Consider the following 72089-nt stretch of genomic DNA (forward strand, 5'->3'; position numbering starts at 1 on the left):
ACACACATTTACATTTCTCTCAGGTAATTTTGAGCATTAGTCTTATTTTCATTTTGATCTTTTTTAAGCAGATGTAAAAGTAGAGTTCCTCTTCTGAAATACAAATGCTAAAGGTCAGTGCAGAAAGTCAAGCCATTTTCAGCAGCTGGTGATCTTCCAAGAAAGGTTGATGACATTTTACAGTTCTGGAGTAGTAAGGGACTCAATGATTTATCTCCATTATTCTTTGAAAATGGAAGTCTCCCATATTGTAGGGTCATCCAAAAGTATTTTCCACAGTATAAATTTATGGGAGAAAAGAGTGTGGGGAAATATGATAAATGTAGAGGTTTTAAAGTGAATGTTAAAGTTTTGTTGTTGTGGTTCTTTTGGTGTGCTTTGTTTTGTTTTTAAATTTTATGAGAGAGTCTGGGGAGCATGTGGTTAATCAAGACAGAAAATCAAGGAAACAGAATTTAACTGAAATACTTTTCTGGTAGGGTATTTTTAATGTAAAACTCTTGCATCTTTAAATAAATCTGTATATACATTTGTAGTTGGGGGGAGGTAAACAGAAAGAGTGATAGAGGGATGTTTTTACTTTGATAGAGATGTGTCTGGTGTTTGCAATTAGGGTTCTAGAGAATCTTGGGAGACTCTTGAGATGTTTTATTTAAAGTGCTGCCCTGGGTGTTCCCTTTGTGTTTTTCCCTAGGAAAAATGACTGCCATAGATGTGTATGTATTAACATGAACTGTAACTTCTTGTAAAGGAATTAAGGGTATATGGGGTCCTGGCAGATTTACACCATAAATACCTTTTGTATGAGAGGGTCAGGGTGTCAGTCGGACATAAAAGTCTCAGTGACTTGTATTTAAAGAGCAGTTCCAGCTTTTCTCAAGGAATGGTGAGAATAACAGTGCTAGAATATCACATGCAAACCAAAAGGCAGTTACATCAGTGACCAGCCTGTTCATCACAACTCTGATTTTCTTAATAATTAAAAAAATCTGCTCTCTGAAGAGCAAGCAGGTTCTGAAGATCAGCAGTATTGCCTCTTGCTAGGTTGTGTCATTCAGAAAAGAAGTCAGTTGAAATGTCTGATGTGAATTATGATTTGTTTAAGAGAAGGTTACTCCTGGCTTCAGTGATTTAATGTGGTTAGATTTCAGAAAATGAAAGCTATATTTTAATAGCTCAAAAACATGATCTGTGATGTGCGGGGCATACACAGTGTAATTAGGAAACTAATGAGTGGTGGCTCACCAATGTGATTGGTGAGGATCTGCTCCAGTAGCTCTTGTTAATGAACTGTCTGTCCATGGCAGAGCTGAGCTTGGAAGGGTTTCTGTACTCACTGGTTGCTTAGCTAGGGATGAGAATCTGCTCTGCATCCCATAAATTAACAGGACTCTGTGGCAAAAGGATACTTGCCTCCAAATGTATCTTGACTGAAAATCTATCTACTAATTCTCTGAACATTAAAACACCTCTAGTATTAACTTGTGGTAACTGTTTTAAGCCTCTACTGCATCCCAGAAACCAAACAACAGAACCATCTTCCTGACCCAGCCTCTGACTGCAGCAGGACCTCTGCCTGTACTGACCCACTGGAACTGCTGCTGTACTGATGGGTGCACAGAAAAAACCCAAGTCTGCAGTGATCCTGCTGTACCCTGGCAAAGAATAGGTATATATATATATATATATATATAGGGGAACACATGACAAGGACTGTGAGGAGCCATTCTGCAATCCTTGGCTGTCATTTCTTGCAGTCTCCAGCAGTTCCTCTGCTTTCTTCTCACCAATGCAGCCCCCTTGATCCCACTGCCTCCAGGTTTCCTGTTAGCACCTCTTTAGATGTGCAGCTCAAGTGTCTGATGGGCAGCAGCCACTCATTCTCATTTACAGCTTCAAATATTACTAATATTATCAAGGTTTAGTGTGTGCTACAGCAAGCTGAACCCACGTTTTACACTAAAAAGAATACAGCAGATTGCAGAATGTATGGCAGCTTTAGGAAAATTAAAACACAGATTTTATGTGGAGGTCAATATGAAATGCAGCTGTATTTTGTAAGTAGCCTTTAAGGTGCTACACTGGTCTTCAAGCCAGATGCATTGTTGTGTCCTAACATATTTAGAAATGAAGGTGTTAGAAATTCCTGTGCTGAGCAATTAATTGCAGAAAATGTTGAGGGGAAAATATTAATCTGAAGGTCCTTTCATCTTTAGGAGCTACCTGGGTCTGTCCCCACACTGAATGATACAGCGAGTAACTAGGATAAACCCATGACTTGACCATCTCTTAAGCATCAGCAGGAAGTGATTACAAAACTGAAATCATCAACTTTAAGCTCTGTAAATTTTGAGTCTTTAAATGTGATTATTATTGTTTTGTTAAATGGAAGCCTAGAAAACCAATTTATTTCTGTAACAAAGCTTCATTTTTCATTGTATTTGCAAACACTTATATGCTTGACTTAAATGCTGAATTAGTGACAGACTTTGGCATTCTCACCTGAGGATATTTTGAAGTAAAATTAAAAGGAATTTGTGTGTAAAAGCATTTGAATTCCTTTCTAGTACAACTGCATGGATTATACTCTTTCCCCTTCAGAAAGAGATACATGGGACCCATCAGCAGCAAGAGCCTTCCTCATCACTGGGGAGAACAGTGTCCTCTAGGAGTTAAGGGCTGGTTAATATGCTTGCCTTAGGCTGGATTTTAGCTGGAGTTATTTTTATTTCTGGATTTATTATCCATCAGAATTTATTGGTTTCTTCAGTTGTTCTGAGAAATAGTCTGAAAGATGTGGTTGGAGTCAGGGCACTGGAAGCAAGCAAATACTGACATAACAAAACCAGCACTGTAACTGAAAATTAATGGATCCCTTTATTTAGATTTTGTTTGCTGGTTTTTCTACAGGGGGAAAAAGCCTAAGGTAGTTGATTTATTAAATCACAGTATGGATTTGCCATTCAAAGCCAGAGTTGGGAATTCTTGGCAAAAGAGAATATGGGTGCCAGCAATGCTCCTGACTTTACAGTGTGCTACATTCCCCTCCTCCCAGGTTCAGAACCGCTTATCTTGAGAAGGCAAAGGGATATTAGGTTCCTTCAGTGATATTTAACTCCTGTGCAAACTGCCAGAACAAAGCCCATGTATCCCATTGCAGGGTTTTGCATTTCAGTCAATTAGAGAGCAGTTTATAGTTTTGGTTTTTTGTGTGTGGTTTTTTTTTTCCAAATGCTTTGACTACAACTAGATATGAACCATGGAGATTTTTTTAAAGAAGAAAACATTGTGGAAAAATATTTTAATGCATTTTATTTGGAGTTGTTTTGCTCAAAAGTGAAATTTTTCTTCAGGAGAAGTAATGTTGTAATTCAGCATGTTCCTTCCCTATGGCTTTACCCCAACCCTCTTCACAGGCTGGTTGTCCCCCTCCTCTGATTCTGTCCTTGGCCTTCCTGAGCCTCAGGTGTTCTGCTCCTTGGGTGCTTTGTGCTTGCAGATGTTCCAAGCACTGCACTCCAGGCAGTTCTCCTCATGAGACCTCCTCTGGCACACATCTCATCCTCACCCTATTGTGGGGCCTTGAGGTTGGTTTTTCCCCCCCCTTCTTCCTGATTTTCCACTGAGATTCCCTCTCCAACTGAGGCTGTCTCTGTTACTGAGACAGATAAGGGACTGGATCTGTTTTCCAAGGCTGTGGCCATCTCCCAGGAGGGGCTAAGCCAACCAGTAGTTTTTTCATACAGTGCAGTATGAATACAGTAAGTAAAGAAAAGAAAAAAAACAACAAAAAACCAAAAAAAACCTAAACAAAACCATAGAGAAAATCCAAAGCTGATTATATTGGTCCTCACAGACAGTGGTTAACATTGAAATGATGTGAATGGCTTACAAAATTCAATGTGATTTGAAGAAGTAGAGATATTATTCAGAAACATCATCTATGCTCACTGTTTTTTATGCTGCTTGGCAGAAAAGGGAAGCAGATCTGTACAAAAAGAAAGGGGCTCTATGGCATGTAGGCGAGTGCTGTGCAGCACATGCCACACAGAATGCTTTCATTACAGAAAGTGACACACTGTCTGTCACAGCCAAACTAATTACTTGCCATTAATTGGGGGTTCTGACACTTCAGATGATACTTTTTTTTTTAAATAGCTTGGTTGATTTGTTTTTAAGGCCTCAATATTTTTCCCAAATAAAATGAATCTAATGAGATTTACTCCCCTGGAAGTGGAAGCCATCCCAGGAGAGAGCTGGGATCCTGTTCCCTGGGCCAGGCAGAAGCCCTGGGGGTAGGAAAGGGAGGACACTGCCCTGTGGTGCCCAAGTGCTGTGCAGGTAATCTGAGTGCAGGTGATTCCCCCTCTCCCTCTCACACCAGGCACTCTCAGTTATCTCCTTGGGTTGCACATTGGTTTACACAGAGGTGTTTGCAGTGCAGCAAAACCAAGGTCATTGAAACAGATATTCATCTGGAGGCTCTTTATTTAAATAATATGTTGGGGAATTTTATCTGGGCAAACATGGTTGTGTTTTGCTGCATTTAATGGAGAGAGTGGTGCAGTCAGTTTGATAATAATTTACTTTCTACAGCAGAGATCAAGGAAACTGAAGCTCAAATGCTCTGCAGTAGAAACTGTGCCCAAGTATGAGCTGCCAGCTACACTTTGTTGTAAGCAGTTTACTTACATCACCTGACATTTAATTTAGAAAAAAAAATCATTACCTTGTGTCTTTGCTCCATCCTCTGGATGAGACAGTACTGTTCTGTTTCTGAGCACATGAGCTAACCTCTTGTCTTTGTAAAAAGAGTTAAACAGATTTATCATCAAAAAGTGAGTATAAAGGAATGTAGTTCGTTATTTTAATCATAGGTCAGGTCATCAGATCTGCTGTATTTTGGCATAGCCATATGCCACTTAGTCCTAAATTCTTCCTTTATGAATTAATAAGTACACTTACTAGTTTTATTCTTGTATATAAAAGCAGTATTCTGTTAAAGATTTTAATCCAATTGCATGAATTTGTATCTTGAAATATTGCTAGATGTTTGACAGTGACTGATTCGATTACCCTGGTTTCATCAGTCACAGCAAGACTTGGACATTTTGGGGAGTTCACTTTCATAAATATGCAGCTGTAGTTCATGGTCTTTTGCATATCAATAAAATTTCTCCCTATTTCCTTTGGTGCTGTATGACTGAAAGTGATATGGAAGGACAAAGAGATGCAAAGGACAAAAAATTTGATTTTTTCTTAGAGATCACTTTCTGACAGAAGTCAGATGGAGTTGGTAACACAGTTGGGACAGGCCCTTGATGCTGGCTCTGGTCCTGACTGGATCTTCTTGGAGCTTTAGGTAGGGCTGAAAAAAAATAACAGTGTTTGGAATTGAAGTTAAGCTGCTGGTCAGGCTGGGACAACCATTAGACAGCAGCCTCAGGGGCTTCTGAGTTTTACTCTGCTTGATCCAAAGCCTTTTAGGGGAGGCCTCCAGATACCAGTAATTTTCTGGAGGATTTAATGGTAAACTTAGCTATATAAAAAGCTACTCAAAGATGACACCACTCAAAGATGACACCAAAGATGTCAAATCTGACACCAAATCAGGCATTTGGAGAGTTTAGTCTGATGTAATTAAGTGTTTTACCCTCTGCTGTAAAGCTACACAGCTTTGAACAAGTGTGACGAGACGGTGAAGTAAATTTTCTGAGGCATTGGAGAAGTTCAGTTCTGTTATTCCAAAGTTTCCCTAAAACTGGCTTAAATAACCACTGGAAAATTTCCTAATCATGTGGACTTCTAACAGGATAAGAGCAATTTTCATGGCCTGGCTTCCAGTCTTGATTCACACATGGCTGGAGAGCCCTCAGTGCCCACTGGTACGTGGGTCTTACATGGCAAAAGTCTTTCCATGGGTGCTGGACTAGCACAGGTTCTAGAATAAAAGATGAGCGAAAATCCTGCTCAGCATCATCTTCTCTTTCTGCCTGTGGCATGATGAAGTAGCACCTAAAGCTTTTTAGACACTGTTTGAAGTTGAGCTCACTGTGGCCTCCAGGAATTCCCTGAGGAATTGTTACTCTAATGGCATTTTATTGTGGAGAACAGTGCACCAGTTAGCCCACCAGTGGGATGATAACCAGCGTGCTTTTATTATGGGATCACTTGCCTTGAGTGTTTACAGTCTGGTAGCAGCTGTGGTAATGTCCCAGGCTTAGAAATTGATGACTTCCTGAAGGCAAAATTTGTGCAACATAAATAAGTGTTTGTTGCAAATCCATTCAAACTGTGTTATTCCAGTCCAATACAACATAATGTTGAAGTCTAATTTCACATGTGCTTAAGCTTGGCACATCTTTAAATGCTCTCCTTAATTAAAAGCTTATTTTAGGACTTCAAAAAATACTTTTACTACTTCTCTTTGCTTTTAGGAGCTTTTTTCAGTCTTGCATGGAGCAAAGTTAAAATATTGTAAATGAAATAAAATTGATGGAGATAAGGGCACCAGGCTGGCAAGCACACACTCATTAAAAACAGATTAGTTAAAACCAGGCTCTGATAATCCTGTAATCAAGTCTTGATACACAAACCCATAGAAATGCTAAACATGTGCTGGAAATAAACAGATGATTAATTTCCTTTATTCCAATATGTGGGCCTTAGTGAGAAATTATATTTCTCCTAAAAGATCATTTTCTTCTTCTTTTAAGATTGTGCACCTCCTTCCCAGCTGCAGGATGTCTTAGGAAATAAAGAGATAATTAATGGTATGAAGGTAAGGTTGGTCCTCTGAGAGGGTGAACTTCACACCACAATCTCAGTTCTGTTAATAAATGCTGCAGCAATTGGCAGGTACTGAAGCTGAGGGATGGGATATTCTTTTAGCCCCCTTTATTCCTAAAATCTTGCAGCAAAAATAATGGTGACACATGGGATAAGTGGAAATCTATATACAGCGAAGATTGATACCTTACAGCACAATGGGAATTTTTAGCTTCCTTCCTAATAAATTTGATTAAGCTTCTCAAGAAGCATCTGAGGTGGAGTGAAAATGGGGAGGAGTGTTTTGTGTGAGAGATTTGAAAAGATTCATTACTAGGGATTATGCTTAATGACACATCCTGAGTGTGAGATTGTGTGGCTGGTGTGCTTAATACGTACAAATTAAATCTTCTAGAAATATACTAATAAAACCTAATGAATTAAACATCAGGACCAAGAGATGTTGGCTTATTAATACAATGTAACTGTATTTAGAGATTTCCCATTTACTGAACACAGACGTTACCCATAAAATAATTAGAGGGAAAAAAATAAGCATCCAGCAGAATATCCAATGCATTAAGTCTCAAAGTTTCAGAAGGGCTTAAAACCCTCATAAAAGTTAGGTAAGGAGACTAGTGGAGGGAGATGTTAAGAAATTTTATGGTATTTCATGTAGCTAAAATCTAGAAAATGAAGCTTTCTGTTCCAAATCCGTGCTCTGAAAATCTATGTTAAGGGACACAAAGCATTGCTCTTTAGCTGTAACTTATTTCTAGGTTTTAGTTTTGATATTTTAAAAGAATGGCTGATGGATAACATATTCGCAGGGGGAATTCTGAAAAGTCACTCTGCCACAGCCTAAACTTTTGGGGACCAGAATGGTAAGTTTAACAGCCACTGGTATTGGTGTTATTGACAAATTATAAGTCAGGAATTTTTTTATATATATTTGGGAAATAAACCTCGTGCCCTGAGCCTGATCTGAATTTCTTGTGTGCTTTGGTTCCCAAGACAAAATTAGCTGGATACTGATGTGATGATCTAATGAGTTTCTTTGGATATCTTGGATGTTCCTTGTTTTAGCAGTGTATTTTCTGAAGAGTGGATGCTGGAGGAGCTCCTAGGTGAGGGCAGCTGCTCTCATCATGTTCTGTCTTAGAGAGGATCAGAAGCCATCACAGCTCTTTTTCCTCTTGCTTCATTTTAGAGAATCTTTGGTTGGTTCTTCCTCATTTCCTTCCTATATTGTGCCTATATATGACCCTCTGGATCATATTCCTTTCTCTGTTGTGGCTGGTACAGATTTTCCTAGCCCAGAAGGCACAAGTGGCATTGGACTGGCTGCTGAGATCTGTTTGAAGGTACATGTGCTAATTACTAATTCATTTTGAAGTCCATGTTTTTATTGGTCTAAGTACATGCACTAATTGGATTACAACCAGTGCTGGTTAATCCTACCTGAGTTCTCCCAAAACCACAGTTCTGGGTTTGCTCATCCCTGAAGGCAGAAAGTGGGAAAATGCAGTGACACTGGAGAATGTAATCCCTTTCTCTGGCTGGAAAGATTGCTGGTATAGCAATGACCCAGAAAGGAAAATTAGTACAATTAAAACGTGCACAAAGCATTGCAAGGCAGAACAGAAAGTTAGTTTGTGGCATAAAAGCATGAAAATAAACCCAGAGATTAAACAGGGTTTAGGAAGAGGGCTCTGAGGACAAAGAAGTATCAGAATATGAAGTTTAGCAAGAGATGAGTAGCAGAAAATTAGAATGTGGAGAAAAGTGGTCTGAAGAAGAGGATTATGTGCTACAAAAGGACAAAGAACTCAGTATGTACTAAAAGTACTGCTATAAAGCATCTTCTGATCTATGTTCCATCTACTTCTTTACATTTTATTTATTTATTTACTTGGTCCTAAAGAGCACTGCACTGTTTTGGAGTAAATCTAGCACATAAATATGGAATTTCATTCTTTCAAATCCATAACTTTCCTAACTTTTCAGCCCTCAAAAACTTGAATCAACCTTTACCAGTCAGGAAAGCTAATTACATTCCTTTCATAGAATGAATGATGTGATCAAGTCCTTGGGGACATAGTTGCCAAAATTTGAGGTTGTAGCAGCAAAACTGAAATAGAAAGAATTAATGCAGAGTCAGGTGGGACAGCACCAGGGTATGAAGTGTGCATCTGGGCAAGGCTGTGAATAGGAATAGGTAACAATGACTGCAAGAAATTGGCCCTAAAACAGCACTGTCAGCCCTGAGAAGTCCCCAGACAGAGGTTTAGGAAAATGAAAACGTGTTGCTGGCAGGAACACTCATTACATTGGAATTAAGGTGCATTGTTATAGGAATAGAAAATGAGCTTGTGAAAGAAGCACCACTGGAGTTTCATCTCTGTGCTGTGCTGTTTGCAGAAACAGGAAAACCTCAAATGAAGTTCCAGAAGTTGTCCAGGTGCCAATTCTATTCTAACTATGTCTGACATAGAAGCATTTTGATTAAACCTCCCATATCACTTCCCAGATACTTGCCTCTAAACCTTTGTTTCCATCTCAGCTCAATTGTTTCCATCTCATTTCTTATTTTTTTACTTTGGAAAATCACTGTTTTCAGCAGGTAATGGTGAAGTCAGGAAAAATATCTACACTCCTCTTTTTAGAAGAGTCAAAATACTCCAGCCTCACACTAAGAGCACAAGGGTTTAAAACTGTAAACTTATGTTCATAGCATTTTCTTGTGTGCCAGTAGCAAGTTTCTAGCAGCAGATAAACATCACTCATCATCACTATAAGATCTAGTGACACACATTTTGTTTTCTTTTGTGTACAGGGAGATAGCAGTGCAAAATAGAAATATTAATCTTTGAATTTGGTTTGCTCCAAGTATGACCCCATTGCAGAGGATGAATCAGCTGGAGCTTCTTCTACTCTCCCCCTATCTGTGTATTTCCAGCCTCTGGCATCTGGGAATGCTGACAGGATATAAAGCTGATTTTCTAATGGTTCTAATGCAGCTATTTTGCTACATTCCCTTTGCCAAGCCGTGCAAGGGATTGCACAAATCAGCAAGTTGGAGTTGTCCTCTAGGAGCAATGAGTTCTCTCTCTTTGCATGTGTGCTTGCTCTTGTCTGTAATATTTCTTTCTCCCATCCCATGTACAGGGGAGAAATCTGCCTGGTTTTAAGAGCTGACAAATATTGTTTGGGGTCATATTTCAAGGTGACAAAGTTAAGAATTCTCTTGCTTTGATTCCTCAAGTTAAAATTGGTTCTTTTCCCAACACCTTGGGGGTTGCATTTTCATTTGCCGTGTGCCTTTTGGGAGCCTGGCCTTGAAACTTGAGGTGAAGCAGGACCCCAGATTCCAGCCTGGACTTTCCCAGGGCTACCCTGCAGCCTCGGTGGGGATGTGAGAGTGATTGGGAGAGAGGGGGGGGGGAACGTGGGATCAATTTTCCTGTATATTTGTTTATATTTAGTAATTTTTCCTATTTATCATTCCTGTTTCATTAAAGCTGTGTAGTTTACTTTCCAACCCATCAGTCTCTCTCCCTTATTTTCTCTCCTCTCTTTATCAGGGAGGGGGATTAATAGAACTGTTATTTAGTTTAATTGCCAGCCCAGCATTAAACTGTGGCACATGGTCTTATTTTAAAATAAATATACAAAAGAAAGAAAGGAACTACAGTAACCTGCACAGCTCATTAAGCAGCTCCACTGGCATTTAGGAGTTTATTTCGAAACAGAAAAAATTTTCAAAAAAATTTCAGAATTCTTTCATTTTTCAAATGCTAGAGGAAATAATTTCAAAAATGCACACTTTGAAGACTCAGTCTAATTCTCCTGGAATGTCTGTTATGTATTCTGCAAAGCAGCACTGAGTCCCCTGAAGGCTTTTGGAATGAATGGCAGTGCTGTCATATGACAATTCTCTTGTTTTATCTTGCAGTGATATTAAGGTGTAATTTTTCTGTGGGATAGAACAGCAGTGGTATATTCTATAGTGAAAGAGTCTGAATCCCACATCCTTTCTTTACCATCTTTAGATAGTGAGCAAGTTGCTTGTCTTTGTGAAAAAAGCCAAGACGCTTTAGCTAAGTTAAGCAGAGTAGATTCAAGTCTTTCTTGCTGGAGTAACTTTCAGGATTTAGGCTGTGTTATTATTTAATAATGCAGCTGAAATATGAGTGGCAGGTTACAGTGAGCTTGTGCATAGGACAGCACATGGAAAAGAAGGTCAAATATAATTTTTCCAAGTGTGTCGACAGCTCTGGAGCTAAAGGACATTATTTGATATTTCACAATAGTCTGAGAATTTCAAGGCTTTTTGTAGTGATTTGTTTTCTTTAAATAAAGACATGTCTTTACAGGAAGAATTGGACTATTTCTCAGTGAGGATTTACAGAATACTTATAAAAATGAAATGGTTCTCTCATCAGGCACTTCCCATGTATGGACCTATAAGGAAGTGGCAAAAAAATTGACATTCTTTTTAAAACTGCTGCTTCAGCTCTAGTGAGACATTATATTTTAGCTGGTAAGTGCTAGGAATAACATTTTGCATAATATTCCACAATATTGAGCAGATTTTGTGTCTTTAATTAGAGCTTTGATTTACTCACAGACAGAATTAATTAGGGAGTAATACTTGTGCTTTAATTCTTCTATTATAACCCAAGCTGATTTCTTCTTCCTCTTGTTAAAATCAGAAGTATACAAACATTTTTCTAACCTTCTTTAAAACATTGTAAAAATTATCTGTTTAGAAGATAAGTATTCTGGTACTAAATGTAAGAACATGTGTTCTGCTGTCCAAACTTAATTTTACTCTTAATTTAGACTTGATACCAGGTGTGTTTCAAGACTGCTGGAAGTCTTGAATGAGGGAAGAAAAGAAGGTTCCTGGGCAGATTGGAGTGCACTGGAATTAAACACTGGTTTAATTAAGTGCTCCATCACTTTCCAGCATCAGAGTCCTGGCATAAGGAAGGAGGAAGCAGACTCCCTGTAACACCTTCCTTCCAAGTGCATTCATACAATGGGCAGCAGATTTTGCACATTGTCCACAAAAAAAATGCTCTAGTGAAAAATGGGAGCTGATCAGTGGAAAAGTTAAGGAAAAAAACCTAAGTGTGGGAAAAACTGCTCCTAAAAGTCACCCAGTCTTTTCCTTAGTGCTTACTCTTGTTCTGACTTGCTGTCTCTTTGCTTAAGAGCAGCATGAGAGCTCAGCTGCTGGAATTTTTCTGCACATTGAGTCCCCTCTCGTGATGGAGTGGATGGTTTTGATCTGTAGGGGATCTGTGAAACTGGGAGCCTAAGATCAGGTTGGAAATCCCTTGGGGCTCACCTGGGCACACACCAGGGGTTAATGGAGAGGCTGAGGTTTGCTCCCTTCCTGCCCCCCTCCTGGGAATGCTGCTCCCTCCTGGCAGTGGCTCCCAGGCTGCAAAGGGACAGAATGACTTCCCAGGGAGGATTGGTATGGTCTCCCAAAGGGATGGGAGGGGAGGTCTGCTTTGTGAGCCATACTGATAAGTTCATGTTTGTATGTTTATAGCTGGACTCTTTCTACTTGTATCTGAATATTTACAGCTAGGATGGTGTCCTCAGCTGTTGCTAATAGGTCTGTAAGGAACTTCTGTTTGTGATTGATTGCTGAATCCTGGACCAAACTGCAACACCTCTACAGCAGCAAGGCAGGGATGAGACATCTGAACCACCTCTTAACTCCAGAGATTCATTTTATCAGGCTATGACATGCTATGATCAAACCAAGCAGCTGGAGGAAGGGAAAGCTGGAGAGCAGATTCTGACAGCCTGTCCAGTGTGATACCCCATGATCTAACAGTACCCTGGTGATATCTGAGTGGCCCATTCCATGTCCATTTGTTTGAGGAGCCAGGAACTTCTATTTTGCCCTGACACCTGCTTTAATACTTGTATTAATGCCCAAAGCATCCTGCTGGGTCATTTTCTCCCTGAGAAATATATTTTCCAAGTCATGACTTGCCAGGTTGGAGAGCAATCCAAGTGTTAATTCTGAATACATCTTGCACTGATTTGCACAGCCCTAGTGGATGTGCTTTCACAAGCAGTTGATATTCAAGGAACATTAAAAAAAAAACAATAATCACTTGGTTGTTGAACTCTTTCCTCTGAGCGCTAATAAGCTCAGCCCAGGGTCCTTTCAACAAGTCCTTTAGCTGGCAAAGTTCTTGAGTGGTTTTGCCCTCACTGTGGAATGAAGTGGACAACTAGGTCCCAGGAAGGAAAAGCAAAAAATGATTGTATTTAGGACATGAGGTTCCTACTCAGATGCCCATCAAGCTACCTTTAGAGATGCCCTTTAATGGAGTGATAAACTAATACATTAGTAGAGGCATGGCCCTCATTCATGGCAATAGAAGCTTGCTCAGGAGATTTCTTATTTCCCAAAGCTGATGTCTCATGACAATGCACACCAAATGCTCACATCCATCTCATCTGACATGTGGAATTAGCTTCTGAGCAATGTTTTTTCCTGTGTAGCCCTTGGACATGTAACATGTATGCTGGTTTTGTAAGGCATGTGTTGGTACAAACCTCTCAAAATCTGTCCTGGCTGTCCAGCCTACCCCCTGGTTTTTCTTCATACATTCTCAAAGTTGTGTCTTTAGGCCATAGGACCTGGAATACAAGGTCAGCTATTGCCTGGAAGTGTAATCACACTTCTAATACCTAACACCACAGGTTTCCTTAGGGCAAGTGGATACTGAGGTGCTGCTCAGTGCTGACAAGTTACAGGCAAAGGACTTTGAACCATTTTGTTCCTTTCAAGTTTCTTCCCCTTGTTTATTTATCTGGAGAAAGGCATGAGCCAGACTGGCTGAGTTGTGCTCATTGCTCAGAATCAGAGCCTGCATGGCTGTGAGCAGGACAAGGCACACAGCTCATCTCAGCAGCTTCTCAACAATTTGCCTTTCTCAAGCTCTTTCTCTGCTTCAGAAAGCCCTGCTGGGGAGAGCCATACTAGGAGAGGCCTGGAGAAGGATACAGATAAAGTCTTTTAGATTTAAAAAGAAAATCACACATGCCAATGAAAATTCCATTTGATTAAATATCCATTAACTGATAGATTTACAGGCTGCATCCTCATTTGGTGGTGAGGATCCCATGGTCCCATCCCCCAGGGGAAGTGGTTCAGAGTATTGTATCAGAAAATTGCTTTGAGTGACAAGTTTGCCAGTTTGACTTTAATAGAAAATTTACAAAAAAGTATTTTGAGTTATGATTGTGTGGGCCTTTTAAGAATGCACGAGTGCAATTTCCATTTTTCACATTTAATTCCAGTTTTGAGAAGAGAGAATAGTATGAGTACTACTGGCATGATTTACTAGTTCATCAGCAATGATGAGAATGCAAGTGGTGTACTAGAAACAGAAGAGCTTCAGGCTAAAATAATAAAGAACGTCTCTGAAGGTGACACAGATGCCAGTTGCAGCTCAAATATTTGATGATCTGATGTATGGTGATGTATGATATAATGATACTTGATCTGTTTATGTTTAGATTTAAGAATGGATGTAAAATTATACTGCTGAAACTTAATTAGCAATATGTCCTTATGGGATTAAAATTGTATTGCTTAAATCTGAACGTACTGCTGAAAAAAATGCATCAGACTGACAGAACGTTACCACCCCACTTTCCTGGCATTCTCCTACCTGTTTGTCTGTGACTTAATGTAGAAGGCTAAAAGTCAGTCCCTGCCATCTCCAGTTATTGCTGGTTTTCTGGACATGGGGAGCAACCCAAAACACAGAGCCAAAATGACTACTTCATTTGAGAGTCTTGGTGGCAAGTTCAGTTTTTGTGACAGTCTCTGAAGGCTCTTCTGAACTTTTCTTTTTGTAGACATTTGCAAGCACACAGAAGCATAGATAAGTGGGGTCTGCAGACAGGTATTTGTCAATCCTAAATTTCACATCTGGAGGCTGAAGACATCTGCTGGGGGTGCTCATCTCAGCCCTGCCATGCTTGCCCTTGGCTGTGGCACTTGTGAAAGCAGACAGTAGGTCCAGTGTCCCCTCTAAGGACTGGAATTTCAGTGCAGGCTTCCTGGTTTGACAAGGCTTAGTGCTTGCAGAGTGAAGTCTTGGGCAGATAAATCAAAATCAGCTAAACTGTTTCAATTTGATAGTGAATTTTCCTTAATCTGGGGACAGGCATCTGGTACATTATGTGACCAACAGTTTTTGAATTTTTTCCACGTGGTAAATTTAAAACCAATTGTCCCGAGAGTCCCCCAGTATATAACAGAGCAGGCTCTGATCCCTTTGGAACCCAGTGGCTTGGGTTAGGGTTAGTCAAGAAAGTCAAAGTTCTTGTGGTGTACCCATTCTTGTCAACAACCCAGACTGCTAATGCTCAGACAACCAGAAGCTTTTCTGGGCTTAATTTGTGGGGAGCTCCTTGGCACAGCAGCAACTTCTCATGACCATGTAATAATGAAGATACTTGCTGCATAGGTTGTTCTTATCACAGTTCTCTGCAGGATTCAACTGAGCCTGGTGTGTTTGTGAGCTTTCCTGGAGCAGAGCTTGCACACATTGAGACTGAAGTTCTGCAGGAAGGAGAGGTTGGGTTATAATACTGGAAACAGGTCTGCTGGGTATCTGGTTTTGATGAAGTTTGGTAATGATGTTTTTGCTGTATAAAATCAATACATGTGCTCTGCTGCCTGCTGTTGGAAGCAGCAGTTCCATACTGCAGTTCTCTGACTTTGCCTGCAGACCTGCAGCTTGTGCTTTTGGGAGGATGATTTTTAAGACTTTGGGATGTAAGGTGAAAATTGCCAGATTGTTCAAATAGAGCTGCTCTTAGACCTTTTAAGGTCTAGGTTGTTCAGTTCCAAAGTTTCAAAGAACAAAGAGTTCTCCTTGTATGTTTAGTTGCACAGTGCTTTTAGAGCACCTGTGATAACACTTGAGCTGGAAAGATCCTGATAGTTCTGCTGAAAATGCCAAGATGAACTGTTTAGGGGAAAAGAGTTCAGAGAACTGTGTCAGCCCTCAGATCTGTTCCATTTCTCAAGTCTGGGACCTTCACCTCAGTACACTTCAACATCAATGAAGGTATCATAGTGGGTGTATTGCAGAAACTCACACTGTAAGTCTTATTCTGATGTCAGAGGGAGAAGTTTATTCAAATCTGTTTGTTCCAGCCAGACTTATGTGTTGCTGCTCTGATTATGAGATCTGCACCCTCTACTTTGCCATGAATTAGTCACCTTGCAGTTAAAATCAGTCATCAAGATTGCATGCCAAAAAAAGGCAATAAAAATAGTATTAAAAACCTTCAGCAACAAACAAACAAGTCTGCAGAGACTGCAGCAAAGCATTTAAAGTGAGATGATGGCAAATAAATCTTGAAGCTTTCCCAGTACCTGGTCAGAATGAAGAAACTTGATTTTCTTGTCAGCTATTTCTCTATTTTCTTCACTGTCACCTCCAGCTGCCTCCCTAATAACGTCAGTGTGCTAGTCCCATTCCTTTCAAGATGTCTAACATCTTGCTGGAGAAGTCTCTAGCTGTTCAGCATCCTGAACCTTTGTGCTAGCCACCAGCTCACCTACATCTTGACATTTGCAAAATAAACAAGGCACAAAGCTATTTGCATGTCTTTTGGGAAGATCATCTTCAAACTGGATTTTGGCAGTACAAGTTGAGTTGGATTTTTTTGTAGCCCCAACTTACTGTGATGTGAGTTGACATGACATGGCTCTATTTCTGAAGCAGGGGTTTAGGTGCTTGAAACACAGCTGTGCTGTCAGACACCTGATCCATGGAACTCTCCTTTTCCAGGCAGCAGATGGAGCCCAGGACTGGCAGCAGCCCCCTGCCTGCAGGAGTGCTATGGAGCATCCATCAAAGGGCACTGCCTGTGTGGAATCAGACAAGAGAATTCCACCCTTAATTTCGAGTCTTTATTAAATCCAGAAGTGTCCAAAGCATTAGGAAAAAACCCAACTTCTGCTCTGAGTTTAATGTAGTTGCTTTTGGGCTTTGCTGTTCTGCTAAAACTCCTTCCCCAGCGTTGTGCATTGTGCAGTGCAGGGCATCAACTGGGATGTGCAGGAGTGCTGCCTGAGGCTTCAGCTTGCAAATGAATTCACAGCTCCAGGATTTTAATTTGACACATAGTCAGAGACTTGAGATACTGCCTTTAAAAAAGGGGTCTCTGTGGAGGAACTTGTTTTCATTTCCATTTACAGAATGAGAATTAATGAACTGAAAGTGTTGGTAAGCATTAATGAAAGGTGCTTCTGGTAGAGAAAAAAAACCAAATCTAACTCACACTGCAGAATAGTGCTTCAATTTTCACTTTTTAGAGGCATTTACAAAGCTGCTGTTAGTACTGTATGGAATGCTTTCCTCTGGATGCAAATATGAAAATTAGATCCCTGCTTAAATGAAAAGTAAACAACTTGTAAATAAAATGAGGGAAGGATGCAGTAATGAGCAAATGAGCAAACTGGAATTTAACAGGCACCTTGCAAGACATTCCTTTCCCTTTTAGTCTGATGAGCACTTAGATGAGAAAGAATTTATGGGCTTCCTTGAGGAAAGATATTCTATAAAGCAACTTAATACAGAGCTGGAGATGTTTCACATAGATTTGGATTAAAGTGTTGGGCCCAGGTGAGTCAGCAGGAGAAAACTGAGCAGCCTAGAATTTCAATGAGACTTCCTTTGAAATTTAAGTATCCAGCTCCTCGAGGTTTATAGGGGCAACAGATGGAAAGAGGAAAAAAGAAAAACCCTATATCATTTATTGAGCTTTAGACGGAGAGGAGTAGATGGTGCAAAAATGTGCAATTCCTAGGAAAGAAAAGGGGGCTTTGAGGAATAGCTGACTTGAGAAATAGGTGAGAATGGTCTTGGAAGTACTCTGCAAAGAATGTAAAGGTTTTTAAATTGAAAGAGGTTATTTCCGTTGGAAAGATGATAGTCTTGAAAAGTCTTTGAAATTTGGATCTCAAATTAAAACCACAGCAGATAGATTCATGTGTGTGTTTATTACTTTCTGGCAGTCAGGCACAGTGCTGTATGCTGTAGCCAAACACAGATCTCTTTTTCCCCATGTATGTCAGCTTTTCTAGAAGTGGAGCTGGTAGTTAACTGAGCAGATAAAAATGACTTTGTAAATCCTAAATGATCTCCAGAGCAACTATTTTTTATTTGGTTCAGCAGGGATGAATAGATAAATTAAATAACAAGGAGTGAAACTGCATGTTGTGATATAAGCTTGTACCTACCCTGTCTTTATTCTACTCCAAAGTGAACATGGCAGGACACAGCCTTGAGCTGGTCAAAATGACAAAATGGGGCAATAGATTGCAAAAGAATTGACTTTGCGGTGGGATCAACCAAATCCAGTACAGGATCATAGAATCATAGAACTGGCTGGGTTGGAAGGGACCTCAGAGATCATCAAGTCCAACCCTTGATCCACTCCCGCTGCAGTTCCCAGCCCATGGCACTCAGTGCCACATCCAGTCTCTTTTTAAATATCTCCAGACACAGAGAATCCACTACTTCCCTGGCCAGACCATTCCAATGCCAGATCACCCTCTCCAGAAAGAAATTCTTTCTAATCTCCAACCTAAACCTCCCCTGGCACAACTTGAGACCCTGCCCTCTTGTCTTGCTGAGAGTTGCCTGGGAAAAGAGCCCAACCTCCCCCCCCTGGCTCCAACCTCCTTTCAGGGAGTTGGAGAGAGTGATGAGGTCTCCCCTGAGCCTCCTCTTCTCCAGCCTCAACACCCCCAGCTCCCTCATCCTCTCCTCATAGGGTCCGTGCTCGAGTCCCTTCACCAGCCCAGTTGCCTCCTTTGGACCTGCTCCAGGACCTCAATCTCCTTCCTGAACTGAGGGGCCCAGACCTGGACACAGGACTCAAGCTGTGGCCTCACCAGAGCTGAGCACAGGGGCAGAATCCCTTCCCTGGACCTGCTGGCCACGCTGTTCCTGAGCCAGCCCAGGATGCCATTGGCCTTCTTGGCCACCTGGGCACACTGCTGGCTCATGTTCAGCTTCCTTTCAATCCAAACTCCAAGGTCCCTCACCATTTATTTTCTGCTGACCAAAGCAGGAAAGCATTGCCGGCTGTAGTAGTGGTGCCTCTCTCTCCAAGCACTGGGTAATTTAAGACTGAACATCAGTTTTTCACAGACACAGGAGATTAACAGTCTCAGAAATCACCCCACTTAGGGTAAATGCTGGATTTATCTTTGGCACAGACATTCACAAGGATGTCACTTGACTTGGTATTTGTGTCTTGTGTGAAAGCTGTGCACTTTCTGTCTGTGCTTGCTTCTGCTATAAATGGTCTTGATATTGAAGTTATTGTTCTGCAAGAGTACAACGTGATACCATTGTTCTGCAATGGTGTTAATACTTCACCAGCATTAAAAGATGGCTTCATAGCAGTTCATTTGGCCCCATTGTTATAAATTCTGTAGGTGATTTGTGGATGGACATCAGAATGCACATTTTTTTTTCTTTCCCACAGCTGGAAATCTTCTCCCTAGATGTGTTTGCCTTGTCTGGGTTACTGCAGCATTTCTGTCCAGAATTAACTGCCAGCAAGGGTCAGCAGTAATTTGTTGATAGGTGTGGGGAGTGGAAGCTTTTTAGAAAATGCCTATAATTCAACATTAATCAAATGGTTACAGATTTCTTCTGTAAATACAAGAGATAAATAAACTGCTGCCATTGCAGCTCCTTCTCTTGATTTCACAGTGCATGTGTGCTGTGCCTGTGCTTCCTTCATATCTTTGGAGAAGCTGAGCTAGCAAGTGCACTGGTGTTTACTGAGCACTAAACATCTGTATGCAGAACAGCAGCAGCTTTCACTGCCCTCTCTGCACTGGCATCTCCCCCAGTAGTGGTATAATGCCAATATATAAGGGTTATCATCTGGGTATTTATAGGTATATGTATGTTGACATCAATATTAGAAGTATAGCTCAAGGTCCAAGAGTAAGAGGAGACTTATAGGTAAAGAAATGAAATGCCTTCTCATGAAAAAATTTTGGAATACAATGCTGGTTAGATTTCACATCCTAGAGTGTTTTGTTTTTTTTTAAATATATATATAGTATATCTAATATACCTTTCTGTGAGGATTACACAGAGAGAATATACATAGATCTGTGTTGGGCTATTTTAATGCTGCAGAAAGGACTTCTGTAAGGCAGAATTAGATATCCTAATACTTTACAGATCTTTACATTTTTAAGTGGTCTTTCCTCCCACTTATTTATGAATCACTCTGAATTAAACCTCACAAGCCATATAGATAGCAGGAAAGAAAAAGCATGCTCTTTTTAGACAGATAACTGCCCAAGTAAACTGAAAAAGCCTGGTTGAAATGAGTTATTGGACTTTTCTTTACTAATGATTCATAAAAAGAGTTTCAGGCCACATCTTTTTAGACAAGCCCCAAGCTTTGTTAAGTAAGGATGTATTGATAAGTCAGGGTCTTTGCAATGATGCTAATACAGCTGAGGTGTCACTGCCAGTTTTCACTTTAACATTCTCACTGTGCATCATTCTCATTCTTCCTTCAGAAAGTGGGACTGGGATGCTTCCTGTTCTGGACTGGTGTGACTTCAATTGGTGTTACGTGCAGAATTTATGCCAACTTTCATCACTAAAAGGCATTGGGCTACTTCATGCTCTGTGCAGGCCATCTTTTTTTGACACTTTGGACTCTGAAAACAAATCTAGTTACTAGAGATGGTAAAATGAAGAGAAGTGCTTATGAAGTACCCCTGAATTTTGGACAGGGGCACCCAAGTCTCCCATCCCTTTCACTTTGTTTCAGTGCTTTCAAATAGAAACCTCGTATGCAGCAGAGAATGATCTTTTTATGCAATAAATTACTGTTCAGTTCCTAAGAGATCCAAGTAGCAGGCTAGTTAAGGGAATTTATCACTGGCATTAATTTCCATAGTCTGCACGTGTGCATAAATCACTCAGGTTTTGGGTGTAGTGTGGCTTATGAAAAAGCAGCTGTGAAATTCAATAGTTCCACAGTGCAGGTTTGCTTTTATTGCTGACTTCTGAAAAATGCAAATCTCTGTGAACACTGAGTTCTTCTCAATTCCTTGAAAGCTGAAGACTTGAAATGGAAGTTGATCCCCCCTTGCAGTGTATCTCAACAGTCTCTTGGAATGCACTTTCCCAGCAGGGCTCTGCAGATGGTTTGGTGCCCAGTGGTGATGCAGAGAAAGTTCTCCACCTTTCTCTGTGTTACAATCATAATCTTTGAAGCAACCCATTAATAAAATGAGAAGGCAACCTGTAGATTAGGTTATCATGTGATTTATGTCTAGGGAACTCTATTGTGATTCTGGACAGATTTTCCACCAGCAAGCCATGCTTTGGAAATAATGCCATTTGAAATATGAAAATTGAAATGAAATATGCAATTGGAAATAATCTTGGATTTATTTTTGAGGATGTGTATCACAAGAATGATGAGAATATCTGGGACTGCCTTGATGGCAGAAATCTGGTTGCTGTGAGGACATCATAACCTGTCAAGATGATGAATCTTTGACTACTGTATTACTTGCATTGACTTATCCTCTGTGTGGACTGTTTTGTGTTAACCCCCACTTACCTTGTTACAAGGATACTGTAAGTAACTTCTACTCAAGGGATTCCATAAGCCCCATCAGCTCTTCTTGCACAGTTAAAAACAACTGATTGTCCCCATTTTTGACTTGCTGTCTCCAATAAGTTTTTCTGACCACTGTGCAGGACTGTGCAGTTTGTGTTGATGTCTCGGGAAAGGGTCAAGTCAGATTATCTTCCAGAAGTAGGGCTTCAGGTCAGAAATGTAAGGCATCATTTTCTTCTCAAAATCTTTGCTCTATGGTATGATAACCTTTTGGTCTTTAGTTCTTCTTGCCTGATTCTCATATGCTCTTTATGGGCAGTGATTTCACAATTAATTTCTGATGAGGGAAGTGGCTCGTCCTTTCCTAAGGGGTTGGAAGGAAAACCTGCAGCTTTACACCCCCATGAACATTGAATGCTGAAGGAGAGGTTACCTACAGGTTTTGGTTTGTATCATTTTAATACATAGAATGCCTTAGGAAGCTGAAGTCATTATAGTCATTAAATACTATGCTGAGTGAAGGGAGACATTTTAACAGAGTTGAGCTAAATCAGAGTTTGAAGTGGGTTTGAGGAAAGCTTGATGATTCTTGAGATGGAAGAACTGACAATAATTACACATATTACACTGAAAAGGAGCATGTGACTCCTCTCAACTGTTGGACACATAATGACTCTGAATACTATAAGCAGCCAAAAAGATTAATTTCTAATCCCTCCTGGATGACTGGATGAAATGATGAAATGCCACCATCACATCTTGCTTACCAGAAGTTTGGAGCATGTAATCCAAAGGGTGAAGGCCACCCACCTGCCAGGAATAGTTTTTAAACTTATGACAAATTATATACCTGAATAGAAGAAAATGTCTTTAAAAAAAAATAAATAATTTTGCAATGTACAGAAAAGAAGTTACTTTGGACCTTTAGTTCTCTTCTTGTATATAACTACAACATTCCAGTTAGTGAAGTGTCATATCTTTACACTACAGAAGTATGGTTGTCTCATTGAGAAATCACATTAATTAATGCTACTATCAATTATGATTTTTATAGCATGATAAAATACTTTATACATGGTTTAGGAAAGATGGAATTTGTGGGGAACCTTTTTAGTGTTAGTAAATAATGTTTGTGTGATATACTGAGAGAATTATCATAGCTAGGGAAAGAGTAACTTGGAAAAAATAACAACCATAAGTGTGTATAAATACTTGTGTTCAAAGCCATTATCATCTTTGGTTATTTATTTAAAGAACAGTAGCAGCAGTCAACAACTTCCTTCACCCAGCCACTGAAGGCTCATTCATTAAAAGGTTTTAATGCTCCCTCCCACCCCTCAGACTGCTGAGTGCAGGAGGTTAATGACTTTATGCCATCTTTTAAAGCATGGTAAAAATCCTCCAGACTTCTGAAAGAAGGTTCTATTTCAATCTGGCTATTTCATAGTGAAAGTAAGAAATTCTATTTTTATTTGAAGCTTGTATAAAATTGATTGGTTGCAAGCATGATTGATTTTAGATTTAGCATGGAAGTTGAACTGCCCTCCCACCTTCCCTTTTCCTGGACAAGGACACAGGAGGTGAGAGGTTGTGGACTGCTCTGAACAGCTAAGATGTGACTATCTCAGCAGTAGCCTGCTGAAGTACTTAAATGTATGGCTTAAAAAAAAATCCAGCCTTAAAAATTGTTCTGAATTAGATTGTAATATAAATATAGAGAAAAAAAGCTGATAAATGTCAACCTGACCAATTTACTTAATGAGCTACCTAGCATTATCTCTAACTTAATATAGAACTTAATTTTTTGCTTCTTAATAATCAGTTTATGCTTTCTTCCACACATAAAAGAGACACACACACGGGAGACATTGGAAATCACCTCATTTAAAGCCTGCTGACAGTTCTCTACTTCTGCTTTTTCAGTTGTCTGGAATTTTACCCATGTCTGCCACTTGGGGATGGAATTCTCTATACTTGTGGTCTATTCATTAATTGTATCAAATCTTTTTTGCTCTGAAAACAAAGGTTCAGAATGAGTTAAGGAAAAGTCATTGCTTTCTAGCATTGAAGATTTCCTTTGAAAATTTTATAGTGCTGCTGTACTTTAGAACAAGGACTTGACATTTCGTGGAAACAGAAAAATGCCTTTTTAAAAAAATTTTATTTTGCTTAGAAATCCACACACTGTGGGTAAAGTTTTAATTTGAAAGTTAAGGTTAGAACGTGCTCAAGAGATGCTTCTTAATTTTTTGGTGGAATACTCCATTTCCTCCAAGTAAACCTGAGTTTCCTGCACTTCTGAGTTTGACAGATTTTCTCTGTGCTCAGAATTGTAACATTGAAACTTGACTTTCTCTGAAGTACCTTCCTGGAGCACTCAGGCACTATGGAAGATGAATTACAAAACAGAAGAATTTGTAATGGGCTGAAGGTGGAAGGCAGGGGACACATGTTGGGATGCAACTGAGCTGAGAGGACACCAAAAATAGCTGTTAGTGGAGAAAGAGTTTGCTCACTGTGTGCAGTGTTTTGTGCAATGTTTTCTCACCATTCTGTAGCTTCCAAGATAGTCCCAGTGAACTTCCTCCAGTGTTCCCAGTCACACATCACCGCTGTGTGAAGCAAGCAACCTTTATGCAGATCCTTGAAGGTAGCAAAGCTGGAATTTCTTTCTGGAGAGGGTGATCAAGCATTGGAATGGGCTGCCCAGGGAAATAGTGGATTCTCCATGTCTGGAGATATTTAAAAAGAGACTGGATGTGGCACTCAGTGCCATGGTCTAGCAACCGCAACGGTGGTTCAAGGGTTGGACTTGGTGATCTCTGAGGTCCCTTCCAACCCAGCCAATTCTATGATTCTATGAATTCCCTCTCTGATGCCTGAATATCACACAGATCCTCAATGAAGAGCTCCATTTATTCCTTCAAGTAATGACCAGGCTGTTTGTTTCCATTCATTCTATTGGAAGAGGCAGGACTGGCCCTGATATTTTGCCAGTGTCCACCTGGAAAGGAAACCCAGGAATCACAGCCAGTCCTTGGCATTCTGCATGGCTGCCAAGGGCAGCAGCAAATGCTCTGCAGGCTGCAGCCCATGTGCAGTGGCAGGGCAGGAAGATGCAGAGGGTGTTCTGGGGAATTTAACTGCTAGCTCTGTTTGCATCTTTGTAGCAGGCATTTTGATGTAGTTTGTAGTAGGCATTTGATGCTAATATTAGAAAGGTTGAGGCTAATTAGAAAGGTTGCAGCTAAAGCTGCATTCTCCTTTCCCAGGTTTGCTAGTTAGAAAAACATCTGTCTCATTCTCAGCTCAGGCTCTTTTTCTTTCAGTGAAATCAATATTTTCAGCAATTTCTTTCAGTTTAGTGTTGCTATTTGGGGAATTGATGACATAAATTAATGTTCTTCCTCCTTTTTGTAACACTGTAGCAGATTTCAAGAGTTTAATTTTCCTCATTGAGGAGCAAGGAAATGGAAGGGGCAGAGCCATACTGTCAGCTGAGAGATTTGAGAATTTTAGATCTGTATTTCAATTTTCCAGAGTTTTCTGTGCTGACATTTAATGAAATTGTTGCATCAATATTGCAAAAACACATTGCATATATAAAAAAATGTATATATTTAATGGATTAAAACAAGCTGTACAAATAGTACAAATTTTTGATAAAATTGGTCCCTTTCTTAAGGCTCTTCAGTCTCTGAAACTTGGGAGCAGAGTTTTAGGACAGAGAAACTCCTTGTGTTTGGTCCAGTTTGTTTACTTCCTATTACAGCGTGTATGTTAGTGTTTTATCTAAAGAACGCAAGATCTTTTAAAGGGTAAAATATTTGTTTTCTAAGAAAATTAATAGAAGCACATAGGTAGATAAGCAAGTGGCAATAAGTGTTCAATAAGACAAGATTTATGGAACAGGAAACCTCTGAATAACTGAAAGAGAAAAAGCATTTAAGTCAATTGTGCTTTTTCATTTCCTTGTACATTTCTTGTCCAAGTTTTGTTTATCTGGGAAAAAAAAATTCTTGAGAGGATCACCTTGTGTTGTGCTGCTGATATTGCTTCTAGTCAAAGAAAATTGAATGTCACAAAGCTAAAACTGGAGAGTAACCCTGCTCCCTAGGGAAGGGGAATAAATAGCGGGAGGAAGAACTTGGTCCTTTCGAGTTACTTTGTTCATCACGTTTCATCTCAGTGTTTTCTCCTTTGATTTCTTATCTGGTAATCATCTGCAGGCTTGTGAAACTGTTTATTTCTAGAAAGCAGACAATAGTTCTGTGAACTACTGAGTCAATACTTTTGTAGCCATAAAACTTTGGTGTTTGGCAGAGTGTTTGGCACAGGTGGAGTAGGAAGGCTCTGTCAGAGGAAACTAAATATGAGTCTGACTCTGTCTTCTTGTCGGGTATGTTTTGTTGTTACAGTGTAGGGTAAAAATTTTTGTTCTCTTCAAAGTACTTGCCCACCTTCCAACTACAGTGCTCTGGGAGAGCAGGGAGGTGCAGAAGGTCCTGGTCAGCAGAGTTCATCTGTAGCAGCAACCTGAGAGCAGCAGTGAGAAGCTGTGGGTGTTTGCCAGGCCATCCATCACCCATCCTATCAACAGGGTGTTGTGGCTGTGATCATGAACATGGTTTTGCATACAGCCAGTGCCAGGTGGCATACTTCTTCCATGAATTTCCTGAGATCTCTTCAGGAATTGCATGGGCCAAGGGCAGATTCCAATAAACTGAGCCCCTAAACTGAGTGTCAGCACTGGCCTCTGGACCACAGTGACCCTGTCACTCTGTTTGTATTCCTGTAGTCCATGATCTTTGTGAGAGGAGCTCCCTAAATTGTAGTCCGTGCCCATAACTTAATTTTGACAAGTTTTGCAATAAGCTTTGAAGAGACTGCTGTGTTCCAAAAAATCCTTCCCAGTCTCAGTTCATGCTGAATGACAAGTGTGCAAGAGTTAGGAAGGGAGAGTTTGTAGTTCTGTGGGTTGTTGGTTAGGGTTTGGTTTTGGTTTGTTTTTTTTTTTTTTTCAAAAGTAGAATTGTGCTGGTCATTTGTGCTTGGCTTTCTGGTGTGAAAAAGGAAGGATATGCTTGTGGGAAAACAGTCTGCGGAGGCTTAAGGATTCCATGTGCACATCAATATGATTGTATGAAATTGTTTATTAGCAACTTGCACTCACTTTATATAGAGAAGTCTTGTTTACACCATCTTATCAAGCAGGTGGCTTTGTATTCCAATTACACATACCATTCTCACGGAAAGATTCTTCTCACATAATTATTTTCCTCTTCTGTTGCCAATTAAGTTATCTCTTTCCCAGTAGCTCATTCTCAGAAAGCCTCTAACTAGGCCTCAATAAACATTAACCCAGTGTGGCCTAAATTGAAGTAAGTCAGGATTGCTCACAACCTGTATATTTCTGAACTGTTTCTCCAACATATGCTTCCTGTCCAAAAATGACACAATATTTTTCAAATTTGTCATCAGACCTGACATGACATGAATTTGCTGTGGATGCTTAGAATATCTCTGATGAAGATAGTAGGAGCTGATCTCTTTGTTATCTGTAGTGAGGAAAAATTAATATTACAGATTCTGAGGCATTTTGATATTTAGACACTGGTAATTCAAAGGCATAGCATGTCATGATTTTTTTTAATGTGAAAATAAAACTGTGTTTGTTTTGGAATTTTATACCTATCAAAAATCTGGGCACCAAAAAGCTGAATGTTGTGTTATGGATTTTATCTGTCAGCTTTATTATGGAATCAAGATCCACAACCAGTACTCTGTGCTTGTGTGTTTTTGTGACTATGGAATTCTGTCAGTGGGCATTCTAATGTTTAATTATTAACCTCCTGTAAGCACTAACTCACTAAGTATCCTTTGAAGGAGTAGAGCAATCACTGTATCTTTTAAATAATTGACTAATCATAGAATCATAGAATCATAGAATTAGCTGGGTTGGAAGGGACCTCAGAGATCATCTAGTCCAACCCTTGACCCACCGGAGCAGTTGCTAGACCATGGCACTCAGTGCCACAATAGTTGCCCTCTGGTTCAAGGAACAACAGAGGGTCAGTTTTTTCTGCACTTCATCCATCCACCTCATACAGTGTAAATGTCAGCCCTGCACCAGAGTATTTCTTCCTCACCAGACTCCATTTTACAGTAGCCAGCCAAGGAAATGTGGAGTCACCATGGGTTTGGGAAAGAACAAACTCATTTTCCAGACACCAAGCTTTGCTTTCTCAGGTGGGAACTTGAGCCAAGACAGAGTGTTGTCATTAGCATGTCCAGGAGTGCAAGGATATTCCTAAGGGAATAATTTCCTCTATTGTCATCTTCTATGTCCTTTATTTATTAAATACTCAGTGCACATTTCTAAGAGGCTGTTCAGGTCGATGGCACTGCAGTTTGAGAACTGAAGTCATTTCCTACTTTGTTTTTTCTTCTTTTCCTTTAATCAGAAAATGACTATTCTGGCCCCACATCTGTGTGATAAACAGAATACATATTCTCATTGTATCTCAGAGTAATGCAGTGACAACTGAAATTTCCATGAGCTAGAAAGCAGAAATCAGTGTATGTATCTCAAATCAGAAATGAAAGAAAGAGGGATAGGAACACTTATCAAATAAACAGTGTCTGGAAATGTGTCTTCAATAAAATCTTTCTGAAATTTTATCATCCCATGGTTCTCCATCCCTGGAGATATTTAAAAAGAGACTGGATGTGGCACTCAGTGCCATGGGCTGGGAACTGCGGTGGGAGTGGATCAAGGGTTGGACTTGATGATCTCTGAGGTCCCTTCCAACCCAGCCAATTCTATGATTCTATGATTCTATGACAGTATTTCCTGCCTTTTTAATTCCTTTTGATTCAGAACATAAAAATAATGCAGAAGTTTGTAGAGAAACAAGATAAACCAGGTGCCTCGAGTTGCCAATGAGTGGGTGTGAGTCCACCTGTGCCTGGTTAGGGCAGGCCCCCTATTACCAGAGGGCCAATAAAGGTTGGACACACCCCCACAGAGAGGAGCTCACTCTTGTGCGAGGCAATGGAGAGGCCAGCAGCTCGTCGAGCCTCAGGAGCAAGAAAGACTCGTCCTGCTACAGAAGTTTTTTGTCACATTTTCAACAGCAAACTTGACATACTTGAGGAACTTGGTGCAGTGTTACTGCTCAGCAGATAACTAGCACATAGATATCACTAAATTTAGCAGGTTGGGCTGTCAGAAGTGCATGATTTGTTACAATGCTTTCACCGTTTTAGTAACCAGTAGTAGAGTGAAGTTATAAGGCATGTCAAAAACTCACAAGGGTATAATCCAAAGTCTTTTGATGTTTGAGACATTCTCAGCTGCTTTCAGCAGGGCCTCCTTTTGGCTTCTGCTGCAAGAAAAATGTATTAGCAAGCTGATAATCTTTAGCTGCAATTAGAAGGAAAAAAGGTAGTAAGTATATTATGGCAGGGAAGAAAAGAAGTTCTTCACGAGTCTCAATTGTACCAGGATCCCTATTATTTGATGTGTGGTGTGGTAACAAACAGCAGTAAATATAATTATGCTATTCCTTATGGTAGTGATTTTCTAAAACCTGCACATCTGCTGCTGTGGAGTGATCTGCCAGCTCTGGGGAAATACCACTTAGCAAAACAGGCAGTGCACACAAAGCAATTTCCAGGAAAGTTGTTTGCTAAACTAAATAAAACACATTGGATATAAGCAAGCTGTCCTAGCAGCAGTAAGAGCTGGGATGGCTGATACTGTTTCTGTGCTAATTTGGACCTTTCCAGTAGAGAGAAGTTGTAAAAACAACCAAAAGATTTTGAGCAAGGTAGAACCAGGAGCTCCAGGAGTTTTTCTGAGCACACGTTCTGCTACTTGGGCATGGTTTGTCTCTTCCTGGCTTCTTAATTGGTCTTACTTGAGGTGTGTAATCTCACTTAATATTCTTAGAATCATCACATGCTTGAGGTCAGGCAGAGGCTGTGGAGCTTCAGTTTTGCAAGGCCAGGGTGCTCATCCTGCAGATGATGCTCACGAAGTGCCATGAGAGGTGTGACATTATCAGCAGGTTTCTTAACATACTTAAGATCTTTAACCCTCCTGGGAATCTGTTGGCCTTTTTTTCTTTTTGTTTTTTAAAAGAATGCCATCCAGAAAATGCTGCTTGACATTGCTGTTTATTACACTGGCAGCACTATGAGGAGGATTTCAGTGAACATTGCAGATAAGCAAAAATCTAACTGTTCCTCAGACTGGACAGAAGTTTTGTGATAAAGCTGTGTGTTTGACCAGGATAAGCTGGCACTGCCCATGTGTATTCCTAGGGCAAGGATATGCCCAGGGAGTGACAAGACTCAGCAAGTGACAAGTTACTGAATGTAGCCTAAAGTAAGTGGGGGTTTTGATTACTTTCTTACTTTTCTGCCCCTGTACTCAGCGCTGGTGAGGCCACACCTCGAGTCCTGTGTCCAGGTCTGGGCCCCTCAGTTCAGGAAGGAGATTGAGGTCCTGGAGCAGGTCCAAAGGAGGCAACTGGGCTGGTGAAGGGACTTGAGCACAGATCCAATGAGGAGAGGCTGAGGGAGCTGGGGGTGTTCAGCCTAAAAAAGAGGAGGCTCAGGGGAGACCTCATCACTCTCTCCAACTCCCTGAAAGGAGGTTGGAGCCAGGGGGGGGTTGGGCTCTTTTCCCAGGCAACTCTCAGCAAGACAAGAGGGCAGGGTCTCAAGTTGTGCCAGGGGAGGTTTAGGTTGGAGATTAGAAAGAATTTCTTTCTGGAGAGGGTGATCTGGCATTGGAATGGGCTGCCCAGGGAAGTAGTGGATTCTCCGTGTCTGGAGATATTTAAAAAGAGACTGGATGTGGCACTCAGTGCCATGGTCTAGCAACCGCAACGGTGGTTTAAGGGTTGGACTCGATGATCTCTGAGGTCCCTTCCAACCCAGCCAATTCTATGATTCTATGATCTTTCAGGTGCAAAACAATGTCACATGAAGCATTGCTGAGAATGTCTGAGCTCTTCCTAGGAGCTGGTGTAGCTACACAGACTGCAGAGGCCCTGGGGAAGACATTCTTGTGGTGTTAGGGTTTGGGCACACATCATTTTCTGGTTGCAGGTAATGGCTGTGCCCTGCCTGGCATCAATTTCTGTGATGTGTTTGTGTGAAGTTTCTGTACCTGGTTGAGTCAACACTGAATCAGTCTTCAAATAGATCTTAACTAACAGGATTAATTCCAAATGCAACTAAGGAACATTCCTACAATCCGTCTGCTGAAATGATGGGGTTTGGGGATGTGAATCCAGCAGGATGTGCCCTCTTGGGTGCCCAAAGCTGTAACTACCAGGGCAACTCTCTCAGAACCTCTGGGAATTAATTGGTTTGGATGCAGGGCCCTGTGAGGCTCTGATCTCTGTCCTCCAGAGCTGGGTTCAGCTACCTCACTCTCTTGTGCAATAACCACGTCTTCTGTCTCATCGCCTTCATATTGCCCCATTCTTTCCCTCCTAAAAGGAGAATACTCCTTAAAACAAACTGAAAAGTTGCTGGTCACAGTATTTCCATATAAATTTTATCAAAATACATTCCTTTCACAAGTCTTTATGTAGACACAGTCCACAGACATCCTGAGCTTTTTTCCTTTTACCAAAGGAATATAAGGAAGCAAAATGGTAGTTAAAGGCGGCTCTGTGGCACACTGGTGTTTTGGAATGGCAGTCTGGGGGCTGACAGGGACAGGGTTAGTTACAGAATGTCTGACCTGAGCACTGGTAAGGATAAGGATGTTCCTGTCAGTAGAATTTTCTAGTACTTGTAACATTAGCAGAATTGCATTTGTGTATGAAGGTGACATTCACTTCTACTCCAAAGGCAATCTCTTCACTGCTGAACATCCCTGAGAAGGCTGCTGCAGGAAAAGGACTGAATTACTAAAGCTACAGCAGAGCCAGAGTTCTTGCTGTTATTCATTGGAGGAGAAAACTGCCTCCACTTATTTTCTTTTATGCTTTTTTAAGGGAGCAAGGGGAGAGAAAAAAGGAAGTGAAGGAAAAGGAGATAAGAATTGTATTAGGGGATATCACTGGGCTCAATACTGGCAGAAATGGATGAAGAAGCAGGGTGAGATTTATCATGGAAAAACAGTGGAAGATCTCGACTAAGACTCATGAATTTTCCTTGAATTTGGAGGCAATGTTCTTATCAGTTCTTTCCATTGCATATTTTGTTTATCTAGGCTCAAATAGAATGGCAATTTTAAAGTATGTTAGGAACACACATGAGATTCTGACTGAATGTTAGGCATAAAGGGCAGAAGGAGAGATTAATATTATGCTACATAATTTAATCAGCTGCACCATAAGCTGGGAGTTTCATCAATTCACATTCCAGCTTGTGTGGCTTTTCCATGTGCATTAAAAAATAAGAAGGAGCTGCTGTTTTCTTACACTGAGGTACACCCAGGATCAAGAGCTCTGCTGGGTGTTTTCCATGTGAATACCTGCTTGCAGCAGGTGCACGATGTGACAGGGAATATGGACCTACTCATATGCATCAGATTTCATGACTGCCATGAAACTACTTTTTATCCACACCATATGGCAGTTCAGGACACATTAAATAGCCTTTTTCTTCTGCCAGGATTGGCAAAACCCCTAATCCAACAGCAAATTTCGACACAAAATCAGCAGGCTCTGACAAAATGACACAGTCACAATTGGGCATGGTATCAAGTGGTGGCATTACAGCCATCCATCTGCCAGGCAAGGGGACAAATTGTCTTAGAGCAGCAGCCACCATTCTAAATGACTCCTGTTTTATTTCCTGTAAATCAAGTCTTAGGCAATAAAGGAGATTTATTTCAACTCCAATGAACTTCCATGAAAATATTTTAATATATCTAAGCCTATGTGTAGACTTGCAATAAGTCTGCACACTGCTGCAAAATAGGGATTGGATACTGACCATGTGTGAATTCCAGTGTGAGTGCAGATCCAGAAGTGTTACTGGGAACATAATCTAAGACCCAAATGCTAAGTCCCTACCATGCTGCCACATGGTAGCATCTGAGCAGCACCTAAGATACCAACAAGCACCAGGGAATGTTTGTGTCAGACTCACTGTTAGGCTGTTCAGCACAAGTTGTGCAAAATAAATAGTCCAAAGTAATGTTAGATCAAGGATCTCGCACAGCTTTAATCAACCAAGGGTGTTGTTACTGGTGTCAAGCTTGTGGTGTGATTAAAAATTAATTCCCCAGGTTTGCAAAATTTGGAAGCTTGTCCTGGGCTGCATCTCAGATGAAATTTAAAACTGGAATAGAAGAATACTTTAAAATTAATTTTTAAATACTCTGTAAGTCTATTTATTCAACATTTTTTATCTGCTTTAAGGCATGGAAGTTTAGGAAATGAAGTTAAAATGTTGCTATGTGATCCAGTGAATCCCAAATAGTTGTGCTACCAGGATTATGCACTTTTGGAGTCTGTTTTCAGATACATTTAAGCAACTCCCTCACACACCTCACCATCAAAAAGGAAATCAAAAAGAAAGAAGGCAACTTCTAGTCAGTGCTATTGTTTGGCATATAGCAACTATCTGAAATTACAGACCTGTACAAAGCTTCTCATCTTTTAATACAGAAAAAGTTTGGTTTGTATCAAGGGCTCCTGATGTCTGTTGTGCCTGCAGTGATTTAGGGACAGCCGGGACCCGGTTCTGAGCTGAGACAGATTCTGAAGGCTTCTTAAAGTTTTTGTCATTTTAACAAGAATTATTCTGTTTGGGAGTGTTATTTTAATTCTGAAACATTTTCCAGCATTATGTGCACTGGCTGTGTAGTGATGTTAATACACAGCAGTACAAAAACCAGCTGCAGATTTTCAGTGTATAGCAGCAACCCCGTTCAATAATGAAATGATGCTAAAGGGGTCGTGGTACCTTTTGTACCTTTTGTACACTCTTCCTTCATTTGCTGGCAAGGGGCAACTTGGAACCAGCCAGCCCTATGTGATCAGATCAGATAGGACCAGAAACACTGGGTGTTTCCTGCATCTCAAGATTTGTCCTTTCATGATAACCCCAGAGGTGTGATGACCCAGAGCCCTGAAAACTCATATCAGCGCCTAGGGTCACTCCAAAACTGCCAAGCACTGGGGCTGGAGGCACAGAATTTGTGGGATATTCTGTCATGTAACAAATTGACAAAGAATTTAAAGATATACCAGAGTTTGCTGATGCCTCATTACCTCTTATCTGCACTGACTGCTCTCAGTAATCACAATTATTATCTAAATAACTCAAGGCATGCAAATCCCTGCTTGGTAACTGGCTGCCCCTCACCATTAGTCATTCAAAGAGAAAAGAACTGCTTAGTAACTGGGCTTGTTTCTAAAGAACTATGCTGTAAATATGCAGATTGCCTTCTCTGGATGCTGCAATATTTTGTCTCATTACTTCTGAATTCAGATTTCTCAAGCTGCTTTTTAGCAACATAAACACAGTATTAACTTTTCATAGAATCATAGAATTGGCTGGGTTGGAAGGGACCTCAGAGATCATCGAGTCCAACCCTTGAACCACCGTTGCGGTTGCTAAACCATGGCACTGAGTGCCACATCCAGTCTCTTTTTAAATATCTCCAGACACGGAGAATCCACTACTTCCCTGGGCAGCCCATTCCAATGCCAGATCACCCTCTCCAGAAAGAAATTCTTTCTAATCTCCAACCTAAACCTCCCCTGGCACAACTTGAGACCCTGCCCTCTTGTCTTGCTGAGAGTTGCCTGGGAAAAGAGCCCAACCCCCCCTGGCTCCAACCTCCTTTCAGGGAGTTGTAGAGAGTGATGAGGTCTCACCTGAGCCTCCTCTTCTCCAGCCTCAACACCCCCAGCCTCTCCTCATAGGATCTGTACTGGATCCCTTCACAGCCTCCTTGCTCTTCTCTGGACCTGCTCCAGGACCTCAATCTCCTTCCTGAACTGAGGGGCCCAGAACTGGACACAGTACTCGAGGTGTGGCCTCACCAGGGCTGAGTACAGGGGTAGTCAGGTTTTCAGGTAAGGCAAAGAATTGTAAAACCTTTAAAATAAATAAATAAATTAAATTGCCCATGAAATAAAAAATGGGAAGTGGACTTCTTAGCCAGAGGGGAATGTCTTGTAAAAGCTTTCAGGATGGTTTTTGTGTTCCTGAAGTTACAAAGTTGGATTCAACTTTGCATGAGGAAAAAATCTGCTGAAATACTGGAAATGGTCAGCCTGTTCCTTTCAGTGTTAGGTTCCTTCCATGGCAGATGCAATCCATATGTTTTTCCTGTTCTCACTGAAAAACAGGAAAGGAAAATCCTCTCTCCTTGGAGGAAGGGTGATGGTTGAACAGAGGTCAGAGCTGTTTCACAGAGGCAGCTCAAGTGGCCTTTCTGAAGGCCCTTTTACTGCAGTATTTGTTCTACCATTCCACTTTGCAGAATCTCTGAAGATTTAATCTGCAAAACAAACAAACAGACACCCAAACCCAATTTCCCTTGACAGAAAGCTGAACAGATGCAGCAGGGTGGGTGATGAAGCCCTGACATGGCAGGAGGATTGCAGTAGATCTTCAAGCTAAACCTATGGGATTTGGAGGCAAATTTATACCCTGGGGTGTAGCCTGGAATCATAAGTCTGTCAGCTCACCCTTAGTGAGCCCAGGTGAGCCTGCTGCCTGCTGTCCTGCCTGTTATTCAAGTGCCAAAGCAATGCCCTGTCCCTCAAAAAGGCTGAAAATTCTGTTTACTGTGCTGCATCCCTGGGGAGCTTCTCTGATTTATAGAATCAAATAAGTCCTGAAGTTACAGGGACCATGTTTGGGTTTCATGACAAATAGTACAACTGTCTCTCTTTGGTTGGTTTTTGTTTTTTTTTTTTAATAGTATTTTTCAGGAGGGAAGTATTATTCTAAAATGGTTTTTAAGCCCACACCAGCCACAGAGAGCTCAACATGAGGTGCATAATGGATAGGGCAGGGGCTTCCTGTGGGTATTATTTCAAGCACATCATTTTTCCAGAACTCCAGAACACTACTCCCTGATACTTCAGAGGTGCACAAAAGCTTGAAACTCTTACTGGGCTGTAGCTAATTTATTCCCTTGCTGCATTCTAGCCTAGCAACCATGCTGACTGAACTACTCATATTTTTCACCATGGGTGAAGCTCAGCTTTAGGGAAGGGTTCGTTCTGAATGCTCTGCTCTGAAATGCACATGGAAAGAAATTAAACTGCAGTTCATGGGAGAAAGCCACTTTTCCCTGAAGCCCTCAATGGCTCAGTCTGCTTTAACAGACTAAATAACAAATATTCTTTTTTTTTTTTTTTGGAGACAAGGGGAAGTACAGTAAGTTGAGAGGCATTTGGACTTGCTGAACTGCTGCTTTTTAAAAAAACCCATCCAGGCAATCCTGCCTTTGCAAGACTTAAGTTGCAGCGTGTGTCCTGGTTTTTTGTAATTTGGTACAATGAGTACAATGCAGTCTTGGCCTTAAAAGAGAATTTTAAGATGAAAATTATTCATACTTACTGTTTTCTGATTTATTTCCATACGATTCATCTTTTCATAAATGCTGTACAACGTATTTATGAAGTACATTCTGGTTGTCTTTTTGCCAGTACACACACAAGAACAATTCTTTCCAGTGTTGTAGACTGACCCTGCTGGATTTGGTGCATTATTCAGCATATGTATGGCTAGGGGAAAGGGTTTGTGAAAAATGGAACCTAAGGCAACAGCAGTACTGACATAAACTTGATGGAAAAGATGTATTTTAGGTTATATTTTTTCCCACAACTTGTCTCTGGTATGAGCAGGAGGACAAGAAGATATTTTCATACTCCTGTGCTGATCACTATTTACTGCAGCTGCTACACAAGGTACTCACACTCTGTTTGTTAATTTTGTACTCCTCTTTACACTTCAGTCATTTTTTCTTCACAAAACAGATAATTCTCACAAAGAAAAATAAAATTTCAAAGTAGTTCATTGCTGTTATAGATATATTATGCTTAATGGTTTTGTAACAGATGAATTTATTTATTGGAAGTCTTCCACAGCTCTGTGCCAATGCAAGCTGAAATTTAAAGATGTTGTTAATATGGGAACACTATTGCTATTTCTTATTACCAGGATAGATTACTTTTATTTTGGAGCTTTAGATTGCTTCTACATTTGCCTGGGTTTGCTGTTGTCTTGAATCATGCAGAGATCATTGCTTGGTTACTTAGCTCTGCCACAAGTGGATCAGAACAACACAAACCAGAAGCAGCTCCATGATGGCTCCCATCCCTGTTTTCTCCAGCCCATCCTAGCAGCTGGACTGGAGCAAGTCCAGTGGCACTGCTGAAGTACCTTTCTCTGACATAGCTTCTGGAAAAAAGCACAGGAAGAGGAGTCTTAAGAAATATTGATAACAATCAGCTCTCCAGAGTGATTTTGTTGCTAGCAGTTAGTTGGGCTAGATCAGTCAAAAGAAGTAGCAAAAGTTTTTGAGACACAAAGGGTAAGATGTGGAGTGGAGTCAGATAGGAGTTCTGCTATTTTTCCTTTTTTCCCCTAAAAACTGCCCTCTTCTGTACTGAGTTCTTTTCCTGTTGTTTCCATCACTGCAGAGTTACCTCTTTATATTCTTACCCTCACTGCAGACCTAGGGGTGTTATGTATTATGTCTGAAGGACTTGAGATCATCCCTTGCTTCACATCACTGCATCCCATCCTGGTTCATTGCAGGACAGACATTTTTTCCCATTGAAAGATAGTTTCCTCCTGAGCTTCCCCCTCAGACTCCAGATACACTGTCTTCCTCTGATAAAACAGTGTCATTCAGAGGAAGATGAAATGGTAATTACAATCAGAGTTCAGGCTGGCAGGAGATAGAGCAAAAATTAAAAGTGCTAAATCAGCAGCAGTTTGATTATCTGAAATGTCCCCAAATTCTGCAGCAGAGCTGCATTTAAATATGTAGCAAAGTGGCTCCTTGTAAATCAAGTCATAATTGTTCAGGTCTAGGTTGCAGGAGCCAATTTTAGTTTTCTATTTCTCTACAGAAGTCTCAGTGTTGATTAAGGGCAGAGGGATGAAGAATGGGATTCCCCCCATTAGGCACATAGGAGAAAAAAAAAAAAATCCAATATATTCAAGAATGCATTATACCAAGTTTCAAGAAACAGTTTCCTTTGAAACTGCTATTAAATTCCAGTCCTCTTTAGGTGTACAGTTGAAGTGTGAAGTGAGGAGCATAATAATTCCCTGTTTCTACCTTCTCAGACCTGGCTGTGGTGATCAGCTGTACCTTCCCAGCAGCCACTATAGAACATTTGGAAACTGCTTGGATTAAGCTACTTCAGAAGCTCCTGCTGCAAGGTTTGGTGGTGAACTGGTCAGATGAAAGGCATTTTCCCAAGAATGGTGCCCATTAAATCACATGAAAAATGTGTGATTTGTTAGAATCTTGGCTAGTGGGTTTTACTAGGACCTTAAATCTTTTACAGAGTACACAAGAACCACTTCTGACTGCAGGAAAATATATTTTCTGCCCAGACATGGGCATTCAGAAACTCCAGCAATCACATTTATCTGGTTATTGTTCTGGTTCTGTTCTAAGTGTGAATTCTGTTTTCACAGATACAAAAATGGCTTCCAGTCATTCTGCAGTCCTGCTCTTATCTACTGTGACTGGTAAAGATTTTACCATAAAAGATTATATTTACTCTGGAGAAGTTTCAGAAGTGTATTATCTTTCCTTTCAAAAGGGACAGTGTTACTATTATGGAGAGAGACCTTGGGAAGATGCTCTTCTGCTGGAACATGTTTTCCTAAAGATGGTTACAGAACTTTGCCTATGACTGCTTCCTGCATGGGTCTTCTAGAAATACAGCTGCTGGGGAAATGTTAAAAAGTCCCAGAATGTTCAGAGGACAGTGCTGTGCTGAGGTTGCTGTGCTTCTCAGTGCAATACAAGGCAATAGACTTGGGATCTTTAGGTACCACTCTTCATAAGAAAACCAAGCAATGCAGGAATTTAATTTAGAAGACTCTCTGCAGCACCTGGCTCTGCCAACTTCATTGGCAGAACTTGATTCTCCACTGAGTAATTAGCAGGGACCTTCAACTTCTACAAAATGCACTTTGAAGTGTTTCATTTCCAACCACTGGATGTAAATGCAGTCACATAGCAGGCTGCTGGGATGATGCTGTCTAAAAGGAGATGACAACTTCATTGGGGCTCCCTCTCTCTGAAGCCCAAGGGCTGTGTGAGCAGCAAGTGTTCAGGTTGTGCTTTGAGGTGTGGGAGACTCCAGAAAGGAAGAAGCTGTTGAAGAGGGGAGGGAGTTGGGCATGGATTTTGTATTTTGAGGTGTATGTACCAACCCAGGAGAGCAGCAGATCAGGAGACTTGGCTAGAAATGCCTGGTATTGGAGTGAGAGCTCTACCAGGGGGGGTAGCTGTGGGAATTTAAATAACTATTGCTTTATCTAATCTCTGGCATCAGCATGGAAATTGATCACTTGGGAGGGGGGGATTGCATTCTAACTACAGCTTAACAGCCACAAGAAGCCTAAGAAGCTTTGCCTGAAGACAGAATATACTTGAATAAGTGGAACAATAGTGTGGCAAATCCTATGATCCTAGGAAATGTTCAAAATAATTGATTTCTTTCGTTCCTCTCCTTTTTGTTGAACAAAGTGGAGAGTGGGGAATTTAGCTGCTTGATTCCTATTAAAGCTAGCCAAGAATGTTTCACTAATCATAACATTATAGGGATTTGTAATTGATATAATTGAGTTTAATTGATTTACTCGTTCTAGGGGTAGGTTTTAAAAGAAGTACCTGAATATGCCTTGGAAGCAAAGAAAATAACAAAGGACTTTATGTAAATTGCAGCAAATCTAGATGTGGTTTTCTTTAGGAAAAAAGGATTTGCTTTTATCTTTCTTGCTTAAATTTTAATCGAGACCATCTCATAAATAAAAAAAAATAGTAAGGAATTTTGGTATTTTATATTGTTTTAATCAATGTAAGGATTCATAAAAGATGCAATGTAAAGATAGATATGTCTTTAAAATTTAAGCTGTGGAAACAAAGCCTTAGATGCTACAGCCATAATTTTAAAACCTTATGTTCAAAGAGAGTGCATTTTGAATATTTTCTCTAGTGCTTTAGGTTTTAAAAGTGCCACTAGCAAACTCCATTTTTAATGGCTTTAGGCTCCCTTAACAACAGGTTATAGAAAGAGATAATACAGTGTAATGTAAGGTAAAATGCTCTTTGAAAGAGAGGAATAAGAAGAAAGGAGGCAAGGAAAGATTTGTGCACCATTTTGGTTTTGGAGCTTTCTGCATACAATGGAGAAATAACAAGTGCTGGGAAACAAAATAGTTAGCTTATTTAGTTGTGTTGACCACAAAATTTATATTCTAGAACTTATTTTTGTTTTCTTTTTTGCCAGCTTGTTTTATGAATTAATTAATTAAAGAAATTAAAATCTCTAAACTTAGATTTCTATCCTTCTACCTATTCAAGGAGATTGTAGTGTAACAGTGAGGAGAGAATCCTCCCTGGGCAGCCTTCCCACCAAAGTGCAGCTTTTCTGTTCTGCAGGTGGCCACAGCATCTCTCCCCTGTGCCCGCCTGCTCTCAGCCATCCCTGCTCTGCCCCTTGGGAAGCTGGGATTAGGAACCACCTGAAAGCTGGAGAGTTGACAAAATGCAGCAGATTGGGTGGAACAAAGCAGCACCCACCTCACGTGGCTGCCTGAACTCTCTCTGGGCCCAGCAGTGCCCATCCTGCTCTACAAAAACCCTCAACATCTGTACAAACCCTTCGTGCTCTGCAGATTCTTGATGCCCAGAGAGCATTCAGGTTAGCCCTGTCAGGTTAAAGAGGCAAGGCATTTTTTTAGAGACATCATGTCTGGAAATTGCTTCTTCCCTGGATTGGATTGGCCTGGAATTTGCTAAACTTTGGGTATATTTTCCTAGAATCTAATTGTATTTCTTTCTGTAGGTTTCTAGCAAGACAAGTGAAACAAAGGCTTCTTTGCCTTGCTAATAGTGTATATCAAGAAGCAGTTGGTTTGGTGTCTGATGTGAATAGGCTTTTCTTTTCACATAATTGTACAATTCTTGTTGCTTTACATTCTAATCAATATAAGTTGGGCAAAACTGCAATTATAATCAATGCTTATATTCATGGAACAGAGTGGTAATAGGGAAGAGAAGCTCAGCAAAAAGCATGGCTTGTTCCTTTTAACAGCTTTCAATAAGAGGACTACTCAGACTCACTTAGAAGCTAAGCTCAGAATTTATGAGCATTCCAATGGAAACAGAACAAATTTGGTCACCCATGAAAGAATATTCAAGCTGAGTGGCTTGAGCACATTGTCTTTTTAACATGCTGGTGCTGTGGTTTATTTGATCTAATGCTGATATAATACCAGGTGTGGGAGGTTTTAACATTGAGTTATAATTAACTCTTGTTTCTCTGCATTGATGAAAATCTAGAGATGAGTTCCCTTCCAGAGAGGATGGAGAGGAAACCAGATCTTCACTGCTCTTCTGACAGCCCCAAACTGCAGTGCTGTCAGGCTCTGTTCTGCCAGCTTCCCTTATACCTCTGTATCCATCCCTGTTTTGTGGCCTATTGAAAGGAGAGGGACAAGAGGCTTCTCTGAGTCAGTGTCTCAGTAGCTTCTTATGCAAGGATTAACACCTCTGGATCTGATAACCTGTGATGCAGACCTCTTTCCTGACTGTCCCCCCAGTCCATATGAACATCACTCATCTCTTCTCATGGTGGCTTCTGGAGGCCACAAGGGCTGTGATAAAAAGTACTGTGGGGCATCACCCTGTTAGTTGGTTGTTGCATGGTTCATGCTCAATATTCAGGATTTTTGGGTTGATGTTGTTCTTATTTACATCTCTGTATTAAAAGGTGCATGCACTGTGGGTTTCTGAAGCCAATAGAAATGGCACAGGTACCTCCCTTTGAGGAACTGGGCCAGCTAAGCTGGTGTCAGGGGGCTGGCCAGGACTGTCTTTTCTGCTGAGAGGGAGAAATCACCTCTCCTACCCTTAAACAAAGGACACTCAAGGGAAACTTATTATAACAGCAGTCCCTGATGCAAGAACCAGCCTGTGAGACACCTGGAATTACTGCTCTCTTTGTCTAAATAAATTTCAGTTTAAACATTATCCTTGTTAAATCTACAGGATTTCTGCTCAGCAGTTCTCTCAGATGCCATGTATCTGCTGCTGCTTAACTGATGGGCTGGGTGATATTTCTGATTTGGTAGGAGACATATTTGAATCAGATAGTGGGTTTGATTTACTGGAGGAGATATATGTTTTGATAGATGATGCATCTCATTCTGTACTGAATAAGCAGTGATTCACCAGGGATCTGTCAGATTTGTTGAATGAAATATTGCATCTGATTTTGATCAATTTTTCTTGTAATACACATTTCTTTTAATAGTTGATGCATTTATTTTAGTGTGAAATGTATCAAATCCTTTATGTAACGTTCTGTCTTCTGGTGGTATGATTTATGGATTCTACAGGCAATAGATAGATATTTCAATTAAAAGTAAAGCATTCATTCCTGTCTGCCATGCCTTACAGTATTTTAGGATGTCTCTAATACTGTTCCTGCAGGTGTTTGTAGTGTCAAATACTAAAAAGGCTTCTGTGAGGTGTGAACAAAAACATTTCTCTGACAGAACCAGGAGTGCATTGTTATTTGAAGGTAAAATGTCTATTTGAAGAGAAACAGATTCTGTTTAGACCTTACCTAGCACAAAGAGCTTCTCTTGGTCTCACAGATATATAAAAGAACTAATAGGACATGGGTATCCCATAATCATCAGCCAGGGGCTTGGCCTGCATTTCTATTGGAATAAATGGATGCAGGGATTTTCACTGCTAGTTTTACTGGGTTTTTTTTTCAGTAATTCTGCTTCTTTCCTAACTAGGGACACAATGGTTTATAGAGCTTGTGGTGACCTTTTGTCTGTACCTGATCAAGAACCACACAATGCAGTTTGGTTCATCTGCTCAATAAAGGACAAAGGAAAATGGGTTTTGGCTGGCACCAAATAACCCTTATTTTAGGTGTTTAAACTTTGTAGGACTGAAGGTCATTTCCCTGAATGCTCCTTAATACATTTAGTAGCATGCTATGAAAACAGTGACGTTAGGGGTGAAGAGGTCAGGAATATTAATGTTACCTAATTCTAATACAAAGGTATGTATATTACTTCAGTTTTCAAGGAGAAAAAGAAATATTTTACACATTGCAGCAAAGTGTGAGAGAGCAGTTCAGAGGGACTCTGAGATCAGACAGCTGCCCTCACCTCAGCTGTGCCTGGCAGGATTTGTAAAACAGTGATAAAGTGGCTCATCTCCTCTGATAGGGTTGAGCTTCAGGTTGAGCCAACTCTGCTTTCTAGGAACTATTTCTGGATTCCCCTGGGAATATTCTTCATCTAAATCCTGCTCTCTCCTGAGAAAGCTGCTTGCTTGTGATTTAAGACAGGCTGTGTGACTCCAGTCCGGGAAAAATACAACTTTATTCTGTGTAATAACCAAACCATTTAAGATTTTATACTATGTTAATGGACTACACACAGAGATACCCACAGACAAACCTGTTTCCAAACGTGTAAAAAGTTGTCATTTCACTTCCTTCCTGAGCAGCTGGGCTGTTCAATTACCTGGGTTATATAATGGACACAGTGAGGCTGTTGGGAAAGAAATCTAAAAACAAACACGTAGTTTTCTAAATCTTTTCTGACTTGTTCCAGTGTGCTACACTGCATTATGCCATATCACATTGGTATGATAGGCAAGTGAAACAAGACAGATCATGCTAATGAACAGAAAATCACAGCAGTTTGCTAGGTACCAAATTCACTTAGAGTATTTCAGGGCATTTGTAAGTATCATGGGAGAGACAGCTCTTGCTAAGAAGAGCTGAACTGGAATGAAATCAGGGAAGAGAAACCATATGTGTGCCTCTATTTCTACCAGGGCATGAAATGTTCTCTTTCTGAAGATCTGTATCTTCTGCCTGCTCTAAAGCAAAGGCTGTGCTAGGAGGTGGTTTGACTGGGGTACAATAAGCAGATCTATACAGAACACAAAAATGCATGAAATCTCATCAGTTTGTCTCAGACAGGTATCTGGCTTTGTACCCCAGGCACATTTACGTGTTGTTTATTCATATAATGAAGGAAAACAAATTGTAAATTGTTTGCGATCTATCACAGTAGTTTTTGAAAAATCAGGAAGGAAGGAGTTTGAATAGTCCCAGAAATTTTCCTCCTTTCCCTTTGTTGCAAGCAAACTTCAGTTCATCTGTTTGCCATCATACAATGTCCCATATGAACGTGTGCTGGACATTGTACACTTAAACAGTTTTGTCACTGCCAGATTGCTTCCTCTAACTTTTCAGGGGCACCCAAATAATGCAGGTCAAGGAGTGATCACTGGTTTTCATAAAATCAATCTCTGTTGTCTCAAAGCAGATGCTGCTTCCAAAGCATTCAATACAGCCAGGACAGCTTGAAGTGCCCTGAGGTCAGATTTGTCTCTGCTGGGATCTGCCCTGTGCCTGCCAGTCCCTCCAAGTGGAAGAGTTTTCCCTGTGCAGTGGTTGAGCTGAGTCAATTCAGGAGAAGGCAGGCAGGCAGCACCACAGAGAAACCAATTTTTCCTTCCTATTAAACCCCAAACAGGAGAGGCAGGGTGTGCAGGCAATCTTGTCATCTCTGTCTCACTCACTTGCTACCCACCTTGTTACCTGCGAGGAAGTTCAGGATTCCATTCAAGCTATTTATTTCCCTGCTGTGCCTTTTTATTGTTGAAATTTATGAGAGCCAGGAACGCTGCAGAGGATGGGTGAGGGGATTTAAGTGCAGGGAATTACAAGTTGCCAGTGATTGAAAGGAAGTGGGCTGGACAGTCTTCCTCTAGAAAAGGTGCTGGGCACAGCAGGATGTGTAACAGCTCTAAAAATGATGGTACCAGACTGTATTGTTCTTAGGTAAGGACCCAGAAATATTGTGTGGGATTATTAAAGATAGAAAAAACAATCTTCAGATCTGAATGAAAATTATCTTTCCAAATGCCTTTTCAAAATCTTGTGAGGTACTTGAGCTGGGCACAATATTTTCTGTAGAGCTCTGAATTGCTTCTAGAAGGAAAAGCTTCTGATTAACCTCATATATAGAGGGCTGTAAAGCATGAACAGTGTCAGCTTCACTCCTTGAAAATCATTCTGGAGGAATGTGGCAGCATTTTGGCTTATGCAGTGGGTTAACAGGACCTCAATTCTTTTATTACAAATGTTTTTCTTTCTAAGAAAAGCATTTCTGACACTGTTTCAAGTACGTACCTGAGCAATAGACTGAGTAGCTACCAGCTTGCATTTGGGCAGGATAACACATTAGATAGATTAAGTAAGGTTCTTTAAAACAATCTGACAAATTTGCAACAAACTTCAGAAATTTTTCTTCACTTCTCAATGTATTTTCTTTAAACGTTGAAAACTTTCTTCATAATCACAGAGCTCTTTCTTTGGCATAAAGGTATTGCTATGTAGCCAAGGGTGCTCTGTTCTCTCTGATGCCCAATACCTTCTGATATTGTACGGATGTATCTTATGGGCCTTCAGGGAATGCAGTCTTTCAGCCAGTGTTTCCTATGCTTGCTTAATGCTTAGGACTGGCAGCATCTGAACTTTTTTCTTCAGTGCCCTTAGGGAGCTTGATTTAGCCCCTGTATTTATCTTATAGCCAGGAATGCTTGGCAGCTTGGAGTTCTGATCACCTGGCTGGGAAGTGGCAGCTCAAAGCACACAATGCCAGGCTCTGCCCTCTTCACTCCAAGATGCTTCTAAACTTACAAGTTTCACGTCAGGTTCTTGAGGTTACTTTTCCACATGTCAAAACCTGCTGTTAGTGCCTTACAAAAAGGGCTCTCCCTGTTATTCCTGTTGTAAAGCACATACTCACTGGTAACCCTCTTGCCTGACTGGAGAAAACAAGGCTGAGAGGTTAAAAATATGATTTCCAAGTGCAGAAATCCACTGATTGCATGTGCCCTGTTAGACTGTGTCCTGCACACACGTGCCACACTTTCCAGAAACAGATAAGGGATATTGTAGCCTGGTTCCACCTACATTTGACACAGGTATTTGTATAGTGCAGAAACAGCCTCTGCTGAGTTCTACAAGGCCATTCAATACATGAATATCACACCTGAGCCTGGAAACCTGGTGTTTCAGCTGGTGTGTATCTTTTAAGAGGTAGAAAATATAGTTAAAAGGAAGTTCCTCTGAGGTTCTGTTGCCTCTTGAGTTTAAACATGTTCTGCAGTCTCTTAATGCCACTTTTTTGCATTTATGCAAATGCTCACTAGGACCTGTGCAGCAGAGTCATTTCTAAAAGATGGGTTGATGCAGCAGTAGCACATACTTTAATAATAAATACTTATTACTACAACAAAAATGTTGTTTCAGCTCTTTTCCTGTGCAGCAGAACAGTGGCACCCAGTGGCCATCCATGCAAAAATACTAACCAATAAAATTTTCTGTAATACTGGTGCAGAGAAAAATGAAAAGAAAAATAAATTAGCATTTGTCTCATTTTTTATGTTATACTTCCAAATGCTCCTTAAAAACCTGTAAGCCTGAGAAAAATTTCAAGGATCTTTCCTGTTCTCTGATGCATAAATTTGTGTTAATTCCAGAATATATACATTCTCATTGCTATGCATCTAGGAATTCCATTTTATGTTATTAAAAATACATTTTTTTTTGCTTTTTAAAAATACTTTTACCATTTTTTTTTTCCATTGTGGAGGGCAACAGTATATTAATTATTTCACTGTTGCATTTTTCATTGTTTTTATGTACTTCTTTTAAAATCTACATAATAAAATGATGATAGAGATTATGAGGAAAGCACAATTGCTTCCCAAAAGAAAACAGAACCACATCTTAGCCCCACATTTCAAATGTATGTTGGTTTTTAATATTTAACATTTAACAAGGCATTTTTGCATGGATTTATCTCCCATTTTAGAAATTTTGCATGTTTAGCACACACACTCAGATCCTACATGAGAGGATTATCCATGGACAGTTAAGAAATATTTTCTTCTTAGTGTGTGCAGCTATGATAAGGTGCCACATAGGGGAAAAAAACTGCAGACAACAAAACTTAACTGATTTTGTAGCTTGGGGCAAATTCCCAACAGATTTTGTCTTTAGGGACTAATTGAAAACCTATTAGAATTTCAGTCCAGTTTTGTCTGAGGCAGCTGATTCCACTCCATTATACAACAGGGTTATGTTTGCATTCATAAGGCTGGATTGCTCCTGGTGTGTTTTTGGAGTGAAGGTGGGAGTGTAGGATGTCAGTGCCTTGAAATTCCAGTTCCATCAGTGCTGCAGGGTGGGACTGAAGCACTCAGGTGACCCTGGGGATCCCCTCTTCCCCTTCTCTCCTTTACAGAACGTGCTAAAAGATAAGAGGCTAAAGCAGGGTCCTGACCTAAGCTGTTTGAACCTTGAGATTGGGCAATATAAACAAAGGAAGTTTTTTTGGAATCACCCTCTCAGAAGATTTTCTATGCCCTCTTCTTTCAGATGTCTCGTTTTCCAAGTTCCCTGGATATTGAAGGTTTGTGAAATGATTTCAAGGCTTTGGAGGACAAAGTGTAGGAGAGAGGCTGGGATGTTGATTTATGCCCAGCAGTGGTTGTACACTGGGAAATTGGGAGAAGATTGTGCTTGTGCTTTCAGGAAAACTGCAGGAGACAGCAGATTTGTTCCTACAGATGCTGAGACCTCCAGCAAGTGGCCAAGTGCAGTGACAAAAGAGATGTAAATCGGGGAGAGAAGGGGAATGGAGCAAGTAAGGACAGTTGGCTCTTGGTTCTTCACAGTAAAATGAGGCTGGAAAAGCTTGGCCTCAAGAATTTGGCCATAATACCTGTGAGAATGTGCTCTGGGAGCTCAGAGGACCAGGAGAATCCAAGTGCAGGAAGGAGAAGTGGAATTAATGTGCAGAATAAATTAGATAAATTAATGTAGAGATATCAGAGTGTAGGCAGGAGCATGGGGGGGAACAGAGAGTTAAATAAAAGGGGAATAGTTGAAAGGTAGATGAGGTGTTTAGCACAGAAAAATGTAGGTGTGATGTCCCTCAGGACTCTGGGATTTCCCTCAGAAGGAGAAGACTGACAGACCTTTAAGAAAGAACCTGATAGAAGGGTTTGAACTTATCCTTTGTTTTCTTGGAGGCTGGGTTCCTGGGCAGAGGATAGAGCTCTCAGTGTGTCTGGAGAGCTGAACTAATTAGTGAGGTGAGGCAAAGGTTCCAATGTGCTGAATGTCCCAGGGAAGAGAGAAAGGCCTGAGCTCCTGGGAAAATCTGGTCATGCCATGGGTAAGGCAGAGGTATTCTGTAGATCATTACACTGCTCTGAGATGCACTGAGAATTCTTCAGAAGTGCAAATCGATTTGCAAGCTTGAGAACAGAAACATTACAAGCAGTAGGTGCAGAAAACTTCCTTTTAGTAGCTATGGCTAAGGAAACACTGCTTGGAGTATCAGAAACCTCTGAGAAGGAGCCACGTGTTGCTAAATATTCCCATTTTAGAGGTCATAACCCATCCTTTCTCTAGTATCTCTCAAATACATTGCACATCCATGTGGGAACCCTTGTAAGTGATTTAGTAGACTGAGTATCATTGCTCTTTTGTTCTCATTTTTGTAAGCTGTAAGCCTTTATCCTCCTTATCCTTCTCAAAAACCCAAAATACCAAGTGAATTCCTCTATGAATCCTTTAGGCCTTTTCCTCCAATGAACTGTAACAGCTAAGCAGTTAACATTTGTAAAGTGTATAAGACAAATTTTAAGAGTCTTCGGACTCTTATTTGATTCTTTTTGTTGCTGTTTGGTGCTTTTTCAAGTTGGCAGCAGTGCAGTGATCTTAGGCTGCTGGCGCCTTTCCTGTGGCAGCAAGAGCAGGAAAAGCTGGAGAGGGCAGCAGCAGGAAAAGTTGTGATCAGACTTCAAGATCTTTGCTTCAAAGACCTTTTTTTCTTGTTGTGACCAAGGTCACTAAAATGAATTGCTCTTTTTAATTTTTTTTTTTTTAATTTTCCTTTTTACCTGAGGCTTTTCCTTTGCTAAGACAAGAACAGGCAAACACACCGTAAGAACCAAGTTCCCCAGGTATATTTCTTGATTGCCAGGAGGGATGATGGATATGGCTGGGTATGGCTGACCAGAGAAGGTCCTCAGGCTCCACCTGCAGCTTCCTCCAGGGCACCTCTGGCAGCACCTGAGGAAGGGCAGGGGAGGAGAAGCTGCCCTGGACCTCCCTGTTACACCCAGGAGAACTGGAACAGCTCAGCATGGAGCTCACTCCTCTCCTTCAGACAGCCTGGGTTCACAGGGAGAATCAATAGATGTTGATAGTAGGTTTTTTTCTAAATCCTAAAGGTCTGCCCTTGGCAGTGCAGCATTCTATTTTTAAGGAAAATCTTTCACTGAAGGGATGATTTACTGACTACACAGCTGTTCAGGTTTGGGGCTGGTATTTGTGTTTGTAATTGAAAGCTGAAAAAGATGTTCATTCCCATTTCTGCAAAATGAGATGGCAGTGCCTGCACAAGGACATTTTTTTTTCCCCTCAGATGACTCAAAAGACACTGTGTTTCTGCTGACTCCATCCCAATGCTAAGCCTCTCTGTTGTCACTGAGGACTTGTACATGAGAAGTGGTTTATTGGCTCAGAAACCAAGGCATTGATCATTGCCATCATTTGTTTCCCCACATCAACCTTCTCCCACCATATGCAGGTCCAAGCTAATTTAGATAAGGGCAAGATCTAGGCTACTCCTGAGAAGTTTTTAACATGGCTTTTCCTTCAGGTCCTTGTATGTCATTTTTGAAACTTCTTCTGTAGTATCCCCAAGGCAGAGCTGGAAGAGAAGGTTAGTGGATAATTCAGTAGTTAAGCTATTCTCCAATATTTGATATGCCTCCAAGGCATTAAATTTTCACTCTCTCTTAAAGTGCTGGGAGCTTTTTTCAGTGGTTAATTATCTTTATGAAATATATGGCTTTTGCAGTGATGCAGAACTTCGAAAAAATTCTCCTTCCATTATCATTCCCAAGATGGACAAAGAGATACTGTTTCTATACCTTTTGTCTATATGTGTACATGTATAGATGGACTAACAAAACAAATTAGACTATTTAGCTCTTCTTATAAATGTGACATGGATGTAAATCATCCTTTCTCCCCGTTAGCTATGAGTGCAGAAATCCTCTCTGAATATTTCTTTTTGTATTTGTTGTGAAAACCAAAGCAGGAACAAGACTTTTAAAGGATTTTTTTTCCCCAAAAACCATCCTGGAAGACATTTTTGAAAAGGATAATCCATCTTGGAACACGTTGATTTAGAAACCCATCATGCCTCTGGCAGATCTGAGGAATGCTGCAGCTGCTAAAGAGCCACCAGATAGAGTTTTTTCCTCCAGCAATATTCTGTGGAATTTTACAGAGGTGGTGATGGGTTTGTGGACTGTTTTGACTGCCTGGCTAAAAGCAGAGGATGGTGCAGCCACAGTACAGGAACAGATACAACTGTCTGTACTTGATGGAATGATGAGGCAGTGAGGAATTACTGTGCACATTTTTTTTTCCCTTAATCACTTCTTGGAAGCAGAATCTAAGTGTTCCCTGTGCATATTCCTTTCCTAAGCACAGAATTATTTCTGTGTATTTATTGGGTTATTTTAAAATATATCAGTCCAAGTCTCTAAAGAAAAAAAAAAAAACTGATTTGCCAGACTGATTTGAAATATTTTTGTTGGAGTTTCTGATGGTATCTTGAGGAAAATGAAAGGACTATATTCCCAAAACTTCTTGGCATTTTCTATTCCATTATAAGAATGCTAACATTACTTAAATCACAGTGTGATACAGAGGAAAATCAATATGATTTTAATTACTAGTGGCCTGGGCTTCTGTTATCTCAGACTGGCACTGCACATCAGGGAGACCTGAGGCAAATTCAGGTGAATTAACTTGGGTTGGGGTATGTAATGAAGGTTTTCCCATCTAAGGGAAGCAAGCTGGACTGTGGTCTGTAGAGGCTGCTGCCTGGATGGATGATGTGATGGTTTGATTTCTTTCTTTGAAATGGATCTGCACTGAAAGACTCTACTGTATTGCAAATTAAGAGGGACTCCTGTTTCTGGAACACAAGGGTTCATGCCTCAGAGGAGTAACAAGCAGCAGGCAGAGACAGCATCTGAAACACCTGAGATGTTTCAGCATGAGATTCCTCAGGGAGCAGGTTGCATTTGGTTTGGCTGTAACCAGCTGAAATGATGCATCTTTTTCTTTTCTTTTTTTTTTTTTTTTTTTTTTTTTTTTCCCCTCTCTGCCTCCTTAATTTCTGCAGCAGGGCTGTGCTGCTGAAGCCCTCTAAGTGAGCACTGGGTCAGCATTGCTGAGCAGAGAATTTTCAGCCTGATGCACATGAGGCAAAGCTGGGACACTAACAAGGGGACAGACACAGTTTTAGGCTTTCTGCCACTTTAACTCCACTCCTATAAATTGCAAATCTGAACAGTGGCTGAGCAAGCAGTATTATCTTAACTTCAGCTTGTTGGATGATGAGATATTCTACTCAGCACATTTCAGAAATAGCTGAATTTCTGCTCTTTACCAGTCCATAAATCTGCAGTGTCATACCCTAAATCCAGGCTTAGCCAAACGCCTTTCTTTTTAGTTCAAAGAACTACACTGAGTTAATTTGCTTTTCTCATGCTCCTCCTTTTCATGTTCATTCACTTGGTTCTGTTCTGGCAGTCAGTTCCTCAGGGGAGGGGAAGGAATGCACTTCAAAGGGTTATGAGGGTACACTCAGAGAAGCTTAATAATAAATTTAGACTTGAAGATGTGCATGCCAGAACTGCTGCCCTCCATTTCTGTTCTGCTCTGCAGCTCACTGGAATATTGACTGTGCTAAGCAAGCTCAGAATGTGGCTTAATTCTTAGAGAAACTGCTTGAAAAAGGTGTATTGCTGAGGTTGGGACAAACTATTTGAGGATATTCTGCAAGCAAAAGGAAAATAGGTGTCAGGTGAATTATTTATTGGGAATTGTTTTCCTTTCCCATATTCTGTAGTTAGTGCTGACCTTTTTTCTATTTTTAATTTCAATATTTGATGAGGAAACTGCTGCATGGTTTTGTGAGCAAAGTTGTGAACTCAGCTCCCAAACAGAACTTCAACAGTGATAATTATTTAGGAGTTAAGTTACAATACTGTCTATTGAAAGGAAAGACAAAAGTTATTTTCATTCTTGGGTTGAAAGTGTCTCCTTAGCAACTGGAAAGAGTTAAGCTTGCCAAGAGTTCCTTGAGAAGCAGATGGAGAGGCAGCTAACAACCTGGCTGAAATCTTGTTGGCTGAGACTTCTGAGGATCCACTGAGTTCCTGGAGTTACCTAGCAAATTAACTTGAGCACTGCAGTATATGAAAATATTCTTGAGACTGTTGCAATTTTGCACCCTTCCCCCTCCCCAAATTCTGACAAAAAAGTTAATCTCTCAGTTATCTCTCCATGTGCTCAACAGTGATTACAAGTCTGTGGCTGATTCTTGGAGAATTGTTGGTCATGTGCATCTTCTTTTTTGTTTCTTCCCCACAGACTTTACATTTTGTTACTGGTATTTGAAAAATAGCCAAGAATGTGATAATTAAGCCCCTGCAAACTTTTAATAACTACATAAAATCTTATTAAATATGGCTGCATGCACTGAAGAATAGAAAAGGCCAATTTTTTATTGTTAAATAAGATTTGTTTGGTGAAATACAGAGGAAAAAAAAACCATGGACTCTGCTAGCACTCTCAGATGTGCAACATGATCCTAAAGCTGACTGTAGGATGATGTTATCAGTGTCTTTTCTTGCTGCCTGTGGGTTCTGCAGTTAAATCACAGCTGTGTTATGCTTCAGCTGATCCTTTGTTCCCACTGTGACATCAGGGTAAATGTATTGGGGTTTTAGTTATATTTAAGAAAAAATGAAAGCATGTTGGGACTTGCCTCCCTATCCACCCAAAATAAATCAGTATTTTAGAGGCATTCTATGGTACCAATGAACTGTTCCCCATCAGTAGTCACGTTGTCTGGTGTAGAAGTTGCCACACCATCCATTCTGTTTTTTTCTTAAAAACAGAAGTGGAATCAAAAGCTCATTTAATTGGCATTTCTTTGTTTTCAGTTGCAAGAGCACTTTGTGCAGAAAGTGCCCTGTGAGCTGAGTAGATGTATAGGTGTAATGGTACCTATATGTATAGGTATGGTACTGATCAGTCAGGCCTGTGTGTCAGTTTAGTAATTTAGGGATTCTCAGTCCAGGAATTGTCCTCTTTGCTAGGCATGGAACCCCTGCTCTGAAGTACCAGAATCCCTGGCAAGTCACTTGCACCTAGTGTGGCCTTCAAGGACTCCAAGGGCCACAAACGTGTAAGAATGAAGGCAGCTTGTGTTTGGGAATTGCAAAGCAATTTGTTCCCTCCACTAGAGTGAAATTTCAAACTTGTCTGTAGAATGTAGGTGGCCAAAAAGCACAGCCTTGAGCTCTGTGTATTGAGCTCTGTATTGGGTACTGTTGGTATGGGGGCTGTGGGGGTCCTCTTGATAGATCTTCCATCTTTTTGGTAAAACATCTGAAGATTTTTAACCTCTTGCTGACAGTTTGCCTCCAAAAGTTCATTTTAGATAGATTTTTATATTTTATTTTACTTCATTACATGAACATGTATGAACATGAGTTCATACATAAAAGAAATATCAATAACTGAGGGCCCTGTCCCCTGCACACTTCTAGAAGAAACCTGGGATAGCTGTGTGGTTGATTGCAGTAGCTCTGTTTCTCACTGTTTCCATGTCTGCTATCTATATACCTTGACCTTTGCTCATGTGCCTTCTCTGGCTTCAGGGTCCTAGTCTGTGTGGGTTTTTTTTTTAAAAAAAAAATTCTCATGGAGGGACTCTAAAGCTTGAATTTGAATTCTGAAGGGCTTCAAGGATGTGATGGAGCAAACCTGATTAGCATCACCTAACTCCCACTCCTGAGAGAGACATCATTTCGTCCCTAAACCTAGTTCCTTTGTGGCAACATTTTCAGACAACTGCATCCTAAAGATACCCCATATTTCCAGTTTGCTAAGCTGAGAACATGGAACAAAGCAGTGGTAGTTTCAAAAATGAAGTTTCAAATAGCTAAATACATTAAGGCAGTTTGGAGACAAAGCATTTATGTACGCTTAAAATATATATATCAAGTTAAAGAAGTACTTCACTTCCATTTTGTCACAAAGTAAAGCAGAAAAGCCCACACCACCATGCACTGCAGGCAGTTTTGCCACTTAACAGTATGTCCATTCCAGCATAAAGTATACTTAAAAGTGTGTCCATGCCTGTTCTTTCCTTCATGCCTTGGTCAGATTTGCCTGCACCAACTGGGGTACAGTAAATCTCTTCAGATACAGAAGCTTGTGGATGATGTGCCAGGTAATTTGTTACCTGAGATGTATCCTGGAGTTAAGGTGACACTTGGGGTGAGGTTCAGCACTCACAATGTTTGGGTTTCCATAGGAAGCTGGAAGCATTGCTGCTGATGGGGTGAATTGGGAAGGCTTGGACTTGCCTCCAGGGATGACTCTACAATAGCTGTGGTACAGAGAAATGCTGCATTCCCTGGAGATAAAAGCAGACTGCTCAAAAAGTGTCTGTTTTACAGGCTGGCACTCAGCTTCTCCTTTCCTTCCTGAAATCCTTGGGAGGTTTTTTGCAGGGTTGTAAAGCAGAGGCTTTGTGCTGCCTTGCTGAGTGCTTCCAGTCTGGGCTTTCAACATGTGCTGACCCTCTGTGCTTCTCTGCTCCTGGGTTTCCTATCTTAAATTCAGTGTACAGCTAAATGTAAACTACAGAAGTAGATTTTAAACGCATCCCAGACTCTCCAGAGGAGCAGTTTCATTTGATTACAACATGCTGCAAGTGAGATGAGCTGAGACCCCAAGAACACTTGGAGCCTTTCTTTCTGCCTCACCATTTCTCTCCTGAAGTATTTGAAGGTTCTCATAAGATGCTGGATTGCTGATAACTCAGCAGTGAATCCTACGTCTAAAAATGACTCAGAATGGGGCATCTGTGGTTTGGGTTTTGGGGTTTTGTTTTGTTTTGTTTTTCCCTACATCTATTTACTCTGGAATAAAGGCAGCATTATATCTGCTCAGCAGATGTGAACTTCCCTGTTACTCACTGGCTCTCATTCTTAATCTTTAATTTCCTAGGCTGAAGCTATGGAAAGTGAACCTTTTTCTTGAGAAGGTCTGAAGGTTTTCATCACCATACATTTTTTCCTAATACCAAGTATTCCAAGATGCTAAAAGCCCTTTGGTACTACAGACAAGACCCTTGTAAAATTCTGTTACTTTCCAGATGCCTGTGGATGCCCAGCCAGCACTCAGCCTTCTCTGCAGATACATCTCCGCCTCTCTCTGCCCAGTTTCTCTCTCACAAAGCAGTGTTTAACACTATCAGGAGGTTTCACTGGCTGGTGGGTGGCTGAGTCTAGAGGAAAACATTTTTCCTGAACAATGTGTGAGCAGAGGACTACTTTTTATATTTTGTTTATTTAGTAGCATAGAAAGTCAAAATCCTGTCAGGCCCCCACAGAGCTGCAGCTTGTGAGCTTGTCTGGTTGGTTTGTCTGCCATACAACTGTCAGGGTGTTTGCTGTTTCAAAGAAAAGGCTCTAAATGCAGAAAGAAAACCATGCACTGGACCTGCTCAGTGTACAAGCACTCTTAGGAGCTACCAGATTCTCTGCATTATCTACTTCAGAAATCTCTTTTTCTAGTAGAAATTTTTGGTTACCATGACTGCTGCAGCTGTCCTTCAGAGGAGTCTTTAACAATGAAAAATGCAGGTGGAAAACTGCAGTGCAGAAAAGTCATTTGACCAGGAAAATTTCTCATATCCTTCCACGGGCAAAGAATGCTGATTGTGAGTTGGTATTTCAGAATTCGAGTTAAATTCAGATCACGGTGCCTGAGGAATACAGAATATTGTTTTCAGGGGAAGATGGGTTGCAGCTCAGATGGTGACTCTAGCAGATGAATAGGCAGGGCCTTGAAGGTTGTTTATAAGTTTTTTTTAAATATTTGTAGCCATACTTTGTTATTAAAGGAAAATCTGAATGGATCTAGGACCATCTTTATGTGCTGTGCTACAGGACCTTCCTTTCCACTGTATTGGATGGAACAAGATTGATTGCCAAGAGCACCTGTTCTGCTTGTGGGAAAAAATGGGAAACTTTGAAAGATGAAAGACTGGAAAAAAAAAAAATTGATATACTGCTGCCAGTGCCATTATTAGGAAATGCATGCAGAGCTGCTTCATTTAAATCACTTTTCTCTAAGGGGGATCACTATAAGAAACAGCCCCAAACCTTTGTATAAACCATTTGGAACAGCTGCCTGGTCCCAGCAGAGCACAGCGATGCTCTCCTCTATTTCCAGAGTTGTACTGGGCTCCCATTTGCTCTGTCTGCAACACCCACTGGCAGAAGGGAATTGGAAAGTCAGAGTAACTGAGCCCTGCATAGGATTGAAGGTTCCAGTTGCAGTCTATTTAAATACATATTCCAAATTTTTTCAGTACTGTGAATTGGATTTATCAACAGGAAACTAAATTTGAGAACATCAACCCCTAATGTGGAACTGGAACTCTCATTTTCTTCCCTGCCTCAATTCTGACCAGAAGGCCCCTGTGCTTTGTGTTCTTTCCTAGCAAGTTCCCAGTGCAAACTAAAAAGACTGTAACCAAAATTAAGAGCTTCCCTTGACTGGACTCCCTAGCAGCACCCTAACTTTGAACATATTGGTATCCACAGCTCCAGTTTCAAACCCTAAAAGAAAGTGGCTTTGTCTGATGTTTTAATTCTGTGTTTTTAAACTCCATGCAATGAGAGAGGTGGTGATTTGGTGGTTCTACACTGCTTTGCTGATTCAAGTTGAGATTATAACAGACAGCTAACCCTTATTTCTCATCTGTAACTCCAGCCTATAAATTATAAACGTTCTGGCTCAATCATTGTATTATTATTCTTTTATAGCTCCCAATTTACAACTCTGCCTGTCCTTGAGCTGGTTCTTTGAATCTATTGCAGTCTTCTGAGGGAGGATTCCACTTCTTAGCTCCGAGAAAATCCAGTCTCATTCTGGTGTCTTCAATTTTTCACAAGACCTAAGTGTTCCTCATTGATTATGTACTGAGGATTAATTACACTGTCACTTAATGTATTTTCATGCTCGGACGATGTATTGGCTCACTTATTCTGGCATGGTCAGCATTTTTCCCTGGTATGGGCCATGTTAGTTTTATTAATTGCTGGAGGAGCAACATGGAATGAATGGAAGTAATTAGTTAGCAAAGCTGTGTTTATTCCCTCACTAAATCTCTGGATATCATTTGCTTTTGGTGCTTGGAGATCTGGGATGCTCACATCTTCTGCCTTCAAGGCATCAGAGAAAAATGGTCATTGCATGAAAGAGCAATATTCTCTGATGGGCTTTTTTACACAGGCCAATTCAGTGTCCAGAGAAATGAGATATTAGACAGATCTCCTTTTTCAAATACATGACAAAAGAAGTGTGATCAAATATGGGAAATGTGTGAGATGGATCCTTACTTTTATTAGGAGGAAATTTCTATCCATTCATCTTGCAGAACTTTAAAGCTAGACTATGGGTGTTAAATACATAATCCAAAATGTTTCTTCAAGAAGTTCAGAAAGAGAAACTAAGATTTAAAATAGTGAAGAACTAGGAATTTTGGTATACTATAGGCTAATTCAGAGTGTAACCATCCACTCCTCCAAGAAGTCCACACAGCAGCTAAAACAGACAGAGGTCTGAGGAGGAGTTCTCCACAGAACATTTAACCTTTGGAGGGAACATCATGGTCGTTGTTCTTGCTTCTCCAGAGCCTGTTTAGGATTAGCCCCCAGGCTGTTAAGAGAATGCTAGAAAGCTAGTGGCATTTACAGAAAAGATTTGTGCTGGGCTGTCAGGTCTGTTCCCCAGCACAGTATCTCCATGCATAAGCATCTTACTATTTATACAATGTACACCTTCTGTGAAAAATGGGTCCTGCCCATGGTGGGAAGTGTGGGGGAAGCACTGAGATGAAATGTCACTGAGATAGTGCCTGACACTCTGATACATTGCCACCTAAAATTACTCAGAGGCAGCTGAGAGCCAGATGGGCTCTGGGCTGAGCAGCAAGGTCAAGTCTGAACCCTTGTCCCTCTCAGTCCTTCAAGCAGGTCCCCCTTCTGGACCTCTGGACTTGGGAGCTGGCAGGAAAGGGAGAAGTATATACATGAGGAGTGTGAAGATGTGAGTGAATACTCCAGAAATGTGGTCAGAAGGTCATTTTGTTAACTTGGTAATAAACAAAATTGTAGAGAGGTCAAAGCTGGAGGTCAGAAGAGAGGCACAGCTTTGCTCATACTGCAAAAGGCAGAAAATCCATCACTATGGGTTTTTTCCCTCATTTGGGTATGTAATAGTTGGGTGCCGTGGCAGATGGTTTTCATGTGCTTAAATCCATTGTAGCCATAAATCCCAGGCTAACAGAATCCCTAATCCTCCTTGGTTTACGTAGTAAACGATGAAGTTATTAGTGTGAGAGAAGAAAGTACTCCTCATTACAAAAATAATCCTAAAAGCTTCTAGGTCTTTGACATGCAGAAGCAGATAGAATTTGAGCATTACTCTTCGACTTCTTTATAGAGGTCTAAGGCAGTATTTTTAGCAGGTTTTATTGTTTTCTCAGGGTGATGCTGGTTGTGTTAGGCGTTTGAATGCTACAGGTGTAGTGTTCCACACAGCATCCCCATCAGATAAGAAGAAAAAAAAATGCTGGACTCAGCTAAACAGTGTTGTGGGTGGGAGTGAAAGGTCTTGGGGTAGCTTGAACTATAAGCAACAAAGATATCAGGAAAATTCTGATTTATAAAAGTGGGACTTAATTCAATGGAAAAGGTTATTCTTATTACTAATTATGTGTAGGGGTTGGAACTGGATTTGGGTGATTTACATGGGGACTGGAGAAAATGATTTTTACAGGGACAGATTGAGTCAAGATAGGGTTGGAGTTATTTGCACAAGGATTGGGAAAAGAATAAGGAAGACCCTCCCATTAAGTCACAAGGTTTGGGGTAGACCCCTTGGCTTTTTAAACTCCTCAGACAGGGGTCTGGTTGGCTAAATGCACTTTTAGTCCCAGACTTGGTCACTGGTTTGGTGTAGGGGTTTCAGTGCTGTGCTTTGAGACAGAATTATGGGGCTGTTGTGATTTGGAATGGCAGCAATTTGAGGTTGATTGTCACTGCTATAATGAATCCCAATTCATTGATGATAAATGATGAGTTTCTAACAATAATCAATAATCAACAATTTCTTATGGTCATGTGCACTGGTTCCATTAGGCATTTAACAAAGTGGGGAACTAAGTTACTGTCATACACAGAGATATATAGAGGTTAAACCTCTCTTAAATTTTGATACCAACTGATGGTTGAACAGCATGAAAAGAAGTTGTAATGTATGTACCAGGGATTCATCTGTGAGATCAAATTATAGTAAATTGATATAATTTGATCTATTTGCCACATAAATGAGAAATAGCAGACTACTTATTCTTTCTCGTCAGAAAGACCTGCAAAAGGAAGAGGGGCAATCAGGAGTAAAAAAGGGAAACCCAGATAGGCTGCATACCTTAGAAGTTGGGGAGAAAGGTGAGACCAGGCAGAGGGGATAGATCTTTGTGCAGGAAAAGCAAAGGAGAACCACAGGATGACATCTGTAGCATTCTGAAAGCTCATTCCACACAGCAGGATTAACTCTGTGCAGTTCACTGAACAAGAGCCATGCACTGACTGCATGACAAAGGCTGTGGTTATTCACTCTCTTGTATTTTTTATTTTCTCTTTCTCTCTTTTTTAAAATTCTTTTTTAGTACGTTGTCCCCTTTTCTGGCTCACATAGTTTGAGTTCTTCTGCATGTGCTAAGGGATTTTTAAGGAGGATTGCAATCTGGGTTTGTGTCAGATGGAGCTAATTACCAGCCTTACAGGGTGTAGTAACAACACAAGTGAATCAGTTAAAAAAAAAAAAAAAAAAAAAGAGCAGAATATACAATTGTTTTCTAAAAGAATTTCTTTCCTTGAGGGAAAAATTTGCACATTTAGCATCTGTGACAAAGGAGATGTTGGGCTGTGTAAATGAATTACCAGTAGCTCTGGGTACATGTGTGTATGGAACAGGAGGAACTCTCAGTGACATTAACCAATTTTCTTACTGCAAGGAAAGACTGGAAAAGGAACTGAACTGCAAAGCTGCATTTCCCTCTCTCTCAAAAAGCCTAACTTAGGCTGATAAATGAAACATGATGTAAAGCAGAAATACTATATAGACTCCTATGGAAATGTTTATTATACTGCACAAAGCTGTCATTTTTCTTCATGCCAGGTTCTAGATGGAAACTTAAAGTATGCTGAAAGAAAAATGTAGAAGAGCTAAGTCATGGCAGTGTTACTGATATGTTTAGATAGTTTATTTGTGCACAACAAAGGACATTGTGGCAATAACAGGTAATGGCTCCCAGCAACAAAACTCTCTTACTCTAAAATCAGTGTGTTATTTACAGTTCTTCTCTCAACTCACTGGTAATAGTACTGCTACCTGGTTTTCAATCTGCTTTTCAGGTTTCACTTAAGTAGCATTAGAAGACTAGGCCTTATGATGTGGCAAAAACTAAATTCTCAGTTTTGTCATTTAACTTTTTCACAGGCAAGGGAAGGCTTTGTACCTTTGTACCCCTCCCTTATTGGGGCAGGAATAGTCCTTGGCAGAACTCTTAGCCAAAGCCAGGTGTAATCCAGGTGTTATCAGACAACAGCTGAGTCTGGACCTTGCACATGTGACATTCCTCAGCTTGCAAATACAATAACACAATTTGTTTAATGTCTGAGTTGAATGGCAGGAACCAGAGCACAGGAATCCCTGGTACAGGCTGGGGAAGGCAGCAAAGAATTGGGGTCTGTGGTGCTCAGGAAAGAACAACTTTCCTGGGGAGATTTCCAGTGAGGAACCTGGTACTGTGCCTTTCTATTACCTTGCCTCTTACTGATGCTTCAGGCTACAGCTAGCAGTAGAATCCTGACTGTAGTACTAAATACCCATCTGTAATCCAAGTGGATGAAGCAGCCAAAAAAGGGGTCTAATTTTAGAAGAAACGTGGAACCTAAGGAAAAGAATTGAAGAAGGAGCTGTATCCAGATGGTTCATTGGTCCTGGGATCAAACCATTTCAAACACAGCTGAAGGGTTGTGGACAACCACAAGAAGAATTCCATCCACAAATGGAATTTCTGTGGATCAAAGCATGAGTGTGTGCACTACAGATTCAAGTACATCAACAGCGTTTGCATATTATTTATATACAGAAATAAAATAGAACATATGCATTCACTTGAGTTACTTTATCTTCTGTTCTTTCTCAAGAAGAACATCATCACAATTTTCTTTTATTCCTTGGAATAACTTGCACAGCTCACAGACAATAACTTTTAGCAAAAGCCTTGATCATTACAGGAATAGGAAAATGCTGTTATCACCAAAACAGAAAGCAATTTCATGCAAAAATATTTTGATTCTGACTGTACTGAGCATCCTATTGCACAGAACATGGGCCTTGGCCGTAACGTTCTTGGCATTGCACAGCTTTCTTTGGCCAAGGCTTATTTTTCCTCTGCTCATATGGGTGTTTATAAGTAAATTTACAATGTATGTTACTAAACCAGTGAGAATTTTAACTGAGTTCAAGAATAAAAATTAGGAAAGACAAGTCCTTAGTCTATAGCAAAAGTACATGCAGACAAAGCTGTCATGATACCCAATTATTGTATTCCTATTGCCATATTGAAGAAATGTTTTCTGATACCTCTAGAAAGGCCACATGATAAAAGCTACAGTATTTTGCAATCATCATTAACTATTTGAATACCTAGTAAATATTTTAATATGTGTGTCAAATAGAATGAAGTCTTATTTTTAGCATATATTTCCTTGCAGGTTTTCATCAGGGAAAACTGAAGGGCTGCTCTTTGCCTTCCTCCATTCTACTGTCAAAGTTTGACAGTAGCAATACTGTCACAATTTAAATGCTAAAAATGTAAATAATAGATGTGTTGCCTACATCTGTGGCAGGTATTTGACGAGCTGGCATCCTATGAATGAAGTGCTTCAACTATTTTTGCTGAGAGAAGAGAGGCATTCCATAGGCTGTATACCCAGTTGTAGAGAAAACTGGTGAAACCTTGACTCTAAGCTGACTGAAAAGCTATCATTGGCTGCACTGAATGCATTCTTTAACTCAGGTGTTTCTGAGATGCACAGAAACATTCCTCCTCTCTCATGGAATAAAAAATGTCTTACAGCATTGAGTCTCAGCAGTTAAATCCATCTTATGCCATAACTTTTCTCTCTTCCTTTTTTTTTTTTTCTTTTTCAAAAGCATCCTTTCTAAATTGCAGCTTTCATTCATTGTAATCTTAGTTCTTCCAGGGGAAACTCCACTATTTTTAACACTGCTCTTTCAGCAAATAAGTGACTCTTCAATTAAATGTGCTCATACAATTACCATTTTTTTGCTTTAGCTGAAATAGGCAATTTTAGGTGTTCTACAAATGAATTTTGTGCAGGTTTTGTCATGAGGCAATACGTGAGTACAGCAATGTGCAGGGATTTTTGACCAATGTGAGGATCCAATCAGAGCAAAGTGCAAAGATCTCCGTGGCATACAAACTTCTTTGCAGGTAAATGTGACAAAACAGCAGTGCTCTGAGCCAGCCTCTGGATGAGTTACAGCTCAAAGCATCCAGACAGCACCCAGCCAAAAGACAGAACTCTGCCTTGATTCATGTGCTTGTTCACTTGTAATAAAGTTAGGAGAATAATAAAAGTTGGACTAAAAGGACAGTTTTTCTGATCAGAGCTCAAAAGCCAAACCTAGATCAGCTTGAAATATCTGTGATTTTTCAAATTTGCTGTCCCTAGATCCTTGAGAAGCAGCAATTTGTACATGGATCCCAGCACAGCAACAGATTGGGCTGTGTGGGTTGGTTCCCTGGTGGGCAATAATTCCACTCAAATGACCATTAATTCAGGAAATGAAAGAGTAGACAGGAAATTCTGAGAGATTCCTTTTATTTAAAAGATAGCAATCAACACATTGCCCTGACAAGCAGAAGAGCAGAGCCTAGGCAAAGGAAGCCAGTCCTCTCTCTGAGCTTTCCAATGGAAATGCCACTTTTTCCAGTTTTCAGTGTTCATGTGCTTTAAGTAGTAATAGTTAAACTCATAGTTATTTGCAGTGTTGTGGACATTAAATCACAGCAATTTAATTTCTGGTGTCGGAAAGAAGGAATCTAAGCTACCCAACCAGTACCCTGCCTCAAACATACAAAACCAACAAACACATTTTTGCACTTTGGCTTTCAAATTACTCCATTATTTTCCCCTTAAAGTTGAGCTTTTGGGTTTCCTGCCAAGTGGCTGTTAGTAAGAAGCTCTTGCTCAAAGTTTCTTGCTCTTGGGAAAGGAAAATAATTTCAGAGGGTTCTCTGGTCAGCAGCAAGTACAGAACTGCTTGTGGTCAGCATTAGGGGGGCTGGGATGTTAGGGACTGGTTCCTGCTGAAAAGGACAGATTTACCCCCTTAGTGGTCATTAATTAGAGATGGCAATTGGTGAAATTGCTGAAATGCAGCCCAAGAGCTGTGCTTGTTGCAAAATTGCAGCGAGCAACTCAGGAGAAAGTTACTCTCTTCATCCTCTTATCCCCAGCTTTTATAGAGTGCCAAAACAAAACAGGGGCAGACTTCTTTAAGACTTGATTTCCATGTTTGTTTTCTTGCTTATTGTTATTTTATCTCATTGTTTTGTAGATGGAGAGCAAAACTGCAAAGTATGACTAATGATTTTAGCAATAGAATGAGTAATAAAAACAAAGAAACCCATTCTTTTCATTGTTGAAATTAAATTTCTAGTAAAGCAAATTAAGAGTCTTTTATAATTAAAAGAAAAAATAGCATTTTATCCTCAGCAAATTTGCAGTCTTTTTTGCAATCTTCTTTGCTATATTACATTTCATATGCATGTAAAAAGCAGTTGAAGAAAATTATTTGGTTTACACAATTGTGAAAGATTACAAAGTGTCATAGTGGAAGTTGCTCATGCAGGTTGACTTCAGTTGTCCTCTACTTTGGTGTTTGTACAACCCTTAATTGCATCACACTTTGGATTATAATGCATTATTGATAAATCAGAATTGTACAATGCCATCCCATTTCCACTGCCTTTTTCCATGCAGTCTCATAGTGTTCTTGACAACCCAGAGCAGTAATAGTTAAAGTCATAGTTATTTGCAGTGTTGTAGGTTTTAAATTACAGCAGTTTAATTCCTGGTGTCTGAAAGAAGGGATCTAAACTCAAACTTAGATAATTTTTTGCAAAACACACTCTGTACCCACCCTGAAGTTTGGACCTGGTCTTGCTCTTTTTATGGCTGTGCAGATGTGCTTCAGATGTTTGCCAGAGTTTGGGACTTGAAGAGTTTTAATTTAGTTAAAGGCTAGCATTGCTCTTTAATTTCTTATTTTCTAAGCAGTGGCACTGAGCAGCACCCCAGATTTTGTGTCCATCCTTGTGTGGCAGAGCTGTAGCAGGGTGGTATTGCAGGGTCTGGGCGTGTGGCAGTGGCTGTGCCTGTGTGCAGGTTCATTCTTAAAAAATTCTGTTTACTCTGAATGGCTGAAAGATTCTGTGACACTCTCCCTAAGAGCAGTTCTTTGCTGTGCTCCACACTGCCTGGCACACTTATCATGCTTTTAAGGAGCAGTTTAGGGGTTTGGGATTACTGCTAGCACTATCTGTAATCCACAAAATAACAGAGCAGTTTTAGTATTTCCCCCCTCATTTGTATTTGATTGCCATTTCTGGGTTTCAACTGATAAATGGCTTCCAAACTTAGCAAGATAAATCCCTACAAATGTGTGCCATCTTGTCTTGAAGACATGGGGAGCTTTGTCATCCCAAGGATAAATACTGCACTTGAAAAGGGAGCATCCCAATCACATTTGACCTGTTCTATAGATCAAGTCAGTGGTGTCTACAGTTACTCTGAGATCCAACAATTCAAACCAATCTGGTTTTAAAGACAAATCATGCATAAACTCAAGCTAAGTAGCTGTCTTCTGTGACTCTGATTCATGCTGTGCTGACAAACCCTCATAAAAGCAGATAAGCTGTATCAAGAACTAATTAAGAGCAGAGTGTTTTATGCCTCCTTTGCATGAAATTAAATAAAGGCATTCTGGGAAGAACTAAAGCAACAAAATCCAGCATCATTTTTTCTTTTTGAGACACAGGGTTTAAACCATGGCTCACGTTTTTCTGAAGCTTCAGTTGCTCTATCTGTCTGGGGTATGTGAATGCCAAATACGAGCCACATGCAGCAGGAAAAGATTTCTTATTTCACCAGCTATTTTGGTCTTATTAATTCAGGTTGGGACGATTTAGGAAATTAAACCTCAATTATTCTTTATGGAATGAAGTTTGAAGTTCTTGGCTTCCCTTGGTATCATGCTTATTTCACTGTATTGATTTTTCAGTAGAGAATTCTTGTTCCTTCTTTGGGAAAGAACATAGTATTTGATTGATTAATCAGGTGCTTGAGCTTTGCAAAGCAACAAAAAGAGAGTGGAAAATTACTTTATATTAACTTCCTTTTTGACACCTCTACTGATTTAGACTTTGCCCTAAGGATATATGTCCTAGCACTCCTGCTTCTTGTTTGTTGGGGTTTTAGAACTACAGTATGGCACCTGAAATGAAAATGTTAACAGTGCCGGTGGACACACTGATCTGATCAAATTCAATTTGTACTTGATTAACACCAGAAAAAGTACCTGCCGTATGTGCATTCCTAGGAATATCAACGCAGTCACTGGGAGAATGTTGTCAGAGGATGTTGGAAGTGTGGATGAAAGTCTGCCTTAAAAATTAACTTTGATCCCAACCAAACCTCTGTCTGATCAGCTTCCTGCTCTGCACTGCATGAGAGGACATTTTCATCATAAAAGTTAAAACATTAAAAAGGCTTTACCTTTTCTGAGTCTTTAAGATCCTAAAAGACTTTCCAAACCTTGGGCTTAATGTTTTTTAACATCTGATTTTAATGGTGTGCCTTACAACACAGGAAAACAATGGAAATTAACTGAGTATTGCTTGGGTGGCTTTATATTCACTCTAAGATTTAAAGAAAGTTAAATTACCTTCCATGTAGACAGAAAGATTTGTGTTTGGTTGTCCCTGGTTTATATTGTGTTTTGCTTTTAAAAATATGTTCTAACTTATTTACACCTGAAGCAAATATTTGCAACCTGCCAGGATCTTTTAAGGAGTACCACTGTCTTTTTGCTAATATTTACACTTTTGCTCTTTATCTAAAACTGCTCCAGTGTGCCCTACAGATTCAAGCCTGACAGCACGTGAGGAATCAGTGGTCTCAGAGTAGTCTGGCTGCACTCCCAGCAGAGAAGTAGGAGGTGGTAGCAGTTCTGAGACAGCACATTTGAACTGCAGACACCTGTAGCTTCAGCCCACTGAGAACAGGAGAACTCAGAACACTGAGAATGACTTGGAAAGGATAATTCAGTTGGAAATTCTGTGTTGAAAAGCTTTAATTGTCAACTATTAGGTTTCAGTGAGATTCATTAGGTTGGGAAGTCAAAGCATCTGAATCACTCCAGCCTGAAGAACCTTTGTTGAGGATGTATTTCTAGGGAGTCTAATTCTTCATTGACATTCAGATTAAGTGCTTGCTTTATAATTGTTCAGTCCTTGATGTTTGAATCCCTGCTTTTTACAGAAAATTGATCGAACATTGAAATCTTGTATTCTCACCAGAAACTCCATAAAACTGTCCATTACACAGAACTGTCCATTAAGGGCAGCTTTCTAAATCCTTCTTTTCAAATTGTTTTGCTGATCTGTTGTGAGCCATTAATATGAAGATGAGCTCCTCTCCTGGGTCTCTCATTACTAAAGTTTCCATGAACACTTTCCTTACAGCTTTGAGGCACTTTTCCCAGATGGGCAGTTGAAATTCAAATACAAATGTGTGCACGACTGAAAACTGATTACTTATATGATTTGATTGGTGTTTTTCTTGTTCTATGACTGGTAGGACTGTTCACAGAAAGCTGTATTTAAATGATCTCATCCTGAGATTAAAATGTATTTTCCCTGAACATTTGCGCCTGTAAACTGAATGCTTGTGAGAAGTGACTCTAAATGGGCTCTTCAGAGCAGTTCAGATGTGGATAGGTCTAATTCAGTTGAAGTTTCAAACCAGTATTATTTTTATTTTATTTTGTTTGGATTTTCTCCCCTCTCTTCTCTCTTTTCTCTCCTCCTCTCTTCTGTCTTCTTCTCTTCTCTTCCCCTTCCCCTTCCCCTTCCCCTTCCCCTTCCCCTTCCCCTTCCCCTTCCCTTCCCCTCCCCTTCCCCTTCCCCTTCCCTTCCCCTTCCCTTCCCCTTCCCCTTCCCCTTCCCCTTCCCCTACCCCTTCCCTCCTCTCCTCTCCTCTCCTCTCCTCTCCTCTCCTCTCCTCTCCTCTCCTCTCCTCTCCTCTCCTCTCCTCTCCTCTCCTCTCCTCTCCTCTCCTCTCCTCTCCCTCTCCTCTCCTCTCCTCTCCTCTCCTCTCCTCTCCTCTCCTCTCCTCTCCTCTCCTCTCCTCTCCTCTCCTCTCCTCTCCTCTCCTCTCCTCTCCTCTCCTCTCCTCTCCTCTCCTCTCCTCTCCTCTCCTCTCCTCTCCTCTCCTCTCCTCTCCTCTCCTCTCCTCTCCTCTCCTCTCCTCTCCTCTCCTCTCCTCTCCTCTTTTTTTTTTTTTTTTCCTTCCGGGCTCTACTTACTTCATTTCAATAGAACCTGATAAGTAGTAGTAAATTTCAATTCCAAAGCCTGATGTATTCCTAGTGCATGTATGTAAAGCCATTGGGAATGTTCCATGGCAGCTGCAGAGAGGCTGGAAGTAAAACAACCAATAAGCAGAAGTGCAGAAAAAGAGCTGAAGGAACAGGTGATTACTTAATCTGTAATTATCTTCACAAAATCTTGTGGATTCCCTGTGACTGGGTCAATATGTCATTTGTTGAATATCAGACTCCTGGAGAAGGGCAGTGTGTGGCATGATGATGTTCTGTGCATTTCTGGACAGGTCTAAGGAATGATACAGTGGTTTTCTTCCTTTCTTCCATTGCAGAGGGAAAAATGCTGGTGGCCTTTTGGCAAATTGCATTCTTCTGAAATACAATTGAAATTGAATTTTGAAATCTAAGACTGATTTCTATTAGTTATACAAATGGAAATGTGTCCATTTTTCTCTATAAATGTCAATAACACAAAGCTGTGCAGGTAGAAATCACCTTTGGAAAGATATTTTTGCTGCAGAAGTTGTGTTCTAGTCTGGCTACAGTTGCTTTGGCAATCACCAAACAAAATTCTAATGTGCTTGTGTCTTGAGATGAAGAAGGAAAGACTGTGCTCCAGGTTGAAATTTCTTTCTCACAACCAAATTAATAGTCATAGAGACATATTAGAGAATTTTCCACAATACTGTTGTAATTTTTTTTCAAAATGAAGTGCTGTATTTCAGCCATCTCATTTTATGACTGGGTTACTTGATCAGACCCCAGACAAGGTGTCAGTAGTGTTACTGCTCCCACAGAAATTATCTGTTCTGTTATCTTGCAGGTGCACATAGGACATGAGTGGGGCCATTTTTCATGCCATGTATTTATTACATTTTTATTATATCTTCCACAATCCATACAATCTCTAACAAACACACACACACTCCTTTTCACTTTCATAGGCTATATTTTCATCAGAGGTTTTACCCATGTAAAAAGAGTCCTGTTGCTTGCATTGTTCCCAAACTCCAAATGCCAAGCCCTGAGCTTTGAGCACAGCTGCTGTTTTCAGTAAGATAGTGCTTGTCTGTTCTTTGAATGTCATGGCAGATGTTTTACCTCCAGGTTAATATCTGACTTGCTTTAAATTCATGTGGGAAATCTGAAAGTTCCATTTCCTATCTCAAAAATCAATAGAAACTTAATCAGAGCTGCTAAAAACAAGTCCCAGCTCTTTTGTAACAGAGAAAGTAAACAAGATACAAAATTAAAAGTGACAGAATATTTTACATGAAGTACATGAAGTGCACCACCAACTAAGCTTCTGCTCTGTAAGGCTTCTTTCAAGTTGAGGTCTGACTAGAGAAAGCTCCATCTGTTTTGTTCCTATACCAGGGCCCTATTGTTCATTTAACATACATCCCAATTTTTAGTATCATGTAAACACATTTTTTTACAGACATTGGCTTTACATTGAACAGCTTGGATGCTGATCTGGAAGGTTTTCTTTGTCAGGATCAGGGTGTTTAAGACAGAGTCCTCTGCTGTGATTTTTCTTTCCCTGCATTGTGAATCCAGATCCTGAATTCTTTGTTTGGTCCCCTTGTCCCAACACGTTTTGTGCTCGGGCTTCATGCAGATGAAGTCTTGGCTTTCTTTCTGGCCTAAACTGATTTATTTATTCCCAGTTGCTACTTCTGTCTTCTTTGATCTGGACATTGCTGTGCTGAAAGTGGTGTTTAATGTTTTTTGCCCCAAGTCTGAGAAGATATTGGGAGCCTATAAGGTAATGTTGAAGGCAAAGGGAAATTTGAGTTTTATTGCTGAGTTTTATTATCTGCCCCAGCTGAGTGATGGTTGGACATGGTGCATTCTGTACCTCAACTGAGTCTGGAAATAGGGGCTATTCTGGCTACCAAGATTGCATGGGTAAATAATCAAATTGGAGGAAATAGTGTAAATTATGGAAGAATTAAAGAAAAGAAAAAAAAAAAAGAAAAAAAAAATGCCCACCACCATCTTATTTACACCATCCTTTGTCCTTATTTTTAGAACTTCAAAGAGTGCAGGTATATTTTGAGAGGGACTGTAGCTGTTTTTGAAGTGACCAAGCAGTTGTAAGACTGCCAAGTGACATTTCTGGCCAGCTGAGCACACACAATTTTAAAATGTGTTTATTAATCCATGTGAAAAGTAGTTTAGTGGTTGGCAGCCAATAGAGAGAACATAAGGCTGGCCAGGGCATAGAAATAAAATCATGAGTAAGATGCTTACTACAGATAGCTACAAAATGTGTATAGTACTCATAGGCCTAGCTATTTTTGGGCACATTTCCTCAGCAGAAAAATCTGTTTTCAGCTTGTGGACTGTACCAGCAGAGCAAAAAAAAAAAAAGGAAGGGGAGGAGAGAGATGAGACCTGTATCAGGCTTTCTGCATTTGATTGACTAATTATTTTCTGATTTGAGTTGCTGGCAGTTGTTTGAAATCACTGCCACTGTATAACTCAGATGTAATCTTTGTTCTTCTGATGGAATTTCTTTGTGGAGACTACAGCCAGGTGGTGGCAGAGAGTGGAAGAAGCACTGTTCTGATCACAGGGCTTTATTCTGCTGCTTGTATCACAAGATTTTTTTATTTGTCTGCTTTGACCTTCTGAAATTCCTCTTTACCTCCTAGTTTGATTTCTGAAGAAAAGAGAGCACCTGTGGTGAGCCTGTACTAAATCTCATATTGCTGCCTCACCTGGGAAAGACATCTTAGTTTTCCTTGGCCAGTGGAAGTGAGGAAAAGGGAAGCCTATCACAGGTATCTCATAGGAAAGAGGGAGGGAAAAGAGGCCCATGGGCACTGGGAAGGTGATGTGCAAGCCAGGACTAACAGGCAGGGCTGGAAGAGTTGGATTGTGGCTGATCTAAAAACCACGTGGTAAGCAGAGCAAACCCTTGGCATCTTTACATCTCAGGGAAACCATGTGCTGGGTGGTAACTTAGGGCAGAGGTAGAGGAAAGCCCATCCAGTGGAAGGAACCCCAGAAAATGAGGTTTGAGAGGATGCAGGGGTCCTGCCTGCTTCCCAGAGGCTTCATGGAGAGCCAGGAAGGCAAGAAGGCATCCCAGGAGACACTGGTACTCTGACTTCTCTCCACTTGCTTCATGAAAATTTCATCTTTTCTAACTAAAGTTCCAGTGTTGATCTTCCATGGTAGGAGGACTCTGCAGGAGATATTTCAAACAGATCTACTTAAATAGGGCTGTATATGAGGGCTGGGAGTGGGGAGTGAGGCATGGGGAGCAGAAACAGAGAACTTGACCCCGGAGGCTGTGCCCCAGTTGAGTTGCAGCAGCCATCTGTAGGATCACTGCCTCTGTTTCAGTGAGGGGCATGGAGATGGCTACAAGGCTGTAAAGATTTACTTGCTGGAGTGCATGCTTTAAACCATTTGTATGATTAAGAGAAAAAAAATTGACTTCATTTCTGTCAGATAAAAAATTCTGAAGGAACCAGCCAAGAAAGAGCTCAGTTTGTCAAGTGGATTTTGTTTTAAAAATAGACACATTGTCATTGCTATCTTTTTTCTTAAAAACCTCAGAAATTTTAATGAGTATATGAATTAGTAGAGTGAAAAAAGCTGTTAACATTTTTGTCTTATGATTTAATTTGAGAAGTTCTTTTGCTTTCTTTAAATTTAAGAAAACAGAGCATGAATATGTTAATAAATTCAATAGCGATCTAGAAGTAAGTAGTTAGACTGCTTTTTTCTTTAGTAACTCTTTGAAGCTCATTAGATGTTTCTTGGAACACATACACATAGGAGAGAAGTACAGAGAAATCTTCTTAAGATGAGCTTGTGAAGAAACCTCCTGCCTTAAGAGACATTGGTATTCTCCAATGGATTGAGTATGCTGCTCTTAGAAAATGACATTAATTAAACAAGTGAATTTGTTTACTCCTTTGAGCAAATACTTGAGACAGTTCTCTTTGGGTCCAAAAGCTGAGTGAAATGCTGACTCAGATCAGTGGCTGAACTAAAAAATCCTTCTAAGAACGTACGTATTAGTCCAAGACTTTGTATTTGCTTTATGAATTTTTTTTGCGTTGCTCAAAGGGAGCTTGAAATTACTCATCTGGAGATAATTTTCTTGATTGACTGAAACTTTATTTTTCTTCCTTTTGGTTTTAAAACTAAGTAAATTTAATCTAGCAAAAGGTTTCATAGCCAAGCTTCAAAACATTAATTTTGAAATATATTTCCAAATACAACGCTTTTATTTCCTGTTGCCTCTCTGGAAGGGAGGTGTTTCTGGATTCAGTTTGGACTTCAAAGTCTGCATCAAGTTTAGACTTTTTTTTTTTTTTTTTTTTTTGCACAACTAACCATTAACCAAAAAAATCAGCCTCGTTGGTTCTGTGCCTGAGGACTTTCTCTTGTGCAGAATGTCAGGGTAGTTGTCCTCTTCCTTTC

The sequence above is a fragment of the Calypte anna genome, chromosome 13 (assembly GCF_003957555.1).
Source record: "Calypte anna isolate BGI_N300 chromosome 13, bCalAnn1_v1.p, whole genome shotgun sequence".
Classification (NCBI taxonomy): Eukaryota; Metazoa; Chordata; class Aves; order Apodiformes; family Trochilidae; genus Calypte; species Calypte anna.